The sequence below is a fragment of the Dicentrarchus labrax genome, unplaced genomic scaffold (assembly GCF_905237075.1).
Source record: "Dicentrarchus labrax unplaced genomic scaffold, dlabrax2021, whole genome shotgun sequence".
NCBI lineage: Eukaryota > Metazoa > Chordata > Actinopteri > Moronidae > Dicentrarchus > Dicentrarchus labrax.
The window spans coordinates 2,621,576-2,693,664 of NW_026136719.1; the positions used below are offsets into that span (position 1 = coordinate 2,621,576).

A 72,089-nucleotide genomic window follows, 5' to 3' on the forward strand; every position below is an offset into this window, starting at 1 on the left:
TTTAGTAATTAGTGACTTAACACAATTTTTCATACCCACCTTTCCAGGGAAAACCACGTATCTCTGAATGTGGGCTTGATTTTAATGTTTCTGTTAAGCCAAAGAATGAGATGTTCCTTCATGGATTGAGAAAATTAGAAGCTAAATAAATGTTTTATAGATAATAGATGATGGCCGTAGTCTTTTTGGGGCAAAAAGTCAAAAGAGGACATTTTAAAGGAAAGGAGAAATTGATTTTACCAGATGGTAACAACCTCTGTGGCCGTAAAATTAAGCTAACACAAACGCTGCAGTTCCTCTAACGTCCATTAGAGATTGGCTCCAGCAGTGAGTGAGTCTCCATAAGGCCCCAAACTGTCTAACTTTACAGCCTTTTGTTCTCTGTATCAAATTTCCTTGTTCATGACAACTGTACAACTCACCCCTTTAAATTATATTAAGGCTTAAAGTTATACATAATTAACAACGTGGCCACTGTCATCTTCTACATTCGGAGCCACAGTCTGCGCAGTATCAGGGTCGGTACCAACAATTCTCCTGGCCGACCGAATAGGCTCAGCTGTCAATCATAACATGAAACCCACTTTTTATATCTTCAAGAAACCATCTTTGGGGGAAATTTTGATACTTTGATTTTTGTTTGTCCCAACTGCTAAAATGGCAGCAGTGGGCTTTATGACCTATACTGCAGTCAGCCACCAGGGGGAGACAGAGAGGTTCAGGATTCACTTTTGGAAAGCTGTCATGTCGTCTGTCTTCGTATATGTCGATGTTGCAGTCGCAGGCGTCTGTTTTCAGTAACCAGGCTTCATTCAGCCCGCCTTAGCTCCACCCACGCTCCACCTCTTTGTCTCATTTTTGGATAAGCTGGTGGAGTCAGGAATGCCAAGATGGTGACGGCGAGAGCCGACCACACTGAGCTTCACAACGGCTTTTCAGAAACCTATTAGGGACGTCAACAAGACTACGACCATCTTTATTTACACAGTCTATGGAAGGTGCTGAGTATTATTTCCGTAAAAGCTCAATTACAACCACTGTGTAGCTCTATATCCGTTTATTGTCAGATGGACAGAGCAACTTTACCTAATAGCTAAATTCCCAACTGTAAGTCTCTTGAACCACTAAGTATTTTATTTGTAGCTGATACATACAACAATATTAAACTGTAAATTACAGGCTGTATTATAAAGTTCTACCAGAAACACACACACAGACCTGGGTGGGAGAGGTTTGTTGTCATTTTTGTTCTCTCTGTCTGATTCCACCTCCACCACCTGAGGCTCTGCAGCAGAAAGAAACCAACCATTTATTTAACATCCAGTCTCTGAATGTTTGTCTGCAGGAATATTCAGATCAGATTCTCACCTGGTGCAGCTGGTGTCGAACACACCTAGATAGATAGATAGATAGATAGATAGATAGATAGATAGATAGATAGATAGATAGATAGATAGATAGATAGATAGATAGATAGATAGATAGATAGATAGATAGATAGATAGATAGATAGATAGATAGATAGATAGACTTTATTAACCCCTTTAATTAAGGGAAATTGGGTCGTCATAGCAGCCAGGTACATTAAAATACAATAAGATACAATAGAATAAAATACAACAATAGAATAAAATACTTAGATAGAAAAGATTTAAAAAAAAACACCTGAGGATAAACAAACACATGAAGTCACACAGCAGAGGGCATTGTGGGAGATTTACCTTTCATATTTAGTTCTACTTGAGTTAATAATGTCTTCTGTTTCTCTGGAGGATAAAGTGATTAGTTACAGTACATTTGGTTGTAGGGTTATTTAAATAATTTCGGTTAACCCTAAAAACTGAAAATGAGTAAAATATCCCAGACCAGAACTCTTTAGGTAATTCCTAAATGGCTCCGTTTTTCATGGTTATTCTGGAGTTTTCTGGTTTAAAGTTTAAAAGCTAAGCTAACTGGCTGCTGGCTGTGGCTTCATGAGAGTGATATTAATCTGATAATCTCAGCAAGAAACCAAATAAGCATATTTTCCTAAAATGTGAAACATTTCCCGCTGGCATAATATAACAATAAAAAGTGTGTTTAAGTCAATATGAATTTGAGCTAATTGAATATTCCCAAATAATCCCAGAATCATGTTTGATCTTTTTTAGGATGTTAAATAACAGAAATTCTTTACAGAGAAGTGACAGTGGAACAGAAGCAGGAGTGTAATTATCTACTTTATCTACTGCTGATGTACCTCAGCGGGTTGCTCAGCTGGTGGTGAGTCTTTGCTCTTCAGATCAGGCTGAGGAACAACTTTCTCCAAACCCTGAGCGATCCAAGCTATCATCCCTTTTCTGTGTTAAAAAAAACAGAAAGACAGAATTGACTGATGTCTTTGTCAGGCGGCTGCTGGACACCAGAGGACACTGCAGATCAGCTGCTACAGTCTCAGTTATGGGCCGCTCTGCTCAGGACTCGGGACTCGAGACTCGAGACTAACACTTCAAGTTTCTGTCTGCAGAAGGTGGTTTTTCTGTTGTGAGGGAAAGTTACAGACTTTCTGTTTCTTCGTCTGATGTCGTGTGATTTCTCTGCCTCAACTCTCAGGGAGTTTAATGATGGACACTGGAGGCACTGGCGCTCCTGGGGCTCCTGTACTAGAGAGGTAACATTAAACCCTGACACTCCCCCGATGCCCTGAGCGCTCAGTCCGGGAGAGTTACTCAATAGGACGGCTAAGTTGGCTGCACTGCTAACCAGCTAACAGCAGCCACTAGTTAGTGGCTCCTTCAGGGAAACTCCATAAATCACAGAGAGTTGAGGAAGAGCAGCCGGAGGACATCACAGTGAAAACCAGAAAGTATTTAAGCTACTGTAGTGGTTTTATAAAGCAGCTCACTATCTGGCATTGTGCCTCTGGATGGCTTTACAAAGCAGCTCACTATCTGGCAATCTTTATGCTGATGGTTTTATAAAGCAGCTCACTATCTGGCAATATTTATGCTGATGGTTTTATAAAGCAGCTCACTATTTGGCAATATGTCTGTTAATTGGTTTATAAAGCAGCTCAGTATTTGGCATTAAGTTGTTTCCTGCTGAGATTACTCACTCGTCTTCGGGTTTACTGTCGTCCACGGGGAAGAAAGAACACAGGGGGAACATCAGTAAACTATTTTCACTCTAACACATCTAGTTAATGGAAAATGTTCAACCAGGAACATATTGTCATCCAATATTCTCATTATGTTGTTGAAACATACAAGGGATGTGCCTCCATTTTGATCTGGTCTCTTACTCAAAGACTTGAGATGGGACTTGGACTTGTTGTCTTGTTGTTAAGACGCCCTCGACTCCCCCAAGTCAAGTCTCGAGTTACTGAGGGTAAGATCGAATCAACTTCAAATATAATCAAAACCTGTATAAAACAATTATAATCCATCACTCAGGTATTAAATGAAATGTATGGAGCCAGTGTTCCTGTATCATCAATACATTATCAATACATAATTAAATAATTATTCTGTAGTATTCTCTTGGTCTCCTGGTTGAACTGTTTCACTCTCTCTCTCACACACACACACACACACACACACACACACTGTACATACCTGGTTGTTGCAGTTTCCTCCTGTGAACAGAGGTGATGAAGGAGGGGAAAGACATGGAAAATGTTATCAGGGAATACAGGTATGTGTATGTATAACGTGTCTTGTAGAATCTGATCCCGGGTCAGTATCTGATCCTCACCTTGGTGGTGGAGTTGGCTCGGCTCAGCTTTGGTGAGACTGCGGGTTGAGGCAGAGCGCCGCTGATCCACAGCAGCACACCGGGCTGAGAGCCAGGCACTGGGCTGAAAACAGTTTGAAAAAAGTGCCTTGTTTTAAAATCAAAACTCAAATTAAGCTGGAATCCAGATTAGAGCATGCAAATCAAAATGAAATGTTTTTCAGATGAACTAAATCAGGTTGCAGGACAGTTAAAGGAGACTCATGAAGCAGAGTCACAAAGCTCGTCTAAAGCCTGATATTGCCACTATTAGTTTCCCAAAAACACTACTAACTTTTAGTAGTCAACAAGTTAAGATATTTAATTTCATTTAGCTAATGTGACAAAGCAGAGAGAAACATTCACGTTGACATATATTAATGTATAGATTAAGAATCTTATAGGGTCTAACCAGCAATTTCTCTTACTGCAATGGATGAACTTAAGGATCAAGGTTACTTTATTTGTACTCATAGGTAGATTTGGTTTGCAGTAAAAGACAAGGCAAATAACCAACAACTCAATACAACAGACAAACATTATAAAGGATAAAGATAAAGAGTTTCAGCCTCTAAAAATCAAGTCTTACAAAGAGATCAATAAAAATACACTAAAATAAACTAGAACAGGTAAGAAAAGTAAAAACTGTTGTTGTTACTACTATGCAACTTTTTATACTGCTTTGTTCAACATATTGGGACTATAAACCTCCAACCAGAAGGAAGAAGCAGAACTTCTGGGCACACATGAACAACCAGTAAAATGACCATAAAAGCCAATGACAAGCATCCTCTTCCTCTTTAAGTTTGACATGAGCAGAAAAAGCCATCAGTCCAGAAGAGGATTCACTAAAGGACAGCGTACAGTTCCCCCTAGAAACACCACAATGTAACCTCTGTGTTCATCCACTTTTATTTAACCCTGTCCTGCACGAGTATAAACTGTCCCTCGATCGAGATAGTCAGCTTCCTAACTGGCACTTAGAGCGGCAGCTAGTTTGGCAGGTTAGCCCTACAGTAGCATGTTCCCAGCTAACTAGCACGTTACCAGTGAACGGGAAACTGCCCATTTTTACGATGGCACATTATTCTGAAATCCCAATATATCAAAAATGTTCCATCAGCCTGAAAGTCATTTGTCCAACTTATTTAGTAATTTAACTAACTTATTCTGAAACAAATGAAGATCACTCTGAAGGCCTCGCACCAAACAACATTTACAATTATTTTACTATCACAGACAAATTTCCAACGTTGCAATAAAATTGAGATTTACCTTAGCTGGTGCTGAGAGGACTTTGCAAGTGTGCAGCACATTCATACATAACATATTATTCACACTGCAACATAACATTTAAGCCTTCTATAATATCCTGTTTGATGAACGTGTTTTTTATCTTTTTCTCTTCGTTGACTGTGATGACTTTGGTTCTCGTCATATCTAATATTGTTGTATATTACTCACCCGTTCCCCTCTGCTGCCTGTGCTTCCTGCTTGGGTTTGTCAGCTGTCAATAAAATAGTAATGTATGTTGAGTGTGAAGAACAGGACCAATATAAACCATATAATGTTCACCGTGAGCGATCTTACCTTCATTTTTGCTGTCATCTTGAAATGTCACTTTCTTCTCCTGTTGAAAAGACTAATTAATGGAATCTTACATATATACAACATTTATTATTCATTTAAGTAAAACATATATACATATCAAAACCCTCTTTTACAAAGTCATTTAAATCATGATGCTGTATGTGTAGGAGATAAAATATCAAAATATCAAAATCCAGAAATGTGTTTAATGTTAAAAGAGCTGTCAATCAAAACATACACATTTCGTCTTTCCCCCAGTGGAAGTAAGTAAATAAATACTACGTTAGTTTGTATAAACTTAACATAGGCTGTACTATCAAATATAACAAAACATCCAGATCCAGATATGAAATGTGTTCAATGTATAAAAGTGTTCGGAAATCAAGAGACGTAAACTTACAGGGGGCGGGGGCGGGGGCGGGGGAGCGACAGGAGGAGGGGCAGCAACAGGGGGCGGGGCATCGGCTGGTTTCTCCTCCTTCTGCTCATCGACTTTTTTGGACGGGGGCTCAGGCGGCTGGGGAACGACTTTGACCACCCAGCTCAACATCCTTGATGAACAAACAACCAGAGAACATTACTGTAGTCTCACACAACATGGACAAATTATTTTGTATTCAAACTTTTAGTTTTTGTGTTTTCTTTGTCTTTTTCAAAAACCTACAAAATTTCCTGTAATGTATCTGCTGTGAAGACCTTGTAAAAAGATTTAAAGCACCAGTACTACTAATGGATCTTGTGATGAGATGGTTTTGCTTATATGGAATTTGTTTGAACATTGCTGGGAATGAAAGAGCATGAGCTTGTAAAAAGGCTCCTCTTTTACAAATTTAATATTCATGGTAAAAAGTTCTTGGACAAACAAATAGAAAGCAAAAATAATCAGCTCTATTTCTGTTGCGTTTGCTGACCCGCTTCTCTCTGTACTGTACTTAATGGAGTTAAGATCATGTCTGGCTGAGTGTCAGCCTCGATTAGACCTGACTGATCATGACCCTAATCCGCCACAGGAGGTCTGGCAGCAGAAAACAGCTGTGTCACTGTACAACCGGACATCAGTGCATCCAGTAAAACTGGTGTCGTTTGCCACTTGCACTTTCTAGTTATCTTTTTAAGCATTTAGCCAGTTTCAAAGTCGACTGCTTAGTCAGTTAGCAAGTTGGCCACTCACATAATCTGCCAGTTTACTAGTCAGCCTGCTAAACACTCAGACAGTCAGACATTTAGCCTGTTAACCCAACATTTAGATAACCATTAGTTAATGATAGCTCAGTTAATCAGGTAATTAGCGAATGAGCCTGTCCCCGACAATGCACCAAACAGGTAAACAGTCATCCAGCTTGGTATTTAATAATCAGCTAGTCAGTCAAATGAGCTAGCTAAAAAGTTCTCTAGTCATAAAATATTCCAACCAGCTAATCAGTCAACAAGCAGTCAGACAGTTAACTAGTTTGCAGATTTGCCAAAGTGTGGCTGATTGGCTGACCAATAAGTTAGCCTTTTAGCTAGTTAGCTGGTTAGGGAATTAGCCAGCAGGCCATCATCCAGGCAACCCTTTAGCCTGCAGCCTCCACCCCGGAGACAGGACTTTCAGTACATCAACAGTGAGTGTCGGCACACTTGACTGTGTTCCAGTGCCGGAGGACCAAATGTGAGCTGGCACTGGCCCATATATGGCTGCCAGATTCTGGGTATTTGGGCTCAGAATGGACTCTAGTTTGCAGCACTTTGGTTGCCTCTGGGCCAACATCAACACCTTGGACTGGGCAGATTGTGGCTAAAGAAGTGGCTAAAGAAGTCAAGTCAATTTATAGAGCCATCAATCATAAAATCAACTTTAGAGGCTTTGGATATGGAAAACCTTGTCTTTAACATGAAGAAAAAAAGCACACCACATTTCTGGTTTGAGTGATCGAGGTTGTTGTTGGTCCAAACCGTTTGGCTCAAAGATAAATTAACACTTTTATTAAGCGAACAAACACTTTGGTGGATTTTTAATGCAAGTAAAACATTTAGATTATTCAGTATCTTATTGACACCATGGCTGTGAAAGACCAATATGAGATCCCAAACTCTGCTCTGATACCAGACTGTTGAGACTGGGTTAACGGTTCTTAAAGGCACCAACTGCAGCCATCCTGTTTTCCTCAACTTAATGGGACCCCTCAGTAAGAACTCTGGGTCACAAGTTCATTTTTAAGACTGAAATATTGTCTGAACCTCTCCAACCCTGCTGCACCCTCTGGTTGGTCTGTCTTTTCAAACCCCAATTCAACAAAAAAACATGACAAATCACATCATAAATCAAACAAAATGAAGTGAACCAACCAAAACACAGCAACTTATCCACTCTACTCTGCAGCATTTCCACAGCTACACCGTGTCTATGAAGGTGTGGTGTACAGGTGTAAGTGGGTGTGGTCTATGTGTTGGTGGTCTTTTGTCCTACCTGAGTTGTTCAGTCAGGGTCCAGCAACATCCCACAGAGCTGCGGTGAAGAAGCTGTGAAGACCTGCAGGGATCTGAACACTGTGGGAGGATTACGGAAGAACTCTGCTAACAGGATTATTGTGGAAGCGAAGGGCAGAGCGAGACAGAACGGGGTGGGACGGGGCTCAGATTAGACTCCCAAAAGCTGAAACATGAAGGGAACCTGAGAAAAACCGAACCACAAGTCCTCAAGCTGAACAAGTTGAGGAATAAAACCCCTGACGGGTTATCTTAGACGAGAGAGGATTTACAGAAACACTGTGATGTTCAGAGAAATCCTGTGATTTGTCGTCTTCTCCAGAATTAGACGAGACGATGAACATCAGTTTCATTACTCTGTTTAGTCAGAGGAAGGTCCATGAAAATGTTTAGCCTAGCTTAGCACAAATCAGTAAGATGTTTTATTTGCAGTTAGGGCAATTAATTAACACAATAGACAACAAATAGAACAAAGACGTGACAGTATACCAACACACACACACACACACACTACAGTATGCATTCTGTATATGAAATTACATAAATAAAACAGATTGAAATAGACAATAATAAAAAAATATTTAAGTATGGGTAAGGGTGATGATATATTCACTACCACAAAATTTCTAAACTGGATTAATCAATGTATTCCATGTTGGAAAGAAACGCCGCAGAAGTAACTCCTTGAACATCCTTACGGTGGTTCGTAGGTTCTGAGATGGTCTGGAAATAAAAAGTAGAAATTGCAAGTTAATTTGTTAACTAAATTAACGGATGTATATTTAAATAAAAACACTGGTTCCCTCATCAGCCACTGTCGATCCTGTGAGCTTTGTTTTAAAAAACTAAATCAATTCAATCTCTAACCTCCCTGCATGTGTTCTCGCAGAGGATCAGCAGTTGGACTGAGCAGCAGTTGTTTGGGTTTGGAGGATTGGAGAGCTCAGTGCTGTTTTAACAGTGTTGTGTTGAAATTGGATTGAAGCTTCAGTCCTGATGGTGTGACTGATAACGGAAGGAGCTCAACAGCTGCAAATCTATTTGTTTTGTCCAAAGTAATTTGAAGACAGAAGACAGCAGTAAGCACTACATTTCTCTTGAATCATCACCTCCAGTGAAGATTAATTACGTGGCTTTTTTTCAGCATTTGATAACAATATGTAAAAATATCCATCCTGACTTGAACTGGGAATGTTTTGGCTCATGGTCAGCACCTTAAAACAGTTCCTCCACCAGTTTATCAGTTCACTCCTAAAACCAGTTGTTATTTATTATTCAGATCCTTAAAGATCCAATGAGTAGGAGTTAGTGGCGGCATAGTTGCTAATCGCAACTCTCTCATTTTACCCTCCATTTCCAAGCGCAAAGGAGGAACTACAGTGGCCGCAAAACGCACTAAAAATGTGTTAAAGTCTACAATCAGTGTTTGGTTTGTCCGTTCTGAGTCACTGTAGAAACATGGCGGCTCAACATTGCGGCCTTCATATAAATGTCTCATTCTAAAGTAACAAAACCTGTAAATATTATATGACATTTCTGCCAGTGTTACAAAAGTAAAAGCACTAATATCGCACTGTAAAAACACAAGTAAAAGTCCTGAATCTAAACAAAAAAATCAGTGTTGAGTAACCAAGTAGGTTTTGTTGTCTAAACCAAAATACAACCTCAGTAAGCTTTATTTTGAAAGTATAACCGGACGTTGCATATTTATTATTTCTAACTTTACCAGAGAATGAGCATGTTGACAGTAAAAGGAAGTTTTTCCTTGCTGCTGTCTCCAAGGTCTTGCTCATGGTGGTACTGTTGGGTCTCTGTAAATAATGCTATAAGGAGTTCGGTCTAGACCTGCTCTATTTGAAAAGTGTCCTGAGATTACTTGTGTTATGAATTGGCGTTACACAAATAAAACTGAATTTAATAGAAAATGTGACACTGCCACGGTGGACCGTCGTGTGTTTGCACACTTTGGCGTGATACCGGTTGCTCGGCCATTTATCTGTTTCTGCTCTGTTACAGCTGATCCTCTATTGTATTCATTTGCTTCTGATATTACAGTATATTTCTCTGATGTATTGTTTCACTGTCTGCAGTAGTTTTGAATCTTTTTTCTATATAAACCAGGTTCTGATACACATACAGAGCCGTGGTGTCTTGTCTGCTGTGTTTGTGCCAGCCGCTCAGCTGGGAGCATATTGCAGCAGCTCCAGGTTAAAGCTGTTAATGTGGCCCTGAGGAGGATTAGCTGCTAACAAGGTTAAGTCCAGCGTCAGCAAAACAGAGGATTGGTGCTCAGGTGCTTCAGCTACCTGAACCAGATCACAGACCTTAGGAGACTTTAGACCAGGTTTGTTTCCGTCAGGTGAGACCAAACTTTTCATATCCAAAACCTCTCAAGACCCCTGATATCACCGAAGGCTGTTGCGTTTTAATTTGAGTTCTCCATATTTTTGTTTTCTGTTCAGATAAATATGGAGGGAGACGATACATTCAACTATATTCTCACATATTTCCTGATATTAAAAGATGGAAATCAAATCAAATGACAAAAGTTAGATAATGTTTTGTCTTTTAAGTTCATCAGAAAACAGGAGAAAAACCCTCCTCTCTTCCCTTCCTACATCCTTACAGTGGAGGAAGTATTCAGATCCTTTACTTAACTAATAGTAATAATATCCCTGTGAAAATACTCGTAAAAGTCCTCAATGCATGATTATTATTATATTATTATTATATTACAAATGATACTTAGGTATAAGTATGTACAGTAAGAATAATCAGGAAAATTTACTTAAATATTAAAAGTAAAAGTACTCAATGCACAGAAATGTCCCCTGTTTTTTGTTATACTATAATATATATAGCATTAGATCATTATTATTTAATTAATTAATATTACTCATGCAGTGATGTAAAAGCAGGATGTTACTGTTGTAGTAGTTACTGTGAAACTAAAGAAGCTGTAACTAAAATATTTTTGCAGAAAAATAGGGATTAAACAATGATCAAATTATAAGTTTTCTGTCACTCAACTTATTGATTAATTGACTAGTTACTAGTTGATGGTTTCAGCTGTACTTACTATAAACTGTAGTTTAATTGATAATGAAACATCATATTTAATAAACTCTTTATATGTTTTGTGTGTAAAATAACTAAAGCTATCAGACAAATGTAATAAAGTAAAAAGAACAATACTTCCCTCTGAGAGGCAGTGGAGTAGAAGTATAAAGTTGGGAATACTCGAGTAAAACCTTGAATAACTCTGTAAAATTAAGATCTGACAGCCATTTGTTTCCCTGCAAAGATTCAAGACCAGATTTAAATTCTGCTTTGACCTGATAAAATGTATAATTCTGGTTTGGTTTAGTCGGGTTTATAATAATGGAGGTCAGACAACTCACATCATGGACACTCAAATGAGCCCACACTGCCCTCCTGTGGAGAATCTGTTAACTGCAACATCAGTGTGTGTGTCTGTGTGTCTGTGTGTGTCTGTGTGTCTGTGTGTGTCTGTGTGTGTCTGTGTGTCTGTGTGTGTCTGTGTGTGCAGTGGAAGTCATGTGGTTCAAATCAGTCCTCTAATGGTTCTTTGGCAGTTTGTTGTCTTTGGTAGAAGAAATACGTCCGTTCTGTAGTTCAGTGTAAGCAGTAATACAGTCCTGTATCTACAGTTTAAATGCTCATAAAGAAGAGAGTAGTGTAATTTAACTGGAGGGTTAAAAAACTACAAACAACTCAAATGTACAGTTTTGGTAACTTTTTTGCTTTTGTGAAGTGAAAATAAAGGAAAGGAAGAAGGGAACGACAAGAAAATGAAAGAATAAAGAAAAGAAAGAAAAAGCCAACAACAGAAAGAGAGAAAATCCAAAAGGAGGAAACACGAATGAAGGGATTAAAAAGTCTAAGAAAGAAAGAAAAAGAAAGACAGGAGGGGACAAAAGAAGAATGATGTGTTTCAGTGATTCAAAGATTAAACTCACATCAGCAGCAGCTGGTGTCATTTTACCTCCTCATCTGTTTCCAAATAAAGTCTTTCTGATAAAAACGCTACAGAGACTGAGCAGTTTATACTCACTGAGGACACACACACGCACACACGCACACACACACACACACACACACACACACACACACACACACACACTCTCACACACACACACACACACACACACACACACACACACACACACACACACACACACACACACACACACACACACACACACACACACACACACACTCACACAGATATGACTCACAGATTATGACTTTGACTGTGTTTCCATGGTAACCATGGCAACAGTAATTCACATCAGACCTGAACACAACCTTTAATACTGAACGATAGCTCCGCTCTGTTTGGAGCCTCGGAAACACAAGGATCAGTTATTATTGATGGAGGAGTGAAGACGAAAAGTTTTCTTCCAAATGAAACCATTTCCATCCACTCCTGTTGAATATGAGTTGAGTGATTGATGGAGTGACTGATGGAGATAAACAGCTGGTGGAGCTAATTCTCCAGTCTGTGCCATTAAACAGTTGCAGAAGAAGAGGAAAAGGTCATAAAAGAGCTCCAGACAAAGGTCAGACGACGGAAGACAAGAAGGAAATCAGACATTTCATAGTTTTATGTGTTAGTGTGAGGAAGATCACAGTCTCCTCACAGAGTTTTCAGGTCTTCACTGGAAGTGTGGAGGGTTTAGTGGCATCTATCAGTGTAACTTCTCACTTCTAGTTAGAAACAGTAAAGGTCCTATCTAGACCCAGTGTTTGGTTTGTTCCTTCTATATGAAAACATACCTATATTCCATTTCTGCCAGTAGATCCTCCTTAACGTCACAAACTGGACCTTCAACTCACAGAAACTGATTTATTCACAAAGTCTGTTTATTGGTCTTATCCACACAACAACTTACACACCTCACACAACTGGAAACCTTTGTGATATTGTGAATTAAAGAAAAAAGTTTCCAGCAAACTGAAGATGCACATAGCTTGCAAAGGTGCTCATTACTCACAGCTGAACAGTGCATTTGGACAGTGTGTGCGTTTCTACCCTGAAGCTGATTCCCTGCACAGATGAAGTGGCCCCACTCAGCTGGATACCCAGGATGACCACAATCCACAGGTTTCCTCCTGATTGTCCCTTTTTCTCCTTCACCCATCGCCCATCCAATCCCAACTGCTTCCCTGTGTTACATCCCGCCTCCACTTCCTGTTTCAAAAGGAACTACATCAAACCAAAACTCTTCCAAAAGCCTTTTTATTTATATTTTTTTATTATTTATATATACACTTGCAGATGCTTACCTCGTCTCTAAAGTCTTTCATGGGCTTGTCCCTCCCCCACTGAGCCAGTTCATAAAGCAGAAGGACGGCAGCGGTAGAGCAACAAGGGCAGCTACCACAGGGGACTGTGCTGAACAATACAGATGTAGCAAGATCAGGCAGTGTTCTCAGTTAGAGTCACCCACTGCAGGGACTATGGATGAAAGTTAGCTTATTAGCTAGCTCCTGCACATTTACATTGAAGTGTAAACCACAATGTTGATTAATGTATATTGTCCCTGGTACATAAATAAATCAATAATAATAATAATATATATTTAATCAGGGCTTAGTTCACATATCTCTGATGATATACAGCTTTTGATTGTGTTACCATGGCAACAGAGCCTGAGTGTATGTTGTACTCAAACACAGCCAGAGTTCAGTTCCTCCCTGTGAGTTCAGCTCACATTCCTCTGGATTACACAACCTCTCAGCAGGAACGCTTTATCAGAGAGAAACGAATCAATATCTGCGATACAGAACACCTGCTGAGTGTGTGAAGGATCTGGAGAAATAGAAACATGCTCAGAGAAATCAAACAAGAACTATTTAATGATGACAAAAACAATCTTAAACAGTTTCCTCTCAATAATTACCTGGAGACTTCATGTATCAGGCAGTTTGTGTATGTATACTTTATTTGTATAAACGCTGGTTTCACACACTGTTATTGGCCGAATACCAAAGATTATCTCTGAAATCCTTTTAGCAGCAGAAGAAATAAAGTTCAAGGAATTCTTGAAAGGTGCTGAGCTGGCATAACATAGGAATCTGTCTTTGAGGACGATGAATATCCATCAGGTTTTCAAGATATCATCCACAAAAGTGAGGAGAGCCCATTGTCAGGTCTTGCTGCTGGTGAAAACAATAGAGCTTTCCGCTTACACTGGTTCTGTCCTCAGGAGTTTCCTCTTTAAGTGGAAGAGTTTTGTGTTACATAACAGAGGAAAGAATGCAGAGTCCAGTTGATCAGAGCCAAACAGTCAGAGGTTCATATTGAACACTGAGTAACTGCATGTTTCTGCATTCACCTCATATTCACCTATATTTATATTTTTAAAAACTGCTCAAACCTCCACAACTATGGTCCTCACACAGAATAATGTTGCTGTAGTGGATCTAGTACTAGAGGGGGTCAGAGGAGTTTGCCAATACAGTCTACATGTGCTGTGTAGTCTTGGATACGGCTCACGGCTGTGACTCCTGGGATATTCTGTGGTACTGTGGGAGTGTGGGGTACTGGGGTTCAGGGTTGTCTCCAGTGGACTGGCCATCGGGAGCACCGGGACATTTCCCGGTGGCCTGGCCGCCGAACTGGCCCGCTCTGTGATTGCTGACGGTTGGGACCAAAGGTTCGGTTTGGGTCACGCTGGATTTTGAAATAAACAATCCGCCGTGCGGCTCATTAGGGTATCTGCCTCACTGAAGCTCACACAGACTGAGCAGCAACGTTGGGCACAAACACACCCTCCTCTCTTTTTCTGAGGCTCTCTGTCACAGCACTGCAGGCACACACACACACACACACACACACACACACACACACACACACACACACACACACACACACACACACACACCAAGTTGCGCCCCCCCCCTCTCTCACCTGTAGTTCTACATGCTTGAAAAATGGAGCGAGATCGACAGCCCAAAAGGAAAGGTGGAGCAGAGAGGGAGAGGCTTAAAAAGCTAAAAGCACTGGCCACAGATCAGCGAAGTGCTGTAAAATAACTGACATGTTTGTCAGTAAGGGAGCAGGTCAGATATTAAACACTAGTGGTGACAACAGACGCACAACCAGAGCCTATCCAGCACAACCAGCTTAATGAGGAGGTTAGTTCCATTTTGTGGAAGCTGATGGGACTAAAACTGACTTAATAAAAGAAATGTTTTAAGTTGTAACAAAGGATATTGCAAATTTCTTTCTGTGTGTGTTTGAAGTTTCCTTGTTTAATGTAACAGAGAATAAACCTACACATCTGCAGTGCGCCACCTGTGTACCTCTCACTGTTGGTATGATACTATGGTTGACACAGTGGTCAAATGTATAACTAGTCTGGTACCTGTTACATTAAAAATAGGATTGGTTTCAAGTTTAGGTGGATGATGGTGTAACATATTTTATTTAATCCACTACTACACTGTTAAATGTGCAGCCTGCACATTAAAAGTGTAGTAGTAAATAAAATAGAATAAAAATGATGTGATTTGAGTACAGGTTATTGCAGCACAACAGAAACATTTATTTTGTATGTGAAAGAAACAGAAAAAGCTGTGTTCAGTTGGTTGCAATCTGAAACATCACCACTACATTCCACTAAATCCTACACACTGGACCTTATGAAATGATTATGGAGAATTCCTCCTGTCCTTCCACATACAATTGAACGTAAGTACAAACTTGGCATTTACAACATACGTCTTTGTGATTCTCCACAGGTAGCTCTAACACTCCCCAGTCCCCTGTGTGTCTCTGAAACTCTGCCAAAGCTGTATTAAAGACTTTCCAACAGTTGGATGTTATTGTCACAGCCCTGACTTCCTGTTTTGATCCAAAGATTTACACTGAAATCCATCAACAGTTTCCATATATACAGTCATTACTCTGTCTTTAAAGCTACTTGAAGGTTTTTAAAGTTAAAATCCGATGTTAAAGTGGTTTACAAACAATACAGTGGGATCACTGGGAGGACTGGAGGAGGTGTAATTTAATTACTGGTCAACCATTTCTGCTAATATTTACCTACACAGTGAGTGATTAAGTGGGTGTGGTTGGGTGGAGGGGGGCAGAGGAGGGGTTTTATGGATCTGATCAAGGTCATTAAGTCACAGTTTTGAGTGAACAACACCGACCCACCCTTACAACCACAGCCTCAGGTGAGTGTGCAGGTGAATCACTGCAGGAAGTGACCTCACTGAAGGGGTGGCAGTAGCTTGGATGTCGGGGTCACCAACATCACAGGAAAGCTGCCTGTTTAAATTCCAAAATGAGTAAACATAACTTAGCTTAGCATAATCAGATATTTCCCTCTTTAAACTGTGTGAATATAACCAACTATGAAACACAGAATTCTCTGTGTAAGCAGACAGATATAAAACTATTTATACATTTATCTTTGAGCCTCTATAAATTATAATTATTGGAAATGATGCTAACTTGGGATGCTTCAGTGACATCCTGTTTACAGTATATAGTTAATTAATCTTACGGATGTTTCCTAGCAACCGATTTAACATTACTAAAGTCTTTACTGAGACCTTAATCAAGTTTTAATCATGCAACTGATTTATTAATTCACTTTGGAACTAAGTAGCAGTTAATGAGAACTTGAGACTGTATGTTTTAACTTTGTTATGAATTTAAGAAAAACAGTCAACAGCTCAACCATCTAAATATAAATCAGAGCTCAAGGTGCATTAAACTTCAGGTAACCATAGCAACAATACTGGCGGTTCAGTATTTGCTTAACTGGACTGGTGAAAATAACATTGATAAACTGAGGAGCGAAGTGTCGTCAGATGATTGCTGATGGGTTTTGAGGTTCCTATGGGTCTTTTGCTCTCCACACAAACTGTTTACCCACATGTTTTCTCCTTGTGTGAAGGAGCTACGTAACATCTGGTTTTAAATTTACTTTGGACAGCAGTGCCGTCTACCGTTACCGGTATTCACTGCCGGCTGTGGCGCTCTCATCCACTAACCAACCTAACCACCTAACTAATCATTTCAATGTAGTTGCTATGGATATTGGATACCTACAGTTCTGACTTAGCAAAGTGCTTAAACTGTTTCAGACATCCCCATTTACTACTCTAATGGACAGCTGCCAACCAATCAGAAACAAGTATCCTCCCTGAATAAGACAGAAAGCAGGCGAGGCAATCTGAGCCTCAGTGAGGAATTTATGTCCATGTGTTCGGTCTGATGTGTAAAAGTCCAGTCCACTGAGTCATCCAGGCACTCCGAGAGGGAAGTGTGTGTGTGTGTGTGTCAGCTGGTATTTAAACACCACACCCTGTCCCATCGTGGATCATAACGGAGCTGCTGCTGCTCGCTGCCTCACTGCTGCTGCTTCTCTGAAGGTAAGAAAATTACACATCTGCAAGTGTCTGTTTGATCAGTTCTCTGCTAAAAGAACACAGGAGTGAATAATCAGCCTGTAAACATCATAAGTATTAAGGTGTTTTTTGCTACTTTAACTGCAAGAAACATCTGGAAAACAAGTCTTTCAGAATAAGAATAAAAGCTAAAATCTCACTCAGGAGACTTTAGATGTGATAACAGTCAGTTGGTAGATGGGTGTGACCCACTCTGTTCTTTGCCCGCCTGTAATTACCAGAGTATCATGTTCATGTCATTTACTGAGGATCACAGAGAGGTGATGGAACGCTGCACTTGTTATTTGGAAGCATAAACAGAGTTTATGAAACTCTGCAGAGGAACATTTTCTTTATTTCTTCATCTGGATTCCTGTCAGCTGCTGGTGGTTGCTAGAAAAGACATTCACAATAACATGGTGTTAAGTCGACAAATCAAATCCATTCATAGACATGCAGGACTCAGAAAAAAAGACTGACTCACCACTGACAGAAGGCTTTTATTTTGAAACCTGCTGGATGGAGCTGCAGGGAGAGGATCCATTGACAAGTATTCTGTTAGTTGCTATTAAACAAACACTAACTTGCACAATTGTTATTCAAAGCATGCATTTTTGGAAACAGAACTCAGAAATGAGGATTGGAGGAAACCTTAAGATGAGTGGACATTTATCACAGCAGACATTTTGATCTATAACATATTTATTGCTACTGTACTTTGTATTGCGATAAATGTTGGACCAGAGCCATCACTGATATAACTGGTTCCATGTGTGGTTCTCCAGCAATGACAAGGCAAACATTCCCGAGTAAACACCAACAAGCACAAGAATAAGTCTGCCTGTTGGTCTGAAACTCTTCAGGAGTGTTTGTATGAGTTTGCTAGGTTGCTAGGTGATGAAATGCTGACTCTAACACGCTTCCTGTTAATGTTTTGTAAGAGGGTCCAAGGTCGAGAATGCTTTCCAGTTCTTCTCAAATGTATTAAATTAAACTTGGTTGGGTTTTGTTGAGTAATTTCTTTGAAGTTCAATGATTCTGTGTGTCTTACATAACAGGCTCCATACCTCAGATCTGTTTGCTTTGTGATCCATTTTCCTTATCAGAAGCCCTGCCCTCTCCTGCAGACACACCTCTCCTGCTGGCACGTCCCAGGCAATAAATCAAACACCCCTATCTGAAACGTTTACAGCCTGCTGGATTCTGTAGCTCTTAATGTTAAACTCTTGTATCCTCACTAATACGAGGAGGTGGAAGTCACTGAGATTGATTTTATTGATGTGACTCAGTAACTCTGTCTCCATCCTATAATTGAAGTACATTTTACAAGAGGGAACTCAAAGTTATGAAAAGAAGTCTGTCTGTCATACTGTAAATAATGTTATAAGGAGTTCAGTCTAGACCTGCTCTATTTGAAAAGTGTCCTGAGATAACTTCTGTTATGAATTGGGGCTATACAAATAAAATTGAATTGAATTGAAGTCGCAAAAAAATCCCTGAAGTTTCTTGATCCTCTGTATGGAATTAGAGATGCAACGGCAACTATTTTAATAAAGGATGAATCTCCTGACAACAAAAATACCAAACACTTGCTGGTTTTTCAAATGAGAAAATATTCTGCTCTTCCTCATCTTAGATTACAGTAAATTCAATATATTTATTTGGGTATGAGTAGAGTTGTGGACGGTGGGGCAGGGAAAGATGAGAACACCTTGCTCTTGGAAATTTTGTCTGACCCGCTTTCTTTGTTGTATTGTCATTGTTGCCATTAATTCATCTTTAATGCAACAGAAAGGTATAGAATATGCTAGAGGGAAAAAGGTCAGTAATCAAATATATCACAAGTCCATCTTGACTCCCTTTAGGTCGACTCAACATGGCGCTGGTGTCTGAGTTTCTTGGTCAACTGACGCTGTCATACGGAGGGGTGAGTCACCTGCTGACATTACACTGTTAACAAGACAATACTCAAAGACAATATTTATCAGGATAATGTCCATCCCACCCACCTCTAACATCCGGATTCCAATGTCTAACATATGTGGACACTGCACTCATTTTAATCTTTTTACCATTATATAACTGTACGTATGTACAGATTCTCGTATCTTTACTGCCTAAAGCTCTGAGAGGATCCACAGCGTCAAGGCTCTACAATGTTTTACTGCTGTCATAAAGCAGAAATAAGGTGTGGTTTGTTCCCTCCACCCAGTTCATCTGATAAAGCGAGGAATCTTATAGATAACTCCTCATTTCAACATAATGAACGTCCATGATGAAACACAAACAGGGTGTCCCACAAAAAATCTGCTCAAAACGCTGCATCGCTGTTCCAGTTCAGCCAATCACACAATCCGCAGTAAATTCTGACACTGATGTATCTTTGTATCGACGCAATGACAGCACAATTCGTATAAAAGGGATTTGATAGATCCTACAAAAGCAGCATCAACAAATAATAACAAGTACCAGTAGGCCTGCGTACTTACTTTTGGTACTTAAATATAGGAGTTGTAATGGAATATTTTACTTACTGTAAGACAATTATCTTAATACTTCCTGAGGATAATAAATGAAGGAAAATCCAAAAACACAGCAAATAACACTGCAGGAAATCACACCTTTGGATTTTGATATTTGCAGGTTTCTTCATCTTGGTGCTTTAGGAACATGTTTCTTTCCCCCACAGGCACCACTGTACTGTCTCCTCATGTTATTTCTGATTAACAGCAAACAGGAAGGTAACATGTCTCACTCTGTCCTCTGCAGGAAGTAGAGCCCACATTCCCCACTGTGGTGGCAGCCCGAGACTTCGACCCGGCCAAAGACGCTGCCAGGATCGAGACAGCCATCAAAACTAAAGGTGAGAGAGTCCAACATCAACAACCATGCTGTCTGGAAGCTTCTGCATATTCTGCATAGAGTTATGTAACTGCGATCTTACCATTTCATCACAAATAATTTAGTGGACACTATGACACTGACCGCATTACCTTTCCTCTAGGGCCACCATCAGGACAAACCTTTATTTACAGGATGCTTGCCAACCCTTTAGATTTTTATTTCCTTTATTCTATTTTTATGTGGTGGTTCGAGCATTTCTCTCATTTCAGTTTTCTTTGAAGATGATGTGCCAGACATCTGATTACATCCAGTCATAGTCAGATATCAGATTACTGACTGGCTTCTGTCCATTTATGAGCTGTTAAAGCTATAACAGCATGTTCTGCTCAGGTTGGAAACAGACTAAAGTTGGGGGAACACAGCTTCAGATGCCACTAAAACTACTGCAGTTGTCAGTGTACAGCAATTGGGGAATTGAACTGGTGAGACATAGTGTACAGGTCTGACTCCTCTGTATTTGTGTGGAGAGCTTCCCAACTGCTTCAACTCAGTTTCCTGTGTGTGAGCTGCAGTAAGAGCAGGACATCCCTCAGCAGACGCTAGATTTTCCATTGTTTAAAAAAAAAACTGAAACAAAGAAACAGAGTGCTGCTGACAGTATGAACATAGATCCAAAATAAATAATAAAGTTTAGTTTTTTGTGTTTCTATTTGCTACATAAATAGATGACAGTATATTATGTAAGTAATAAGGGCTTTGGTTTGATTATAAATGCTACCAAAAATCCACACACCAGATATCACATGTTTGGAACGGTGTTCAGATTGGTCAATCGATGAGTCAGCAGTGATATAAATGTCTTGCTGTAATTAGTACTGTCTGCACAATATTTTCTATTTCGCCAAATGTTTCATCAGACATCACCAAAACATTTCACAATACACCAAACACCACCAGAATCATGAAGAATAATAGTGCCACCATGTGGTCAGTTATGAAGTATTTTATGTTTTTGCCAATAACTGATACAGACTTTTTTGCTTCTTTTGGCACAAATTTAATCAAATCTTCACACTTTAGTGCAAACCCTATTTAGATGCAGACTTATAGGTTCATGTTTGATGCCTTGATTCTTCAATGCTGAATTGGATGGCAACTATATTTGGGAATGTTGTGTCAGTGCTGTAGATACAAGGCATAGATCAGTGCTGTAGCAGGGCATATACCACTTAATTTATATAATTGTAACAATAATGATATTATTAATAAGAACTAAATTTCTTATAATTTATTTTGAATCTATAGTTTATCCAATAAGTCCTCAAAATAAAACATATGTAGTTTGTAACTGCTCATCAGAACAACACAGAAATTAGTCAAGTAATTACATGTCTTTCAAAGACAGTTAAGAAAGATTTAAGTCCATTTGACAGTAATACTGAATTACAGGACAGGACAAATACAGGAAAGAGGTCAGTGCGGACCACTGGTTGCCAAAGGTCTGTATGGTTATTTTATTCAAACAATGGTATTAATGATATTATTAAAAACAAACAAAAAAAGTTTTAGTGAAGGCCAATGATTTGATACAGATTTTCTTGCAGAGACAGTCAAGATTTGAATCATACTAAATTATACTAAGTTACAGAAGTCAGTGCTGTAGATACAGGGCAGGGAGTCAGTGCTGTAATCAGAATCAGAATCAGAATGAGATTTATTGCCAGGTAGGGTTTTACACATACGAGGAATTTGTCTTGGTGCAATGGTGCTTAAAATATACAATCACACAAAAAAAATAAAAAGATAAATATATAAATCACACAAAAATATACAAGTCACACAAAAATCACACAAGAATAAAGTACTTTTAAAAAAATATAGATAAATAAAGATAAGAAAGACAAGAAAAGATAGGACAACTGTACAGAAGACGGGAGTGCATTAATGTTATGCATATATACAGGGTGGGTATGAGAGTCAGTGACAGTGGGGGGTCTGGGCCTTGTTAATGAGGCCAGCTGTAGACGGGAAGAAACTGTTTTTGAAGTAAGTTTTGTAAGTGCTGTAGATACAGGGCAGGGAGTCAGTGCTGTAGATACAGGTTATAGGCTGTGCTGTAGACACAGGGCATGGGTCTGTGAAGTCTATTTGAATTATATAATACTAACAATAATTATGCACTCCTTACAATACAATTCAGCTCTTGACCACACCTCAGTGATGCCTCAGTGTTCTATAGTGCAATGTCTTATTAGTGATCAGATCAATGTACAAATGGTCTAGCAGAGTTAAAGAGGTTAATCACAATACTTATCTTAAAATCAACTGGACTGGCATCTTTAAAGTTGAACTCAAAAACAACTAATTCATTCTTCATTAAATCCTGCAGGTGTAGACGAACAGACCATCACCGACATCCTGACCAGACGCAGCTATGAGCAGCGGAGAGAGATTGCCTTCGAATATGAACGACTCGCCAAGAAGGTTCAAAATGTTTCCCTTTTAATTAACATGATAATGGTAGAAGATGTGACATTTCACATGTAGACCAGAATCAGTAGGTGACATAACTACCCTGCTAGTACATTCTGCTTCAGTTTGTTTAGAAACAATATTTTTTCAAGACATTTTGTACCCCTGTACCTTTTCCAGGATCTGATTACAGCCCTGAAGGGGGCGCTGTCTGGCTCTCTGGAGGCTCTGATGTTGGGTCTGATGAAGAGTACCGCTCAGTACGACGCCTCCGAGCTTAAAGCCTCCATGAAGGTCAGAGTCAACAGTGGTGGACTGTAACTACGACAAACTATGACAGGGTTCCCAAAATGTTTTAGCTTACAAATGGAATGTAAACTGACACACATATTCACTTAACTAATATTAAAACAACGCCAAGAATAACAATAAAAACCACTATAATGATAACAATGTGAGGATTCACACTGATGGATGATCATTTTTTGTAAACAGTAGCCCCAAGTATGTGCTGGGCACTCCTGTTGTGCTAGTTGTAGATAAAGTTTCAAAAGTAGCTAACTGTAAATAAAGCAAGTTAGTCAACTAGCTAAAATAGTTCAAACTAGCAATCTAAAGTAGTCAAAACCAGCTAACGGCATACAGAGTGGTTAAAACCACTGTATATCAAGCAGTTGAAACTAGTTAAGCCTATCTAAAGTAGTTAAATGTAGCTACCTGTATATAAAATAGTTTAAACTCATTAACTTCGGATAAAGTAGTTAAAATTTGCAAACTGTTGTCGTAGAAACTATAGCTAACTCCATAGTAGTTAACCTGTGGCCCTTTACTGCATATTGTCCCATCTCTCTCTTCCCTTTTTCTTGTCTCACTTGAGCTGTCCTGTCCAATAAAAGCGTAAAAAAAATAAAAATAGCTCCACCTTGAGCAGCCATGACAGTAAAATGCTGCTGCATCATATTAACAACCTAATAATGCCACATAGAACCATATTGGAGACTTACTCCCACTTTATGAGAGGTGGTTGGTACTATCTTTGACCAATCAGATGGATCTGTAAGAATTACATTTCATATAATATTAGTGTGAATGTGTAAAATATAGAGTCTTACCTGCTGGTATTTGTGTTTCCAGGGACTGGGAACAGACGAGGAGACCCTCATCGAGATTGTCTGCTCTAGAAACAATGAAGAATTAGCGGAGATCAAAAAGGTTTACAAAGAGAGTAAGTTTGGATCTATAACATTTTAAACTGAAGCTGCTGTTTGCAAAAAAAAAACATTTTTAAGCTTACCATTGGTTCGCTGGTGCTGTCCATGCAGATCATAACAGCATTTATTCTTCTCCAGCATCACTGAATTTGACACTGCAGTGAGTAGGTTCTAGCAATATGATGATATGTAAAGTGATTTGTCTCTTAAGAGATTTCAGAGCTGAACTGTAATATTGAATATTGTACAGGCCATAAATCAATGAGCAGGACTTATGTTTGGCAATATTAAATTTAAAACATTTTAATAAATCATTACCAAAAAAGCACATGTTAAATAACATATTTCACAACTGAAATCACATGTGCAAATGTGAATTCATTAAATGTAAATAGCTGATATGTGAAGTATTTCAGATGTAATGTCTCTTTTAACCCGTGTCAAATGTCCAAAAACCACGTGTTTATATTTGAATTCATCATTTCATAGAATATGTAGCCTATATTTGTACCTCGATTTGTCAAGTGTTTATTTAGCTTGATTAACAAAAAACATTAAGTTAGGCCTATAGGCTATTATTAAATGATTCTGGTATCAAAATCAATACTGCAATATAAACTCACATTTATCATTATAGAAAATGTTGTCGTCCACGTCTACTGACAAAGTGACTCAGCTAGTATGGCTAAAAGCTAAAGTTAGCATGCTAACATGTACAGTATAACACTGGCACTATTTAAGAACTATTTGTAGCATGTTAGCGAGCTGACTTTTGTGATTTAGCATTCTCTACAAACAGTTAGTTTACGTTGCTAACATAACCTTCATCATGGCTTTATTTAAATCTTTCATTTCTCTCTGCAGTGTTTAAGAAGGAGTTGGAGAAAGATGTAGCAGGAGACACGTCAGGAGACTTCGCCAAACTGCTGCTGGCTCTGGTTCAGGTAGCTTAGATGCTAACTGTTGCTAACTGCTGCTAACTGCACAATACATTTTACAGTACTAAGATGTTTTGGTTGAACCCAGTGGTCAAAACAGACTGCACATGTATTTCACGAGGCAGGTGAGTTGGAATGGTGCGAGTATCAAAAAGTAGCAAAGATGAATGATGTGTAACATTACATTTATTTGCTATGTTTCAAAACTTTGTAAATAAATGTAGTATTGGAGGTTTTGGTACAGAATATTGTAGGCTATGTTTCTGTACCAAAACGTTGCAGGTATTCTACTTTGCTACTATTTGATCCCAGTGGTGGAATTTAACTACATTTACTCAAGTACTGTTCAGATTTGAGGTACTATATTGGACTTTTCACTTCACTACATTTATCTGGCGGCTTTAGTTACTAGTTCGGTTACATCACAAATAAATAAAATTAAATAACCTAACATTTAATACAAGTTGAGCTAAAACAATTAGTCGATTAAGCAATTAGTCGATTTCCATAAAATTAAGCAACTATTTTGATAAACGTTATTCATTCTTCATGTAAAAACATTTAATGGTTCCAGCTTCTCAAATGTGAGGATTTGCTGCTTTTCTTCAAGCTTCATTTTAACTCTTTAAATGTGTAAAACTGACTGAAACTGAAAACTGTATTTTCTTGATCTACAGACAAAGAGAGATGAACCCTCTAATGTGGTTGACTATGAGAAGATTGATGAAGATGCCAGAGTGAGTCAAAACATCCAAAGATTAGTGATTTCTAAAAAGCCAGAAATTGTATGGTATTCTCTTCAGTATGAATTTGTTTCATGGTATAATATTTAGTAATTCATCAACTGTATTGAGCAATCCATCAATAAATTTTAAAAATCTATATTATTTTGTTGTGTGTGAACCTCAGTGTCTGTATGAAGCCGGGGTGAAGAGGAAGGGAACCGATGTGGCGACCTGGATCTCCATCATGGCCCAGAGGAGCGTCCCCCACCTGCAGAAAGGTGAACTGCACCTACAACACTGCACAAGCATGAGCTAAAGTCTGCGCATACAGATGACCCCAATCACCACAACAATTCTGCAAAGTCCCGGATTAAAAAAATCTCACATGTTAGAATACGTAGAAGAGAGACATACAGACTATCGCAGCAATATCCATAAAACGGCAACGTGGTTCCTTCAGGGCAGTTTGTAAAAGACCTTTAAAGTGATTCAGAGAAGTTTTTAAGGTAATTCCATTTTGAAGCTCATTGTTTAACTCGTACATTCAATGTTCCAATGTTTAATTTATATTTAGTACCAACTTCTATTTCTTACATTATGCCAGTGGTTTTTATGTTAAATGCCAAAGTGGTTTCAGATCCAATGCCAGCATTTGTTTGATCAATTATCAATGTTTCTTTAATGTTCAACTCCAGTGTTTTCTACTGTCAGTGGGAACATTTATTGTATTGCCAATGCCTTTATATGTCCAAAGCTGTTGTTTAAGTCCAACATTGTTTCTTTTTACATTTAATGTCAGTGTTTTTGTTTTACATCCAGTGACTATGTTAAAATTCTGCATTATCTGTGCATCAATTACAGTATTGTTTCAAGTTAGGGAGATTGTGTAACTGGTAATAAAAAGACAACTTTACTCTGCCATATAGTACTGCCTGTGCTTTAAGTTTCACACATGATGTGTGTTTTGTGCTGTCAGTGTTTCAGAGGTATAAGAGCTACAGTCCGTACGACATGAAGGAGAGCATCAGGAAGGAGGTGAAGGGAGATCTGGAGAAGTCCTTCCTCACTCTGGGTAACAGACACCACCATCAGATCATAGACACCATTATTTCAGGGACTGTTCCACCGTATTTTTAATTCTTGATAAACAGTGGATTTTAAGATTACGGGATGGGTGGTAAAAACATCAGGAAGTTGTTCAGGTTCGTTAAATGTTTTGTCTTCTCTTCACAGTGGAGTGCTTTGAAAACAGGCAGCTGTACTTCGCCAACAGACTCAGTGACGCCATGAAGGTACGTTTGAATAGATTTGTCCATTGATAGAAAATAACTAAGTACATTTACTTTTGAGCTACTTATATTGTACTTGAGTATTTTTATTTTACTTTATACTTTAGCTCCACTACATTTCAAAATGTAAATATTCTCCATTATACTGTATATAATCATTTTAGTTACTAGTTACTTTGAAGTTTTAGATAGAGTTTGAGTTGAATTGTTTTTGTATAGTTTCTATTTTTATTTCTATTTTTTATTTTTATTTTATGTACTTCTAATTACTTAGTTTTTTTTAGATCCATAAAATCTAAAAATAATTAACAAATAAATTGTGTTATCATTATTGAAACTTCCAGCAGTATAAAGTCATTAAAATGAGCTCCATCTTTATCAGCTGCAACATTAAAGTAATGAGCACATCTGTAATAATAATAATAATAATAATAATCTACACATTGCCCTCCGTCTGCTCTGACGTCTGTATGACGCCCTCCATCTGGTTTTTTCTGTCTCTCTGCAGAGTAAAGGAGCGAAGGAGAAGGTATTGACCAGGATTATAGTTTCCCGCTGTGAAGTCGACCTGATGAAGATCAGAACAGAGTTCAAGAAGCAGCACAAGAGATCACTGTACCAGACCATCGCTGTGAGTACCAGTCTGTGTGTGCGGTAGACCAACTCACTGTAACGTCCCACACAGGTGAAGGCTGGTGAACATACCAGAGAGGACAGAAAGAGGAGAAATTTATTAATAATGAATTAAATGTTGCGGACACTCAAACTACTACTACAGGTACTTTAACTGAGGCCAAGTTGAAGTGAAAAATAAAAATAATAATACATATCATACTATTTATAATCAGCTGTTTCAGGGAGTCAGACCAAAGTAAATATCACTTTACTATTTAATCAGGCTGTTTATCTGAGACCAGCCAGAATTCAAATGAAGTAATAAATAATACATTTATTTGAAAGTAAAAATATGTTTAAAAAAAGAAAGAAACCACAGTAATATTAGATTCAGTTCAGTTTTATTTGTATCGCACCAATTCATAACAGAAGTTATCTCAGGACACTTTTTCAAATAGAGCAGATCTAGACCGAACTCTTTAAAACATTATTTACAGAGACCCAACAGTACCACCATGAGCAAGACCTTGGAGACAAGGGCAAGGAAACACTGCCTGTTAAAAGGCAGAAACCTAGGACAGATCCTTCAGCTCTAGGTGGGTGGTCGTCTGTCTCGACCAGTTGGGGTGAGAGACAGAGAAAGAGAGAGACACAGACAGACAGACAGACAGGTGCACAGCATCAACAGACATTCTGCTGGTAATACTGGAACTGTACCTTTACTGAAGTAAAGTTTAAATACTGTAACTGATGTGAATACTTGTTCCACCACTGCTGACTCACAACTTAAAGATCAGGAGTGTTTATTATTATTATGAATATTATTATTATCATTATTATTATTATAGTAATCATGTGTTTGTGTGATTCAGGAGCACACTAAAGGAGACTACCAGAAGGCTCTGCTCAGTCTGTGTGGAGGAGACGACTGAGACCTCAACTCTGTCTGGACTCAGTTTCCCAGGATGCCCCTGGGTTTGAAATGTCAGACTGCAGATCTTCTTACAGTATTAGAGTCTTTTTCTATTTACTTCCATATGAAACAGATCCTGTCACCCCCATCTCTCTGAGCAGCTTCAGTTTGTGAAATAAAAACCTTTCAGCTGTTTGTGTGTTTGTTTGCTGTTTGATCAAACGACCACCAGAGGGAGGCAGAGACACACTGAGGCTTTTACTGATTTTATTAAAAGCATTTACAAATATTAGAAAATATGTTTAATGCTTCAGGATTGTTTCAACAAACCGTTAGTCTCCACATTTTTATAATGTGGCAAAATATAAAGAAAGAAGATATACTAGTTCCCAAAAAGAGTTCATTCTTTTTAGACATATATCATTAAGCGTTTCTAGATAAAGTGTTAAAATGTTGAGAATCAAAGTGAAATCTGACAATTGAATGTTTTGTGTGTGAGTCTGAGACAGATCTGCTTCACAGTGCAGAGTGTGTGTGATGGTGAACAGAGTGAACTTTGATTTCAGCAGCTGATCTTCAGTCAGCAGAGTTTCTGTTCACAGGAGAGACTCTCAAACCTCCAGAGAACACACAGACACTGAGGAACTATCTGACCAGAATGTAAACCCAGGATAAACAGGTTCGGTGAATGTGGTGTTGAAGGTGTGGAGGTGGATCAGTGTGTCAGAATAGACGCTGTAGAAGGACAGAGTGCCAGCAGGACAGTCCACATACACAGCTACTCTACCATACGAGGAGGAGGAGGAGGAGGAGGAGATGGATATCTTTCTCTTATTGTGCCAGAGAGAGTAACCATAATCAGAGCACTCCAGACTCCAGGACTGATCATTTCTTCCAAACACACAGTCATCACTGTATCCTCTCCTGCTGATTCCTGTGTAACTCACTGATATAGAAACTCTTCCTCTCCACCCGACCTCCCAGTAACAGCGACCAGTCAGACAATTTCTACAAAGCAGCTGAGGCCAGTAGTCAAATCTGTCTGGATGATCAGGATATGACTGATAGTCCTCCACCAGTGTCACCTTCCTGTTGTTGTCAGACAGTTTGAGCTCTCTGTTTACTGTGTTTGTGTCCAGTTCCACTTCACAGACATCTGATGGAGAGAACAAGACACAATACAGCTGCAGGTTATCATCTGTTGATTTATGAACTACTTTACTGACAACTACTGAAAGAAAATCATTCAAACTTATATTTCAAACTGTGAATAATGTTTGACTAAGTTGAACTTCAACAATCCATTTATAATAGCATCAACCAGAGGGCAAACTATACCAGGGCTTTCAATGGAGCTACCTTTCTCCACTCACAGTGTGTGCGTTCATTCTGCCTCAAGGAGAGGACTGACTCTTGTTGCAAGAAATGTGTACGCTTGTTTGAAGTCAGTGAGACGTGCACACATTCTGATCATATAAATACCAGTTTATGTGTGAAAAATGGAGTATGCATAGTATTTGTGTGTATGTATCGTACATTTGGTCCCAGGTCTCCCATTCAGGGAGGAACTGGAAGGTAAATCCTCATCAACTCACTTTATTCAACTTCTCAACATCTTTGTGACATTAATTATGACGTGTTGTGTTTATGACTTAATAAAACAACAACTTATATCTGTCAAGATGTGAAGTACGAGTCCACGAGCAGCACCTAAAGGCAACAAAACTCTTCTACAATATCAGTGACAGTCAAAAGACCCAGATGAAACAAAGTTAGCTTTCTGCTGGCTGCACTCTTTATAAAATATTAGTTTTGTAGGATCAATGTGTTCAGTTTGTCATTTTTAAACTGACTGACTGAATTTCTAACATTTTTCCAGCCACACTGACAAAAACAGAAGCTAAATCCTGATTGACTGACTCAGTAGAAATTCACTGTTTTTTCAAAAAAATTAAAAAATCTAGTGTAACGTGTCAAGCTCAGTTCTCATGAATCCAACTTAAAACACACTCACATTTCCTGACACCAGGTTTCAGTCTCTGCGGTCCACCATGGTCCACCCTGGAGGAAGAAACAAAGTCAGAAAGTATTCATAAACCTTCACTCATATTCACCATTAAACGTGTGGTAGATACATGGTTAAGGAGGGGTAGTAAATGTATATAGTCCTGGTCAGGGGGTTGTGTTTTATGGTATGGAAAGACCGCTCAGCAGTTGGTTACAGACATAGGGTCAGCAGTGGGTCACAGTTATAGAGTCAGCTCACAAGACCATTTGTGGAAGAGACCTGGACTTTACATTAGTAATATTAATAGGACGAACAGGGGTGATCACTGTTTTACAATGTACTGAGATGTACATAAGGAAGAGGATTCTGGAAGTCAGGAGAGAATGCTCATGATGTGGTCTTCTCTCCATGCTGCATGTAATAAAGTGTCTTAATTATCACACCGGCTTGACAGTTCTTCAGAGAATTAGCAACTCTCAATTTTGGGAAGAATTTCCATGACACATGAACCAGAGTTCCTCTGTTAGTCAGAGTGACAGAGAAACAGTGTGAGAGCAGCTGTTTCTATGAGGGGCCGTCAGGGACATTATTCAGAATTACCTCTCACAAACACATGTGAAATGCTCTTACATACACTACTGAAACCCTCTCACATAAACAACTGGAAGATTATTTGCTCGCACACACTACTGAAACGCTGTCACACATACAAGTGAAACGCTCTTATATACACTACTGAAATGCTGTCACACATACAACTGAAACGCTCTTATATACACTACTGAAACGCTCTCACACATATAACTGAAACGCTCTTATATACACTACTGAAACGCTCTCACACATACAACTTAAACGCTCTTATATACACTACTGAAACGCTCTCACACATACAACTTAAACGCTCTTATATACACTACTGAAACGCTCTCACACATACAACTGAAACGCTCTTATATACACTACTGAAACGCTCTCACACATACAACTTAAATGCTTTTATATACACTACTGAAACACTCTCACACATACAACTGAAACGCTCTTATATACACTACTGAAACGCTCTCACACACACAAGTGAAACGCTCTCATACATACAAGTGAAATGCTTTCACACATACAAGTGAAACGCTGTTATATAGATATACATTAAGATGATCAGTCGTGCATGAAAGCTGCATGCTGCCTGTTACGTTCTCCAGCCTTTGAGATTGCTTTTTTAACGTCTTAACTTGTATTCTCTTTTTGTTCGTTCTTATTTTTTCACTGTAACTCTCTGAAGTCCTGCCCTCTCTAACGATGTTGTTTGAGAGAGTTTTTGTGTTTTATTTTGTGTTTTAATGCCGCTTCCACCAGGACACTAGGACGGCCATTTCCTTCACATCAAAAAGGAGGACACTTTGCATACACAGGGACACGCAAGCAGATATTTGTTTGGTATGATCCCGTTTTAAATTTTGATATGTTAAAATTCTCGGCATCAATAATAATAATTACTGAATATATATAATATTTATATACAATAACAATGTGCAATAATTACTGTGCAATAGCATTCCATAGTTACTGTGCACTCTATTGCCCATGTGCAAGTGCTGCTGCTGCTACTATTTGTGTTATCTGTTGTTTGTGGATTCTTACTGTTTTTTCTCTTGTACATAGTGTTTTTAGTTTTTATTTATTATTTTTCCTACTCTTACTGTTTTTTATATGAGTTTTTTCTCTATCCACTTTGCTGCTGTAACATTGGAATTTTCCCATTGTGGGACAAATAAAGGAATATCTTATCTTTTCCACCAGATTGCATAAAGGTGCATACACATACCACATAGCTAATAATAAATATACAAGATACAGCTGATGACAACCTGCCCTTCCAATTCAGATTACATAGGTCTAATAAACATCATACAGACACTGTTCTTAATGTTTTTATCTGGATAGATAAAGGGTAAAAAAGGTATAAAAATATAGCACCTTCTGTTTCAGATGTATAGGCTTGGCCAAGGCTTTGCCTATACATATAAGTATGAGCATTTTCAGAATTTCAGTCGAACAACCGAAGTTAAGTTCTCTGTCACTGAGAGCTTGATTGACAACCAGACTTAGTGAGCAGCTGTTGTTGCGATCAACACATGGCTAATTTGAATATTCAAATTAGCCATGTGTTTATAGGTCACTATGTGAAAATGTAACCAATGAAATTACTTATTTTGCTTTTTTGACACACATTTTTAGCCAATAAGTATTAAACTAACAAGGTAATGTGTCAAGTTGTCATTTTTTGAGGACAAATGAGTGTCAGGCATGCTGAGTTTGTTTACTCCGGAGAACAGCTGATTGTACTAATGCCCCTAGGCATAGTGGACAGAACAGCTGATTTACCAGCTGAACTCTGGAGAAAACACACCAGGGATGCCGAGGAGGGAAGCAACATCGGGGGAAGAGAGGAAGGTGGAGACTGAACGGCTTTATGGAGAAGATTTAAGCAGAGTCTCCCCTCTCTTGTTATGGTGAATCTACGGACTCCTAGCAACAAGATAAACTACTAATGGTATTAACACGGAGTGTATATAAAAGCGTTTCAGTTGTATGTTTGAGAGCGTTTCAGTAGTGTATATAAAAGCGTTTCAGTTGTATGTGTGAGAGTGTTTCAGTAGTGTATATAAGAGCGTTTCAGTTGTGTATATAAGAGCGTTTCAGTTGTATGTGTGCGAGCATTTCACTTGTATGTATGAGAGCGTTTCAGTAGTGTATATAAGAGCATTTCAGATGTATGTGTGAGAGCGTTTCAGTAGTGCATATAAGAGCGTTTCAGTTGTATGTGTGAGAGTGTTTCAGTAATGTATATAAGAGCATTTCAGTTGTATGTGTGAGAGCATTTCACTTGTATGTGTGAGAGCGTTTCAGTAGTGTATATAAAAGTGTTTCAGTTGTATGTGTGAGAGTGTTTCAGTAGTGTATATAAGAGCGTTTCAGTTGTATGTGTGAGAGCATTTCAGTAGTGTGTGTGAGAGACTAATCTTCCAGTTGTTTATGTGAGAGTGTTTCACATGTGTTTGTGAGAGGTAATTCTGAATAATGTCCCTGACGGCCCCTCATACTTTGTCCATATGTCCATACCGCAGAGTGTCCAGTCTCCAGTGTGGATCGTTCAGTCCAGCAGACAGCAGCTTCACTCCTGAGTCTCCTGGATGGTTGTAGCTCAGGTCCAGCTCTCTCAGATGGGAGGGGTTAGAGCTCAGAGCTGAGGCCAGAAAAGTACAGCCTTCCTCTGAGATCATACAGCCTGACAGACTAAACACACACGATGATGATGGTTTGATATGTGTAACCTCAGCAGTAATGCAGCCCCTCTTCTTGACTGTTGTGTTGAGCCTGAAGAAAATTATCTAAGGATGGAGTTCTGATCCAGTGCTTATAACACAATATTACAGTGCACACTTAAAGTACATTAAAGTTGTTAAAACCAATCCAATGTGCTTTTTATTTATTGGTTGATATGTGTTCAGCCCTAAACTATTGCTATTATCTGTTATATTAGTGTTGGGGATTATTCTCTTAAGAACACACAGATGTTTGAGTACAGAGGAATATAATTGAATTACTGTGAAAATGTTTGATTCAGATTTCAGTGTCAAGAACCAACACACTGTACTGTGATAAACTCCTGAGTCAGCTACCCCTTTCAGTATGACATTGCTGCATCACTTAATAAAAGGATCGTAAAAATGAGTAAAAAGACTTTTACAAACAGCTGAATCTTTACCAGAGAGTTTCCAGTGTGCAGTGTGGACTCTTCAATCCATTAGACAGCAGCTTCACTCCTGAATCCTGCAGGTTGTTGTTACTCAGATCCAGCTCTCTCAGACGAGAGGACTGGGAGCTGAGAACTGAAGACAGAGCTTCACAGTTTCTCTCTGAGAGGTTACAGCTATTCAGCCTGAAGAGGAATCAGAAATATAAAATAAAACAATTGCCAACGTTAGTTTTCTCTTAAATATGAGAGATGTAGAAATACTGATGTACAGTTGAGTTATTCGGCTTATGTGAGGTTTTTAGCTTATCTTTTTTTTCTGGGTGAGACCAAAGACACAGTTGGCTGTGAAACGTTAATATATCTGGTGACCTGCCAAAGTAATGTTGATCAGCTCTTATGATCGCCGATCAAACTAATTAGAGAGAATATCGGCTGATTACAATCAATCAGAGCACCCTTAAGAATAAACTAATCAGGATAGTGATGTGTGCACATTAGGGCTCGGTGATATAGCTGACCATTTTTAATGACCTATTTTTGATAAAGACCAGGTGAAAGAAGGTTGAATTTACCACTTTATTTATCAAGGCACACAGGTAATAATTGTAATGTTTATGTTTTAGCATCCGGTATTGTTGCTGGGTACCTCTCCATTGTGGACTGCCTGTGGTTTGTGATGGAAGCGGCTATGGTGATTCACTCATAGCTCGCTTCATTATCGAGGGATATGATAAGTTGTTTACGTTATGAACCTGAACGTAGTCAGTGCTTTCATGGCGGTGTGCAATTAATGTATTTCAGCAAAACTATCGATATCTTATTGAATTTTCTTATTGCCTCGTGCACGTACACAGCTTTGTTGGAGGCTTTGACCACTGGCAGCAGCCTCAGAAGAGCCTCCTCTGAAGCAGAGTATTTCTTCAGGTCAAACACGTCCAGATCTTCTTCTGATGACAGTAAGATGAAGACCAGAGCTGACCACTGAGCAGGAGACAGTTTATCTGAGGAGAGACTTCCCGAACTAAGGAACTGTTGGATCTGATCCACTAGAGAATGATCATTCAGTTCATTCAGACAGTGGAACAGACTGATGCTTTTCTCTGCAGACAGATCCTCACTGATCTTCTTCTTGATGTACTCGACTATTTTCTTGGTGGTCTGTGAGCTACTTCCTGTCTCTGTCAGCAGACCCTGTAGGTGTTTCTGATTGGTTTGCAGTGAAATACCCAGGAGGAAGCGGAGGAACAAGTCCAGGTGTCCATTTGGACTCTCTAAAGCCTTGTCCACAGCACTCTGGTAGAAACGTGTTGATTTACCTCCGAACACTACAGACCACCGGGATGTTGTTTGTTGTTCTGCCAGCAGATTGACTCCAGAGTTGATGAATGTCAGATGTACATGAAGAGCAGCCAGAAACTCCTGAATACTCAGATGGACGAAGCAGAAGACCTTGTCCTGGTACAGTCCTCTCTCCTCTTTAAAGATCTGAGTGAACACTCCTGAGTACACTGAGGCTGCTCTGATATCGATGCCACACTCTGTCAGGTCTGATTCATAGAAGATCAGGTTGCCTTTCTGAAGCTGCTCAAAAGCCAGTTTTCCCAGAGACTCAATCATCTTCCTGCTTTCTGGACTCCAGTGTGGATCTGTCTCAGCTCCTCCATCATACTTGATCTTCTTCAGTTTGGATTGAACCACCAGGAAGTGGATGTACATCTCAGTCAAAGTCTTGGGCAGCTGTCCTCTGTTTCTGGTCTTCAACCCATCCTCCAGAACTGTAGCAGTGATCCAGCAGAAGACTGGGATGTGGCACATGATGTGGAGGCTTTGGGATGTCTTGATGTGGGAGATAATTCTGCTGGTCTGGTCCTGATCTCTGAACCTCTTCCTGAGGTACTCCTCCTTCTGTGGGTCAGTGAACCCTCTGACCTCTGTCATCATGTCAACACACCCAGGAGGGATCTGATTGGCTGCTGCAGGTCGTGTGGTTATCCAGAGGCGAGCAGAGGGAAACAGTTTCCCCCTGATGAGGTTTGTCAGCAGCACATCCACTGAGGTGGACTCTCTAACATCCGTCAGGATCTCAGTGTTGTGGAAGTCCAGAGGAAGTCGACACTCATCCAGACCATCAAAGATGAACACAACCTGGAATTCTTCAAACCTGCAGATTCCTGCTTCTTTGGTTTCAGTAAAGAAGTGATGAACAAGTTCCACCAAGCTGAACTTTTTCTCTTTCAGCACATTCAGCTGTCTGAAAGTGAATGGAAATGTGAACTGTATGTCCTGGTTGGCTTTGCCTTCAGCCCAGTCCAGAGTGAACTTCTGTGTTAAGACTGTTTTCCCAATGCCAGCCACTCCCTTTGTCATCACTGTTCTGATTGGTTCATCTCTTCCAGGTGAGGGTTTAAAGAGGTCTTCTTGTCTGATTGTTGTTTCTGGTCTGTGTGGTTTCCTGGATGCTGTTTCAATGTGTCTGACCTCATGTTCATCATTGACCTCTGCAGTCCCTCCCTCTGTGATGTAGAGCTCTGTGTAGATCTGGTTCAGAAGGGTTGGGTTTCCTGCTTTAGCAATCCCCTCAAACACACACTGGAACTTCTCCTTCAGGTTAGACCTGAGTTTATGTCGGCACACTGCAGCTTGAGTTCCTGAATAAAGAAACAACAAATGGAATCAGTGAGTGGATCCTACAGAAAATCAGAGAATCTGAACATTAAGTCTGGCTTTATAGATTTTCCTCCTCCGTCAGTTTTATTCAGCTCATCAGTGGAGGACAAACAGCCTCTGTTGTGAAACATATTTACAGCGGAGTTTAGAAATGTTAATCTCTCCTGTGTTGCCTCCATTTCCTCTTTCCATCATGTTCAATCTGTTAAAATCCTCTTACTGCTCTGCAGACAGTCAGCCAGCTGCTCCTGCTTCATTCTCCTCAGGAAGTGCACTGTGATCTTCAGAAATGCCTCTCTGCTGCTCCGCTCTTCATCGTCACCGTCCAGTACTTCCTCATCCTCATCCTGACTGTCTAAGCCTTGTGGGTAATCTGTAGTCAGAACCCTCTGGACTCTCTTCAGCTTGTTCTTCACAAAAGTGACGATGTTCTCCTCCAGCAGCTGGAAGAGAAAGATAAAGGGAACATTTGATTTAAAGTGGAAGAATACAACATGTGATTCATCTGTCAGCCTGAAGGCCTGCTGGTCTGAACACAACAGTATGCAGATTGTTTGCACCTAAATGATAGTCTCGCATTTTATCCGTAGTTCCGTATCCAGTATCCGTAGAACATAGCAGAATCTACAGTTTGTAAAACAAGTTACAGAGGATGCTCCCACACTGTGACACACACACACACACACACACACACACACACACACACACACAAACTTCTTGTTTGTCATAATGGTGAGGTTTGGTTGCAGGTTGCCCCTTTTTAAACTGCAGCTTCACGCTCCTTCTTTGTCACAAACTTTGACTGTAATCTTGATTACAGTTTGTTGATTCATATTTAAACTATTTTGCTGGACACTGAGACTCTCACAGTTTTGGGGTATTTTGTTATGTTAATAAATGTATAAATTGGTGTTAATCTAACATCGGTTTGTGTGAAAGTTAAAGTTGAATATGTGCACGCTAACCCCCTAACCCATGATGTGATTCATTTACTTTGGATCTCATGAATGGCCTTTGTAGAATCCAACTGGTCGAAATGTGTCGTAGTGAGAGAGATTTTTAATCTCTGAGTTCATCATTTAAACTTCACTAGTATTTAAGGTGTGTTTGTACATGTACTCACCATAAATATGGAGTCCAGGTCTGTTTGATGCTGCTGGGCAGACTGGTCACTGGGAACCTCTGAGCTCTCCTGCTGAACTCTGTGGAGAAAACATCTAGTTTTTATTTTTTACATTTATTGATTCATATCTGTATATATATATTTAAAAATCTGTATTAAAGTTGTTTTGTCTCAATGTCAACTCTAAACTAAATTCAGCTCTGATTACTGGACCTCAAATGATTACCTTTGAGAAGCAGATTGTCCATCTTTAAAGTTAATAGGGCGATCCATAGACCAGTCACCGTTCATGGACACACAACTGTGTTCAGGACAGTCTGGTCTCTGCTGCTGCATCCTGATACAAACAAACAATGAAGTATTTACATTTTTTAAAACAGAAAAATATTTTGATCAGATTTTCACTAAAATGTAATTATTAAATTTTTTTATTCATACATATCTCAGTACAACAATAATAAGTCTTATTGTAATAGTGTCAGAAGTACAAAGTTTGATTCAATTCAATTCAATTTCATTTGTATAGCACCAATTCATAACAAAAGTTATCTCAGGACACTTTTCAAATAGAGCAGGTCTAGACCGAACTCCTTATAACATTATTTACAGAGACCCAACAGTACCACCATAAGCAAGACCTTGGAGACAAGGGCAAGGAAAAACTGCCTGTTAAAAGGCCGAAACCTAGGACAGATCCTCCGGCTCTAGGTGGGTGGTTGTCTGCCTCGATCAGTTGGGGTGAGAGAGAGAGAGAGAGAGAGAGAGAGAGAGAGAGAGAGAGAGAGAGAGAGAGAGACAGACAGACAGACAGACAGACAGTTGCACAGCAACAACAGTATTGGCAATGGCAGTAAAGCAGGACCATGGCAGGAGGCTCCACCAGGATCGATAAGAACCTGCGAGACGAGAAAGCACAAGAACTCCGGGGAAGAAGTGAAGTTAGTAACATGCATTAATGGAACATGAATGAGTGCAGAAAGAGAGAGAGGAAGAGAGGAGCTCAGTGCACCATGGGAAATCCCCCGATAGTCTAGGCCTATAGCAGCATAATTAAGGGATGGTTCAGGACTCACCTGAGCCAGCCCTAACTATAAGCTTTATCAAAGAGGAATGTCTTAAGCCTACTCTTGAATGTGGAGATGGTGTCTGCCTCCCGAACCACAACTGGAAGCTGGTTCCACAGGAGAGGAGCTTGGTAACTGAAGGCTCTGGCTCCTGTTCTACTTTTAGAGACTATAGGAACCACAAGTAGCCCAGCATTCAGAGAACGTAGTGTTCTAGTGGGGTAATAGGGTACTATGAGCTCTTTAAGATATGAAGGGGCCTGACCATGAAGAGCTTTGTAGGTGAGGAGGAGGATTTTAAATTCTATTCTAAATTTTACAGGGAGCCAATGCAGAGAAGCTAGTACAGGAGAGATGTGATCTCTTTTTCTAGTTCCTGTCAGTACTCGTGCTGCAGCGTTCTGAATTAATTGGAGCGTTTTAATGGACTTATTGGGGCAACCTGATAATAAAGAGTTGCAGTAATCCAGCCTTGAAGTAACAAATGCATGGATTAGTTTTTCTGCATCAGTCTACGATAGGATGTGTCTAATTTTTGTAATATTACGTAAATGAAAGAAGGCAGTCCTGGACGTTTGCTTTATGTGGGAATTAAATGACAAATCCTGATCAAAGATAACTCCAAGATTCCTGACAGTGGTGCTAGAAGCCAAAGTAATGCCATCCAGAGTAACTATATCTTTAGACATTGAGTCTCTAAGATTTTTGAGGCCAAGTACAAGAATTTCGGTTTTTTTTTGCAAATTGCAGCTCATCCAGGATTTTATGTCCTTAAGACATGTTTGTATATTAGATAATTGATTAATTTCATCAGGCTTGATCAATAGATATAACGGCGTATCATTTGCGTAACAGTAAAAGTTAATGGAGTGATTTCTAATAATGTTGCCTAAAGGGAGCATATATAAAGTAAATAGTATTGGTCCAAGTACAGAACCGTGTGGAACTCCATGACTAACTGTAGTATTTATTAAAGTTTCATCGTTAACTTGTACAAACCGCGAACAATCTGATAAATATGACTTAAACCAGCTTAGTGCGGTTCCTTTAATGCCAATTTGATGCTCAAGTCTCTGTAAAAGAATATCATGGTCAATGGTGTCAAATGCAGCACTAAGATCTAATAATACAAGTACAGAGACCAGTCCAAAGTCCATTAGGGATGTACTGATCAAGATTTTCAGGAACAAATGATAGTGTGTGTGTACTGACAGCCGCAGCCGGAATCAGCGAGCTGAATAATGGACAGGATGTAGGAGGATCTCTTCTAGAAAGTATCAGTGAGTTCAGAGGGGCAGTGGAGGGTCTGTGGTGTTCAGAGGATGAGCTACTAAAGGACTACACTCAGATTTCAGGGATATATTTACGAGATAATCAGTTTTTCTTAAGGTCCTAAGGACTTTTTAGTCCCCGATGCAATCTGAGTCATTTACAGTTTTTCTCAATTGTTTACACACAATTACTGGTACTTGAGACACAATGACCACAACATGTAACTAATGCACCAACGCCCTGAACCAATTCTGCTAAACTACAAACACAATTCCTGCTTTACACTCAATTTGCAGTTTTAAAACACACTTTTTTCAAAACACTACACACAATTCTCTGCATTTGACACAATTTTCATGAACAAAATATCTTGTTTTCACAAGGAACACACTGTCATTCAAAATTCTAAAGTTAATTGCCCTACTATGCACACTGACTCATCACATGGGCAAACACCTGTCACACAGTTTAGCAATCAGAGCTTTAGCATAAAAGGGCAACAGGTGAGCTCTTCTGTTTTGGAGCAATGGATGCCAACATTGGAAACAGAGCCAGAGCCAGAGGAGTACGAGTACGAGTACGAGTACGAGTACGAGTAAGAGTAAGAGTAAGAGTAAGAGTACGAGTACGGCCACGGCCAAGGACCATAATCTCTGATGAGATCCGAGCCACTTTGGTTGACCATGTGGTCAACCATGGTCTAACAATGAGGGAGGCTGGGCAAAGAGTTCAGCCAAATTTGAGCCGGCACACTGTAGCATCCATCTTCTGGACTTTCCGAAATGAGAATAGGTAAGAAATCTACTCTCACTCGAAAATTGCATTACTGCATATCAATACAGTACTCAATGAGTACAGTAGTACAGTATTGACTGTCCTGTAGGACTGTAAAAATAAAGTGTGTTTCAGGTATTTGGGAAATTTATTCCTACTTTGTATTCCTAGACAGTATTTACAGTATATTACTTTTTGTTTGGCAGAATTGAAAGACTACCAACACAAGGTGGTCGGGAACGTCTTCTTTCTCCTGAACAGGAAACTGAAATCATGAACATGGTCCTAGAAAATAACGCCATAACATTACGGCAAATCCAAAGAAAAATAATAGAAAACAGATTTCAAAATATTGATAGGGTAAGCTTATCAACACTGGACCGTGTCTTGCGCAGAAATAATCTGAGGATGAAGCAGGTCTACAGGGTGCCATTTGAACGCAATTCAGAAAGAGTCAAAGAATTGCAATATAACTATGTGCAAGTGAGTCCTATACAATCCCACAATTGATGCATGCTCTCAACACTGTATAAATTATTCATATTTCAGTATTGTAATCATAATGATTGTGCTTCACAATAGTGACCACTCCATGTCTATTTCTGATATTGTCATGTGTGTTTCAGAGAGCTAGAGTGCAGTGGAGCACCAGTTCATCTTCATTGATGAGGTTGGATTCAACCTCACAAAAAGACGAAGGAGGGGAAGGAATATCATCGGCCAGCGTGCCATTGTTTAAGTCCCTGGCCAGCGTGGAGGGAACATCACAATGTGTGCAGTGATTACCCACCACGCCGTCATCCATCACCATGCTACCCTTGGCCCCTACAACACTGCTCATCTGATCACATTCCTGGACACCCTACACAACACACTCATTCCACCAGATCAGATTGACGGCCCAGAGCAGGTCAGGTACATTGTCATTTGGGACAACGTAAGTTTCCACCGGGCTGCTCTGGTTTGTAACTGGTTCACTGCCCACCCACGCTTTTTAGTTGTGTATCTCCCTCCATATTCTCCATTCCTCAATCCTATTGAGGAATTTTTTTCTGCCTGGAGATGGAAAGTGTATGACCAAAATCCACAAACGCATATACCCCTTCTCCAACCTACGGAAGACGCATGTGGAGATATAGCAGTTGATGCTTTTCATGGCTGGATTCGCCATGCTAGGCAATATTTCCCCCGCTGCTTGGCCAGGGAAAACATTGCTTGCGATGTGGATGAGGTGCTGTGGCCAGACTGAAATAGAGTGGATGCAGCATAGTTTTTTTAATAGTACAATAGATAGTTGTAATTTTTTAGAAATGACAGTGCACACTTCAAGTACATTAAAGTCACTAACAATCCCTAGCCAGAGCCTACAGGTGGATGCTGGGGTGGTGGTGGGGCTTACAGAGCAGTAGGCAGCAATACGGATGCAGGGCATCAGCGGGATTGACAGAGCAGAGGGAGAGCTGGGAAACTGTGCAGTTTAAATAGACCGCCAGATTGAAAGGGTGCGCTTGGTTAGTGATAGTCAAGTTGACTGCCTGAATTTCTGTTGCTCTAATGTCTGCATTACTGAATGAGTTTGGTTAAGGGGGAAATTATGAGTTTTAATGTTATCGACATATTATGTTTGGTTTATTCTTGTATTTGTTTATCTGGTAATTCAGCATTGAAAACACTACTACAGACACTGTTACTGGTTAGATATGTTAGGTTTATGGTTGATGTACTTTTACTATGGTAATATTTCAGTAGCCTAAAGTTTGTTATATTTCAGACAGTTGAATACATTGTGACACATACTCCCTTTTTCAGGGCTTTTACACATTCACCTCAGAAATAACATATGGCTGTGCCCTATATGTCAGTATTATTATTAGTTATTAATAGTAAAAATAATTGAAAATTAGACTGTTGATCTGATCCTGGTGTCAATTGACATCGGATCAAAACCAAATGTTGTGATATTGCTGAAATCTACTTCAGTTTTAATTCCTACCTTCCATCAGTTTGTCTGACTTTAAACTCATCAAAGCGATCCACAGACTGGTCACTCTTCATGGACACACAGCTTGGTTCAGGAGCATCTGGTCTCCGCTGCTGCATCCTGATACAAACAAACAACTGACTAATGAAAGAGTTTAAACTTAGATAGAAAATCAGTAAGAAGACAGTGGATGAGTAACGTAAAGTAATGTAATCTGATTAAAGATGCTGTCTCATATTAGTTGATGAATCAGTGGTTGGGCCATTGTTAACTAATAAAGTTATCAGTTAATGATTAGTTATTGTAAGCTGTTATTCAGTAGCTCAGTGGCAGATGTGACGGTGATCTGAGTGCTGAGCTCTGACATGGAGAAGAGTCTTAGACAGTAAGTGCCCTGCTGGAAAAGCTGCACTCCGTCACTACAACAAGGTTTCCATCACAGGCCTCATTAGTTCATTGTTTTTAATAAAATACACCACAGCTATGTTGATCCAGTCCGACCAGTTCTGACACTTCCTGCATTTTTTACTGATGTGAGCTCAGATTAAAGTCTGACTGCTGTTGGTTTTACCTGAGAACTACTAACAGTAATAAATGCAGATTATTCTCAAACCACTCTTCTTTAACTCAAAAACACTCAACAATAACTATCATCTATACTAATCTAAAGAGATATTGTGAAACAACCCAGAAACATATATGCTGTACAGTCAAACAGTGATACAACACAATGTGATCAAAGTGATCCTGTTCAAACATTTACAGATTCCTCTGGTAGGATTCTCACCTGCTGAACTCACTTCAGGTCAACTTACAGTCACTTTCTACCTTTATGTGTGGAGGAAACAGTGGGAGAGAAGAAGCTGCTCATTTCTCCCTCGTCAGTCCTGGTGTCTGTGTGAATCTTATCTGATCTTAGTCACACCCTCAATACTTCAGAGTCCAAGTCTAAAAACATCAGAGTGACATCAAAACCAGTTTAACCTGTGGCAGAAAGCCAGTCAGTGTCAGAGACACCGTACATCAGATGGTGCAGTTACATTGACTGTCCACTAGATGGTGGTAACTGACCACGTAATGAGCTGTCAGTTTCTGAACAACAGAACAGTTTGTGCTGTAAGATAATTTACTCAGTTCTAGTAGTCACCAAGGCGTCATCAATTCATAGGCAAAAGCTGATATTAATGTTTTGCAGATCAATAAATATCAGTGTAAATATCAGCTAATGAGTAACAACACTTTGCAGTCTAGAAACAAACTAGTTTTGAGATTGTAGCATGAAGACCAGTGTTCCACCTGGGAGGGGAGGGTTAACCCTTCAGATACTTCATCTCACCTGAAGCTTTGTTCCCAAACCTCAAATCCAACTGGTCGAGACAGACGACCACCCACCTAGAGCCGAAGGATCTGTCCTAGGTTTCTGCCTTTTAACAGGCAGTTTTTCCTTGCCCTTGTCTCCAAGGTCTTGCTCATGGTGGTACTGTTGGGTCGCTGTAAATAATGTTTTAAAGAGTTCGGTCTAGACCTGCTCTATTTGAAAAGTGTCCTGAGATAACTTCTGTTATGAATTGGCGCTATACAAATAAAATTGAATTGAATTGAATTGAAACCTATCATTGGTTTCTTGAGTTATCTTTTAAAGATCAGTCAATGTTCCAGAGGTTTGGGGATTGTTTTAGTCCTTAAAGTATCCAGCTAACGCAGTCAACTTATAAATAAATGAATACATTTCCTGAAGCTCAAGGTGACGTCTTCAGTCTTGATGCTGTTATAATAACAGGTATTATTCTGGAACTGAATGAAGTTGGTCAAATATTTAAAAGTATCTATAACTGTGCTGAATGCAGGACAAAGATACTTTTTAAATAAAGTCAGTTGATTTTCTAAATGTTTCATCAAACCAACAATGTTCCCCTATCAAGTATTGTATGTGTCACAGCCTAATATATCAGCTCGTAGAGCTCTACTGTTGTCCATTACTACTGAAAACACAGACTATAAACACACTGTAGTTTATTCTGACTCAAATCTGTTTCACATTCATAGACCCTATTTGGAACATGTATCTGACTCAAAACTGCTTTAGGTACTTTCACTGGGACTGACCTGAAAAACAATAAGTCAGTACATGAAAACTAAAATGTGTTTATAATCAGACTCACCAAAACTAAAATTAAAGTTAGAAATACTACTTTTATTTGCATTTAAGTGAAGTCAGTTGTCTATATAGCTAGTGATTAAAGTTTTCATCTGTTTGTTTGCTGTTTGATCACATGACCACCAGAGGGCAGCAGAGACTCACTGAGCATTCACTGCAGGAATACAGACAGGATTTATAACAAGTGCTCATTGTTCACTCAAATCAAAGTTATAATCAAAGACTGATTTTAAAGCTAAATATGAACTGGCTGGTTTATTATGTAAAGATCAACGTGATGTCAGCACGTGAGTTTAAAGCCAAATCAGTGGAAACATCAAAAATAAATCTACCCCGTCAATAATGTAGTTTTATAAAAAACATCTCTCATCAAGAATTTGATTTGACGTCACTTGTAGATCAAATTTTCCTCACATAAAAAAAATAAAAATCCAATCAAATCAATCAGTAAGTGCAGAGTCCAGGTCGTAAACACAGAGGCTGAAACAGGCTCAAATGATTTATTATGAAAAGACATTGGTGGACGCAAGCATCACCTGTACAAACACAACTTTATTATCACTGTACAGACACACAATTTAAACTGTGATTTTGGTGAAACTATATCATATTTAACTGAGGAAATATTGTCTATTTCTGTACTGCAAATTAAAAAAGTAAATGAGTGATGATGAAATAAAATCATAAAGTTTGGTTCTATTGTTTCCTCCTGAGGACAGATCAGCGTTGGTTGGATCAAAGTCAGTATTTGATGTGAAAATATTGGTTATTAATTACGCCCCAGCAGACTCACATAGACACATATTTGTGATGTGTGTTTGTGTTTGTGTAATCTCACATTAATTCATGTTTGATAATTAAATCCAGTGGAAGTCAGATAAAAAGATTCCTCGGCTGTTCCTTCAGGTTGTTTTTCCTTTAATCGTTCGTATGTTTTGTATTGTTTGTTTGCTGCTAATTTTTTAATTAAAGATGCTAATTTTACCTCCAGCAACAGTCGCTAATTTACATTTCAGCTGCAGAAAAAAACACTGCTTTCATAGATCCTGCTGTTAGAGAGAGAGAAGAGGAGGGAAGTCAAACTGTAATCAGATTGAAAAACAGAAAACAAGCAGAGAAAATAAGATACTATCAGCAACTCTGCAGCACTACACCCGTTATTAGCTTCACATTAAAAACAGAATGTTCGTGTAACTGCCCCCGTTATGTGACGTGACAACACTGGTTACCTCATTAAGGTTTATAGACTTTGTTGTCATGGTTACAATAATAACAGTGTTTTACTTATGTTTTACTGATCCCTCCGTCAGTGATGATTCTGTGTGTGTGGATGAACAACAGTTTGTCTGTCAGTCCGTGCACATCCAAACAGCTGTACAGATGTTACAACGGCCTTTTTCACATGAACTGATCTGAACACATGAACAGATATCGGAGGTACAACATTTTCACTTGAGGGTGACAATGTGCAACTGGAAAATAAAAGCCTGTGCTCGAAGCTGGATGCAGCATTCAATGTGGCGCGCAGAATGCAAACAGAAGCAAAATCTCCAGAGTGCATTGGACCAGACCACCTCGCCCACAACCGGACAGGCCAACAACAATCACTGCATTCACTTCTGAGAATGTTTGAGGCCAGAAATAACTGCGTCCATTTCAAATATTGTTAGTTTTAAAAAAACTGATGGCCGTTAGAGGCCACGTTCAGAACTGGAATCAGTGCGGCACCAACTGGTCTAGAACCAAGAACCGCTTACAACAGCGTAACATTAAGCTAGCTGGCTAGCTGTTGGTGAGCTAGCATTAGCCAAGCAAGTATAGCTACTAATTTTCAGTGTTTGTTTATAAGTTAAGTGTAACGTTTGAGGTTAGTAACACTGATATGAGATATTAGACACAGTTGGCACACTCCATTAGCTGAACTATAGTTAGGTAGTTTCATTCTGCAGATACGATAGAAGGCAGTATGAACCACATACTGGCTTCGTCTGTGGGTTCTGAATACAGTTAAAGTTGTGGGAGTGTTTGGTTTAGTGATTAGCAGAGTTTCACAGATCCAGAGTCAGTATTTTCTAAATGAAGCGTGAGGCCACCAAACCCACAGCAGCTGTACACAATCCTTTATTCCAGACCTCCTCTGAGTGTACCACCCCTCTTCAGATTTATTATCATTCAGTAATAATATTGATAAGAACATTAGCCTATTGTACAGCTTTTATGTCCCATAAAACATTAAATACGGTGCAAAGAGAGAAAAGACTGTTCGGTAAAAGAGGGAAGAGATTTATGACTTAGGATTCATCTGATGATCATAAAGAGGAGAGAGGCTGCAGTATTTCTCTCGGTCCTCCCTGAAGGTGCAAAGCATGCTGGGATTGTGCTAGTGAGCCTATAATGATTTGTTAAACAGTTGGGAGGAAGGAGGTATTGACAACTGACCAATCAGATCTCCAGCTGCAGAACTGTTACTGACAGCCGATCATACAGGCGACAACTATGAACCATCTCTCCAAAAGATATTTTAAAATTTGGGATTTCTCTAAGGACCCTCTCTGGCATTCTAAATGGATGCAGGTTGTTTTCAGATTCAGCAGATCAGGACCTGAAGGGTCTGATCCTGAAGGCGTCCCGTCCTGTCAGCTGAGGGCAGAGCAGCGTTTCTCCATCCAAAGTCAGTGCTGGAGCGTCTGTCTGTTCGACCTCCGCAGAGCGACGCTGGAGGATAACTGTCAGTCCGTCCATCAGTCTGTCTACCTGTCCATCCGTCCAGCAGCCTGAGGACAACGAGCAGCTCTGTGAGGAGGTCCAGCTGTGACTCACCTCAGCACAGACCAGCCTGTTCTCTGTGAGTGTGAGCACAGCTGCTAATAACTGATTCATTTCTTCAGTCATTTTCAATCTCTCAGAGGATTTGCTGATTTCCTTTCTGAGAGTAAACTGAAGTATCTGAATTTATTTGAAAGGAAATGATGAAAACAACTTAAACCTGCTTGTTTCCTCCAGAGACTGCAGGGTTCATTACAGCCATGATATGAACAAACAACCAGAGAGGTGGACTCACATGACTCGAACTGGAGTCAGACTCGAGGCACAAATTTGATGACTTTAGACCCGAGTTTACAAAATCAGGAAAGACTTGTAACTGAACTCTTACACCAATCACTTAAAGGGACACTTCACCCATTTGCATTAAGCTTTGTATCATTAGTCATATTTTTGAATGGTCATGCATCATTCCCTCACTTTCCCTGAGAGGGAGAAATAAGGATGTTAGTGTGTCACTTCCTGCTTCCAATGATGTAAAAATCGTTATTTTGCGTCATTGGAAGCAGGAAGTCTGATATCTCTGTAGAGGGGGTGAGACTACAAACACTACTTCCTCATTTTTGTTTCACAGAATCAGATGTTCGTGGCTACCTTTATGAGCCGCTATATAGCGAGCAGCGTCTGAGGCTGCTGCAGCCGAGGCAGAGGACCTGCCTGTCGCGGACGAGGAGCCCGGACTGGCTCGAGCTGGGGCGGACTGCTGGTGCCTGTGCTCTCGCTGTGCGCCTACGGACACACGGACGTCTGACTGTAAAGTGCTTCTGTCTTATAACAATGTGGCATGTATGTACACAGTTTGTTCAAGTATTATCACAAAGTTATTCCCAGTTAATACGTAACGTCAGCCAACTGAACTAACATTAGCTTCTTTACTGCACAAACAGCTTGCAGTTGCATTGCTAACTACTGTGGCACGCTAAACACAAAGACCATGTATCTCTAACTGTGTGCTCAATGTCTTGTAGACAATATCGCCTAACAGCCTTTCTGCAATGGGTCCTGCAAGGCGAGAGATTGGGTCGAGGCGTTGTTTTACCCGCTGATGTGGTGCAGGCTCTCCGACAGTATCCAGCTCCAGATGGCCAGTACTGCGGCACCGAGACGTTGAGGACGCTCAGGAGGAACTACAACTGTCATTGTTAACATATTTATTGTTGTTGTTGTTGATATATTTCTGTAAATAAATGGTTTACATTCACGTTGTTGTAGTCCTTGATAGTGTTACTGGGAGCGGCTTGCGGAGCTGTGCATTGTGGGAGTTGTTGTCTTTGATACAAATGCGCCCTAAAGTCACTTTCTGTCTTTTCTCGGTCAAATAGGCACCAAACTCAAAATGTATGTTACATTTCGACTACATATATAACCCACTTTCAATAAATATTAATGTTTCCACGGGTGAAATGCTCCTTTAAGACTTCACTTGGATTTTGAAAATACCTTCCCCCGAGCCCAAAGATTAAAATGTATGTTACTCAGTCAGTGTGCCACAAATCAATTCATGTTGTGTAGCTTAATAAAATATGATCCAGGAAGTCTAGTCCAGAAGAAGCGTTATAATGTCAAGAGTTCCTCCTCTGGGGAGCAGGAATGGTTGCACAGACGAATGGACCGTTCTTGGTGAGAGAGTCTTTTCCTTTTGACATCACGTGATCTGTTTTTATATAATCTCCAGTTAGACTGACAGACAGACAGACACATCAGCTGTCTCCCTGCACAGTCCCATAGCATTGTGCGGCGGCTCATAGAGAGTCAGTCAGATCGACAGTGAAGGAGCTTTGAAGACGATCTGACGAGATGTCTCACTCTGTCTCGTTTCTTTAAAACACAGCGAGCAGCAGCTGAAGGCTGGACGAGCTGAACGCTGGTGAGAGCATTCAGACTGAACCTGATCGAATATGAAGTCTGAAATTTCACTGGCTACATTTGTTCTTGAAGTGAAGGTTTTCATTGTTTCAAGCAGATTTGATGGTGTTTGAACTGTAACTTATTATGACATTACAGCAACGTAGGCCACTGGTTCCCAACCTTTCTCCTTAAGGGAGACCTTATCTGTCATTGAGTAAACTTACTATGTGACATATTTTATGAATATTTTATATTATATTATTATATATTATAATATGTATAACAATAAACTGTACAATGGGCCCAAACAGTGAACACAATAACTGCAGGAAGTTTGTATAAAACCAGAGATCTGGATGAATTTTGATCAGAGATGAGTTTTCCTTATATTTTAGGAACTTATACAGTCAGTTCTCTGTCTGTATACAGAATGTATTTTATATTTAACAATCCACGATTGCAGTGCTTTTTAACCATTCATCTGACCTCCGCTCACTATCTTATCACCACATTTTAGATCTATAAATGAGATAACTCATGAATTCATAAAGAAACTAAAATATTTCAGGAAGTGTAAAATGTATTATCATAATTTCAGTATTTTCATTCAAAATGTTGTTGTTTGGGGACGAGAATGTCATTTCAGGTGACGCTTGTTTGTTAGCCGCCATTCAAACAAATACTTTGCATTTAAAAATCCTCAGACGATGGTTTGGCACTGAGATATTGGATTGTCTGGCAGCTGATGGAGACTAGTTCTCTGCGCTCCTCAATTTATATTTTAATGTCCTTTTTATAAAGGAACCTGTTTTACGAGGTGATAATATGTCAGTGTTGTGTTACAGCTTGTTGTGCTGCCCCCAAGTGGACAAAAATGCTGTTTTAAAGGTTGTAAAGGTTAAAAATTCCATTTGTAAGCCATGAGATACAGGACTTCAGATACAGTTACATTTGATCAGCACATGAAATTACACAGGTCACAAAATGCTGATTTTCATAAATTTGGTTTTGATGTCAGAATTAACAGCAGAAGTGATGTGTTTCATTTTACAGCATCTTTCCAGCTCAAAAATACACACATAAACTGTAAGAAACAAGAATGACTGTTGGCAGCTCCCATGTGTGGCAACTAAAAACAAATCAGGAAATCAATAAAGGACCTTACATTGGTGAGATACACAGCTTCACAGTAAGTCATTAATGTGAGTTTTTTATTGAAAAAAGCAATAGATAGATAGATAGATAGATAGATAGATAGATAGATAGATAGATTGATAAATAGATAGATGTCTTAATGAAGTCAGCAGCAGCTCTTCTCTCAGCTCTCCACACTGAGTGTTGATCTGCTGACCTGCACGAGTGTTATTTGTTTAAAGCAGAGCTAATCCTCAATTGTCACGCTCCCATAATCCCATCGCCGGCCTTCCTTTTCAATCCCATCATCGCCCTCTCTCTCTCTCTCTCTCTCTCTCTCACACACACACACACACACACACACTCCCCGAACCTTCAGACGGCGAGCAGAAATCACCACGACGGCCACTCCAACATGAACCAAATGTCAGCCCCTCCTCGGAGCCGCAGACCGGAGAGTTAATTACAGCCGCCGCTCGTTTGCCGATCGGCACTCGTCAGCCGCCATCTTCCTCCTCCCACCGCCGGTGCTGGGACGGCAAAAAACAACAACTGAAGGACTGTGAAGGTGAATCCAGCAGCGGAGGATCTACTAAATACAATCACAGAGACATTTCAGAAAGATTTCTTTACAGAAAGAATATTTCTGGTCAATTGCTGTACTGTGATCCTGTAGCTGGTTAATTAACCCCAGACTGCAGAAACAAGAAGTTTCTATCAGACAAAATGTTAGTGTAATATCTGTAAACTCCACAAAGCAGAAGGTTGGTGGTTCAAACCCTGGCTCCTCCCAATGGGCCGGTGGCACCTTGCATGGCAGCTTGTACCGTCAGTGTGAGAGGGTGAATGTATGTAGTGTAAAGCACTTTGAGTGGTCAGAGGACAGGAAATGTTCTGTGTACGTACAGTTCATTTAACCTTCACCTCAGGATGCACGCATGAGGGTTTCACTTTTTAAATATGTGCCACTAACAGTGGATTAACCAATTTAAAGGCCCAGTGTAGGATAGAGTGGCATCTAGCAGCGTAGTTGCAGATTACAACCTACTCGCTTTACCCTCTTTTTCCAATCACAAGGCAGAAATTAAAGTGGCTCTTTTTAAAGATCCACATTGTTTGGCTCAGCTCAGCAGTAAGAGTGGGGGCTTCACTTTGTGGCTTTTACAATTCAGCTAAATTGAGCAATATTTTTTTATTTGTTTGTCTAACTGTGCTGGGTTTTAATGATATTACTTAAGTGAAATGTTGGATTGTATTTAACAAAATACTGTACATCATAGGATTGTCCTATTATTCTGTATTGTATTCATTTATTAAAAAAACAAAAACAAAAACAAAGAAATGTACTACTCATAGAACCGGAAAACATACCTTATATTGTAATATCATATCACTTTACTGACAATAGATCCTCCCCAGTGTTACACATTGTATCTCCTGATTAAGACGGTCAAGTCCTCCTCACATGTTGCTCAGAGCTGCTCCATGGGGCCGTAGACCAGACACAATGTCTAAAGAGATGTTATCTTTTGAAGATACATTTTATTCATACCTTGGCAAAAAGAGGACATCATTAAGGACTTCAGAAACCGTTTAATTGTAAAAGTCGCCGCTATTGTTGGAACAATTGTTAAAGAGATGTATTGATAGTTATTAAAATAGCAATATATATATAACAATATTCTCCAATATATTTATTGTTGTTCTAATAAATCATCATAAAAACCCCAGAACATAATCTGCCCGCCCCCTCTGCAGAACCCCTAGAGCTGATGGGGGCTGATGGGTGTCCCCCTCCTCACCCTCACCCCGGGTTACCCTCCCGTCCCACCCGCTGCATCCTGCCTCAGGTTTTGTTTTAATGGTGATGAGCAGAAACAGCAGATCAGGTCGGTCGCTTGGTTTTCTCTCAGGGAGCGAAAGGTTGGATCTTTTGTCGAGCACACAGAGACATTCTTCTGTCTTTATCTCTCTTTTTGGACTCATCTGGACGCCGCCGAACCCTGATGTCACCATCGCCTGCAACCAACCCACACAGAGCAGTTACCCTGTTCAACACTTACTCATGAGCAGCCATTTCCTCAAACAACTGGACAGAAAACTCAACATAGATCACCTGACACGCCCGTTTCTTTTCCAGGAAGCAGCAATTAATCTGAAAATCCGAAAGATAAAAAGACTACAACAGATCATCCATAAATAATGCAAACCAACAGATTTCACGAGGCTCTCAGTGAAACCATTTAGCGGCTTTTCAGCTCAAATCAAGGCTTCAAGTCATGAATTATGATCAGCGCACCAGGCTGCCACATGCACGCTCCCCCCGTTCTCTTAAAATGAACAATTAAGAAGCGGGGCCGCTAATTAAGCGCAGAGATCAAGCGTCTTTCTCTCTCCGCCCTCGAGGAGGTTTTTTCCACCGGGCCTTTGATCAAAGCGACGCCCAAGGAACGAGCCCCGCGACGGCACGTTTCCTCTGGCTAAAACGCAGATTAATGCTCCGCTCGCAGGATCCCCCCATTACAAAAGAGAAAGCCGTGTTTCGCTGAAAACTAAAAACTGACACCAGCAGATAACACAACAAATATTTCCCGCTGAACAAGATCCATGAAAGTCGCAGCTTGTTGAATCATCATTACACACATGAAGAAAAGACAGCAACCAAAAACACTTGTTTGTGAGTCAAAACAAAGACAAGAATTTCACACAGGGTGCTTGTTCTCTGTGACTCTGCTCTCCAAAGCCAAATGCAAATGAAGCCAGGCGCTGGAACTTTAAAATTTTTATTTATGCCCGCCTACTGAGTTGCACATGTTTAATCTTGCCATTTCTTTTTCTCCTGCTCTTGTACTTGGGGAATATGCAAAGTTTATCAGGCCTGCATCCTGACTTTCATGTCAGGCCTTGGCTTCTTGACTGAGACGCAGACAGACGCTGAGAGAGATTGAAGAGTCAGGTAGAGGCAGAGTTAGCCTGCAGGGTTGAATCAGCGCGCTGACGCCCGTGTCTGCTAATTCGCCCTGACATGCTCCTGATGCCAGCCCTTCATTATAAATATTTTTAAAGGGGCTCCGACCTTCTGCGCGCCCCGTCCGGGACCCGGGCCCTGCGTGCACGAGCCTTTGATTTCTGCTCCTCCGTGGGTTTCAGGCTCGTCATTATGACAGCGCCGCTTGACAGCTCCTCATCACATGCCTCTTGTCGTCTTTTGTGGGAAGTTTTGCAACAATTAGCATAAATATTTCATCTCTTTCTGCCCCGTGTCGTCCCTGCTGCTGCCGCTGAAACAGGATCCGGCTGAAAGGCTGACGCGTTCCAGAGATGTCACAGAGCGCTGCCGGAAAACGACAAACCTTTGTAAAGTGTACTTTTCTCCCCATTAACATACAAAGATGAAGCAACAGAGGCAAACAGCCAAACATATGTTCCCTTTGTGGAATCTTTTATTGAACATATTTGGGAGCAAAGGCAGCAGAGTTTGATTACGAGGTGAAAAAGCCTCCGTGAATTGCGGCCTGCGAGTATGCAAATCTCCCCGCTGCATTTAGGAGGTAAACTTGTACACATTATTTATTTCACACCAACTTATTTACATTCTAGATGGAAAGCCATCCGCTGGAAGTTTACTGAGGGGACCGCCGCTCCCCGCCGCGCTGTGTGCACCGCTGCTGACACTCTGAATTCTGACAAGTGAGAGAAAGTCAAGAAACTTTCAGGTAAGTAGTGCAGAAAACTCACAGAGGAGCTCAGTCTTTTAAACTAAGTTTTATTTCAGTCAAATGTTTCAGTGTGCAGATAATGAAGGTGCACTAACATTATAAGGGCACATAATGCAGTGCCAATTAATCTCAGTGTCTGCGTGCGCCTGCAGCCATCCAGCAGCTAAATTAAATATATACTTACATCTGATTTCAAAGGAGCTGTAAACCCTCTCTGGCTCCAGCGCCCACTGTGGAAGACTTTACTTAAGCTTGAGGAAGAGCATCATTAAAATTAAAGTGAGCGAAGGGAAGCGAGAGAAATCTCACCACTCGTGCCGTTGGCTACTGTTCAGCACTTCAAAACAAACTGCAGGGGCAGACCGAATCCAGCGCCGCAGTCAAACGCTTGTCTTTCACTATTTGATGTTGTTTGTAGGCGCTGAGTTGATTAGTTCCCCCAATGAAAGATTCAGAGTACAGACAGAAAATACAACCAAAAACACATAAGAACAAGCTCACCAAGTACACCATCGAACTTGTAGCTCCAAATATGGTCACTTCTGGCTCCACATAGCCACGACGGCAGCGGCCGTAACGCCAAACAGTTGTCCACAAAGCCATGAGTGACGCCTCAGTGGGTTTACACTAACACTAACACGATGCTAATGTTCAGGTAAGTATAGTCACACATTCACACGGACTGAGGCTGATGGACAACCTCCTCATAAAGGTTCAGTGTGTCACATTTAAGAGGCTCTATTGCCAGATAAGAATAGAATCTTGAAAATAAGAGTCGTGTTTTTTGACAGTGAAAGGAGAAATGCTCTTATTAGTTTCTCGTTGTCCATATGTTTTCTGCTCGTTGGGAACTACATAACATCACGAACGATGGAAAAAAGTTCAAATATTTGGATGGAGGTGCTGTCTACCATTTTCAGCTATCTGTACTTTCTACATTTTAAAATCAGTCTTGTTACTTTAGTTATTTTTTGCATCTGAGGGGAATTATTAACAGTTTTTACTCTTATTTGCATTACTGCACACTGAAGAGGAAGACCGGACCCCGTTTGAAGTTTCAGCAGCTTTGCCGGTACTTTATACTTTTATACTGTGAGTACATTTCAGAGCCTGGACATTTTCACTTTATTCTGAGCAGATTAATTTAATCGATTGGACACATGGAAAATGAGGTTCCTCTGGCCTGTCCTCATGCTCCTGATGACATTTACAAGAATCCACCAGGCCTGAATGAAAACAACCAATCAGAGCCGAGAATGATAGAAAACAGACATGAACTCTAACGGTAAAGATTAGACCACCTCAACTTAACCATTTGGCACCGCTTTAAGGGTGTGGTTTGCTTTTTCTCACACGTGGCGAGATGTTTGAGCTGATTGCAGACCTCTGAACGGAGGAAACAAGCACTTTCAAACAAGTCTTATAACAGGGACGTAGGACCAAAAAGCCGAGAAAGACTCCTCACTGAGCAGTTATAAAAACAGCCTCGGTGGTAACGCACAGCCCTGCTTGCGTCTCTGAAGGCTCTGCACCATTACAGCAGCCATCTTGTCTTCCCACTGGCCTTCTTCATGGATTATGGAACAAGGCGCTCCCATTAGTGGCAAGCTGCGTCTCCAGCCTCTCTCGTCTTCACACAAAGAGGAAGAAAAATATGCAGAATATAAAGTTAAACAAAGGGACGGAGGAGTGCTGCCACTTCAAAAACCAAATTATAATAACTTTTCTTTCTCTGTTAGCATTTTTCACCTTCCACCCAGTACAGAAATATCACTGCATGTCCAACGCTTCATCAGGGATAGAGTATTTTGATTTCCTAACCTTAACCCTTTTATATCTTCATTTCATATCTATTTAAAACACAGATTTCCTCTCAATGTAGATCAGAATCTCAGCAGTGTCGTCTGTTGTCAGGCAGATCCGTCACTGAACTTCCAAACAAAGCCGTCATGTGAATGGACTCAGTCAGCTGTGTCCTCCATCTCCGATCCTCCTCTCTCATACATATATCATCCACATAATAACCCTCATCTATGCCACCCCGCCCCTGGGTGACCACAAGACCCCCACCAACCTTCAGGCACCTACAGCACCAGTGGGATTTATTATCACAGACTTACGTCCCAGTGGGCGGGGTGCAACATACGGTCCAGAGTTCCTGCAGGGACAGTCTTATTCATGTTTCCTATAGACAGCTGACTGCAAGTCGATGCTTTGTGATCAAACTATCGAAAATACGAAACAACAGGAATCAGAATAATCCATTAGTATTCACAGCTCTGGCTGGAGCTGCTGAGGCTCATGGGTACTGTAGTATTTTAATTAATAATTAGCTCATGGGGCTGAGAAGTGAAGCCAACACAGAAGTAACTTAAACCTGCCTTCTTTCTAATAGCCAGCAGGGGGGGATCAAACTCGAGTTTTCTAAATAATCCTCCACAAACCAACGGGTAACGTCACGATAGGTTCAGGCTTTGTTCAAACTGATGGAAAATGAGTTTACAGCCATGCTAGCTAGGTTCTACTTAGCATTAGCATTGAGGTAAATACTAACATGAATATGAAAACATGTGCACAATTGTGTGCTAACAGGCTTACGTTCAGATGTCCAGGAGACGTATTAATATTTCATTACCCATTACCTTAAAGTGTATTTTGAAGAGGCAAGTTAGCAGGTAAATTCCCACTATTGTAGTATTGTAATTAATGCTGAAATCATGTCTACTGTCACACTGTCCTGAGTTTGATCTCTCAAACCTCTTTGTCTAGCGATTGCCCAGTTATTTGGTCAAAGTTTGACATCTTTCACAGAGCCTGGATGAAACAAATTAGTCATAAGCACCAGTTTGTTTGAACCAAACCAAACAGATCAGGAATGACAGCACTAAATATGAGCCGTTATCCACCGTTAGAAAGAAAGAGCATATACAGGATTATACAAAACAACTAGTCACAGTTTTTAATGTAGTTTGTGTGGATTTTTTCCTCTTAGACTCCTCTATGAGTGGATGGTTTAATCAGTCTTCCCTGGTCTGTCTCCTCATCTGTTCCAGCCGGTCCTGCTAAGAGACTCCATCTCCTCCCAGGCTCTGTACAGCCTGAGCCAGGCCCCAATGAGTTATTATTACATCCTGAGAATATGCAAATTGAAGCAGCTCGACGGTGTGTGTTTTTGATGGAAGAATACAAATCACCGCAGACATGACACTTTTTTAATTTTCCTGATGAATGTAATGCTTCAGAAAGAGGAAGGATTGATGACGGGGCGTAATGAACTCTTTAGCACAGAGACTTGGAGGTTTTTCATTACACTGTCCTGTGTGAAGACGCTCGTCCACAAATCTGTCCCGGCCAGCTCATCGCTGAACCTCGGAGCGGTGCAGTGCTGGTCCAGGTCCGTCAGTTGGGCTTCAGTAATCTGATCAGAGGAGGAAGAAATACTCAGATGATTACTTATACGTACAGTCTGTAATTCCTGCCACTAGGGGGTCTCTCACATCTCAACAATAACAAAAGATGTTGGTCACGTTGTGAAACAGTGGGGGATCATGGGAGTTGTTGTCTTCACCACCATTGGCGTCATTGCAGTCAGCTTCTCCCGGTTAGGATTCCTTCAGTGTTCATGGTTCAGGAGGTTTCTACCGGGAGCCCAATGATCCACAGAGGTCTCCTCCTCTCCAACACAAACAGACCCGCTGATTAAAACCACTAAACACACTGAATAAAGCAGTTCCACCTTAAACACACTGAATAAAGCAGTTCCACCTTAACAATCACTGCTTCTCCCACGCTGTTGGACAGACAAAGGACATCCCGGAGGGGCTGCGAGCCGAGCTAATGCTATTGTTAGCTCAGCTTGTTTCTCTGATAACTTAAGATCCAGACGTCTGATGACTAAAATCCTTCATCCAGTTCAGGTAGTAATAAAGGTTAAAGGTAGTAATACCAGAGTGTATAAATATTCAAAAGTAAACATCCTGCATTTAAAAATTAATTCAAGTATCATTCTTTGAGCCACCAGCAGATTTCATGATAGTAGCTTCTGGCACCGCCTGTTTAAAGTCTTTAATGGAAAAACCAAACATGAAGCTGACATGAATTTTTGTTATTAACAACTGTTTACTACTATATTAAACCCTCTGACAACTCTCCAAGGTAACACTTTATAATGAGTACACACTATTAAGCATTAGTTAAGCATGCATAAATAATGAATTCATCATTTATAACGCATTAATACACATTAGTATGTAGTTTATAAACACAGTTATAAATGTTTTATTCATCATTGATAAGCACATTAGTTATGGATTAGTGAATACTGAATCCATCATTTATAAAGCATGTTTCTGCTGTAAATAGTCATTACTATGTGGTTTATAATCACAGTTATAAATGTTTTACTCTTCATTGTACTGTACATTTCTGCATGCACTTGCACATCCACTATTCAGACATGTATTAATGATTAGTGACTGTGTTAGCAGATGTTCTATAAAATTTTTTTTCATTTTCTACTGATGGCCTATAAACAGTTATTAATGCAGGAATTCACAGCCGACCTAGTCTAGTCTCGTCTAGCCGGGCGAGGTGAGTGACTAGCAGCGGCAGGTTGGCTTAGCCACCGCGGGCGGGTCGGTAACGTTAGTAACGTTAGTAACGTTAGTCGGGGAGCGAGGGCAAATACCTGCAGCTGCTGACAAGCTAACGTTAGCTTTCAACCATAATGTGTGCTACCAACAAAGACACATACTCACCACTAGTGCCGCTGACGGCCGCCGACTCCAATGTGCTTCTCCATGCTCCCCTTGGCTGCACTGTCAGAAACTTCTGAGAGTTAACGTAAATATGACGTAACATCCCGCCTCCCACCGTCATCACGTTGATGACGTGCTGAGAGCGGGAGCTCAACGTACACGTCCCAAACAGAGAAGATCACAACAATAGCATGTCTTCATAAACCACCCTTGTTCGTCTTCATACAATATGTTGGGAAGTTGCAGTAAATATCAATACAATATGTTCTATATTCCTTTGTGTTGTGTCTCTCCTTCGTCTGTTAAGATAACTGAACATTTTGTGAGTCTCAAGGCATTGTCAGCCTTTATATCTCATTTGTAAATGCTTAATAAGCCATAGATAGTGCTCACTTTAGATAAGCTCGTGCAAAATACTTAATTAATGAGTAGTAAGTGCTTTGTAACTGTGAATTCCTGCATTAATCACTGTTTATAGGCCATCAGTAGAAAATGAATTTGTTGTGGGTTTTATAGAACATCTGCTAACACAGTCACTAATCATTAATACATGTCTGAATAGTGGATGTGCAAGTGCATGCAGAAATGTACAGTACAATGAAGAGTAAAACATTTAGAACTGTGATTATAAACCACATAGTAATGACTATTTACAGCAGAATCATGCTTTATAAATGATGAATTCAGTATTTACTAATCCATAACTAATGTGCTTATCAATGACGAATAATATTATCAATATTTTTATTATTCAATTCAATTTCATTTTATTTGTCTCAGGACACTTTTCAAAAAGGGGGTTTCACGTCATGATTGACAGCTGAGTCCTGCTCACTATTGAGTCAGCTTATTGAGTCAGCTGACCCCGATCAACCCCCGATCACTACAGCATAGACTCCGAGTGGCAAAAGAAGGCATATGTTTTGGCTTCCTTGTTGTACAGTGGGAGGAAGCGGAGCCATCCATCTTTGTCAGATGTGTCAGAGTAGGTCATGACTTCGTCATCATACCCGACCCCAACAGAATTGGCAATACTGGTATCAGAACAACTCTTCTTATGTCATTTTTTGCTGATTTGATCTGAATGTTTGTGTTTATTGGCACTGATACAGCTAATGGAGCAGATGCTAACAGACACGCTTGACTGTGTGGTTGTGTTTTCTCAGCAGAAACTTTTTTTCTCCTCTCTTCTTATGAATCTGCTTCTTAAATCAACACATTTTTTGCTCAAGTTCTATAGTTATAGTACAGTTCTATTCTGAATAGACCCAAACACACATGAAGCAGCGAGGTGGATTACATATAATTTCTCTCCTGATGATGCAGTAATACAACAGGATCCCTCAGATCCTGATTACACTGGAGACAATGTGGACTCGACCTCACTTGGGTTCTGGGTCAGGTCCCTGAACTGAACCTTAATTAAATCGTGAAGTCTCAACATGCAAGAGAGACCTGATGGACCGTCTCACTGTTTCACTCGTACGTTTTCTGACTGTTTTCTTGGACCTTCGATGGGAAACCTTCAGTCGGCCTTTGTGCTGCTGTGAGTGTGTGTGTGTGTGTGTGTGTGTGGTTTAAACAGAGTAATGGCTTCCATTCATTATGAGGCCAGTTGATTTTCATTTACTCTCTCGGCTCCGACAATTAAAGGGAGCAGCTGAGGAGGTGATGGAGGGACCGGGACGCCCAGAGGTCGCCCACCACTTTAAGTGATAAATTAAATACTATTATCAAGACTCCTCCCCCCCACCTCCTCAACACACACACACTGTCTCTCTCTCTCTCTCTCACACACACACACACACACACACTCACCACTGTAGCCAAAAGACATGAAGGACCAGTCCCACCAACATGACCAAGGAACAGTCTTATCAACCCAACATCCAAATGTTAATGATTAATTAATTCTTTAATTCAGTCTTCAGATAAGCTCTGTCTATTATATATATTGTCATATTATCTTGTTCGTTCGTCCTCTTGTGTCGTTGTCCCTGTTGTCTCCCTGCGGTCTTCTCTTCCTGCTGTCTTCTGTCGTCCACTCTGTAATGTTGCCTCATTGTGTCGCTGCTTCCTGTCTTCTCAATCTCATCTTTTCTATGTTGTCTTTGTGTCTATCAACCTCTGTCTCCCTGTGTGGTTTCTGTTTCTTACGCTGTCCTCTCGTGGTCTGGTCCTGCTGTGACTTTCCTCTTGATGTCCTCTTGTTGTCCTTATCATGTCTTGTTGTCCTCTCTGTCATCTTCTGTTGTTCAGCTTCCTGTGCCCTAGTTTTGTCGTTCTCTTTCATTTCGTCTTCTTGTCCTTTTTCTCTATTGTCTTTCTAGTGTCTTTCCTGGTGTCCTCCGTTGTCCCAACGCTATCAGTTTATTTGTAAAGCACCAATTCATAACAGAAGTTATCTCAGGTCTCCTTATAACATTATTATGTCGTCTTGTTGTCCAGTTGTTACCCATCTTGCATCATGCTTCCTGTCCCCTTGTTTCGTCGTCCTCCTTTCTCTCCCTTGTGTTGTGCCTTTCCTCTTGTTGTCCTCTGTTGTCCCTTTTACCATTATTGGCTCATCATGTCGTCTTATTTGCTCTCATGTTGTCCTCTGTCCTCTGTCCCTGTCCTCTTGCTTTGAAGTCTCACTGTCATCTCTTCCATGTCATCTTGCGTCTTTCCTCCTGTTATCTTTTGTCGTCGTCCCCATTGTCTCGTCCTCACTGTCGTCTCTTTCTCTCTCTTCTGGATTGTGGTCCTAGTCCAGCGGAGCCTCGTCCGCAACAAAACACATATTAGCATTAGAGAGCAAACTAACATATTAGTGTGCAGTTGGTCTGATGGGACAGGCAGCTCGGCACAATTAGTCATCCGGCGGGGGGACAAACACAATTACAGCGAAGCAATAACAGAGTGCAGAGGCAAGAAGGGAAAAAAAACTCCTGACCTCTGCATCTCAGCTCCATTTAAATGTTTGATGTCTCATTGAATTAGTATCACAGTGTGAAAGACAAAGCTAATGGAAATGAGCCAGAGACAGGCAATACTGCTGATTGGGCCTGATATAATTAGAATAATATCACGTCCGGCGTTAATAACAAGGAAAGGAAATAAATAACGGGGAGATCAGTTAATAGCCGCCGTGCTAAAATGGCTGCGTTTTAAATATGCCGAGGCCAGCGCTTCTTTCTGTTTACTCATGGGCCGCTGATCGCCTGAATATTGATGTGGCGGTGCGATCGGCGGTGAAGGATCCTCCACTCTCAGCTCCAGGGTGGGGGGGCTTTTTCATCTTGATTATTCATCTTGATAAATACATAAGGACGGACAAAATTATGGCTGTTTTTCAGGCGGCACTGGTTTCTACTGGGTGTGAATTAGCTCCGCTGATAGATGGGAGAGCCGAGCGCGAGAGGCAGAGCCGCCGCCCGCTCACACTTTACTGGGACTCTTCGCTCGGTTTTCTGGGTCCACAAATATTAATTACCTCCTGACAGGAATGAAGATGTTGTTTTTTAATTGTTTTCCTCCCAAGGAGAATATTATTTGTCATTTTTAGGAAATGATCAGGAAATTGCAGCGGCTGAAAATGAACAGTGACTAATTTTCATTCCAGGATGGTTTAATTAGCTGAAGTTATTGACAATGTACACTCTATTATCCAGCTTCTGATTGTGTTAGTCTGTTTCCTTTTTCCTCTCCATTCTTGCTGTTGTTGTTTAGGCCGCACTGGTCTCTATATCCCTTTTTACATCTGTTTTATATATAAATTGATTTTTGTCACCTTTAAATACAATCATGTTTTTTACACTGTAGGAAGAGATGTGAGGTTTATAATGTGATTTGTTTTAAATTTACAATGATATGACAAGTAAATGTTGTCTTTTCTCGATAAATCTACATTTCCTGTTTCTCTATGAGCCAAAACCATTAATGATGATTGATTAAATGGCCGCTAACTGATTACACTGAATAACAGAGTTATGATACATTTTCCATTTGAAATTCAAACTTTCAGACTTTTCCAGACTCGAATTTACAGACTTCTTGGTAGATTTTTCCGACCATATTTGATATCTGATCTGAGCACAAATAGCTGGATGTTTATTATGTCAGAGGATTGTTTTAAACTAATCAACTGTTAACCTCTTCAGAGCAGCGTTGGGCTCATTATCGAGGAATGTATTCAAAGTTATAAAACGAAAGTTTGTAGTTCCTTCAGGCTACACACACAGACAACAAGATAATCAAACTCACAGAATAATATAAAAGCAAAAGAAAATAAAACAATATATACAGTTATTTATATCCATATATACAGGTATTAATTCTGCAGGCCATCTTGTGAATTGTAGATAGTGATCATAATAAGGTTTCATCTTCACATAAGAACAGTGTCCATTCACTCTGACTGAATTTGAGCACCAAGCATCATCGATGAAAACTCAGATGACGACTTCACCGGGACAGAACACGGTCTGTCCGCCTAGTCTTCGATCCAGGATTCTGATAGAGGCCCCTGCAAAGACGTACCCACAACATTCCCCCGATTCCCCACCGCTCAGCCAGTCCCACCCTCAATTTATTACTCTTCAAAGGTAATGTTATTACTTTACTTATTACTCCCTGCCATCAGTAATTAGTTACACTAATAGTTACATTACTTTAATGCTATTCCACACAACATTGGTAATCCTCCCCAGAAATCAGACTCTGGATGTGCCTCTGCAGCCTCTGAATCCATAAACGCTGCAGGTTGGATAAGAAGCGTGACTCAAACAGATGAACTTCTGTACAACATACAGGAGTTTACCAGACAAATCATGTTTTCTGTCTGAAAGACGAAGAGTCAAACATTCCTTTATTAGTTCTTTATCTGCTGTCAACGATTAAGATCCAGTTGTGTTTGTTAAAATCAAAGTAATGTGAATATTTCCAGCTGCTGAATGTAAATGGTTCTTCCAAGCTAGTTTCCTGCTCAATCACGTACACCAGTGTTTCCCAACCTGAGTGGCAGGACCCCCACTAGGGGTCACTAAAGCCTCATGAGGGGTTGTGAGGTCTTTTTAAACTTAAGAAATACACAGTCGGCCTAAATGTCAGCATCTGGTTCAAGAAAAGTAAATCAGTAGTTGTCTAATAGAACAATGTCCAAGCATCAGGGAGAAGAAAAACTGAACACTGAAACTGTTAAAAGAGAAGAATATTAAGTCTGTATGATTGAAACATCCATAAAACAGACAGAGAATTATATAAAAAGTTCAATAAAAGATGATTATTTCAGCAAAATGAAATGTAAAATCTGATCTAAAAGTTGAGGAAATATCGTCCTCAACTTTTGCCCTACGAGGCGATGCCTTTATTTTCTAGGTGTCATCCTAAAACCCTTCCTCTGCAGCGCTCTCAGGTACGACGAGGCGTGTTTGAGTGTGTGTTGATACGAGAAGCAGCGAGCGTATAAAACCAGCGAGAGGAACCTCATTAATGTCACATCCTGCAGCGATTCAACGCGACCTGCTGACTTCACCTGAAGAAGGAAAAAAAACAACAGGCAGCTGTTTGGCACGCAGAGGCACTCTGGGTAAAAAAAGAAAAAGAGGAAACACAGAGAGAGGACGTGAACATCCATCGCACTTCAAATATTATCTCACGGCATCAGGACTGATGGAGCGCCGGGCCACGATGTACGGCCCGCTGACGCTCCCATCATCCATCTGCTCAGTGAACGAGGTCTGAGACTCCATTACTCTAAATCTACCTCCTGCTTCCCTGATCTAATACACATTTGAATCAATCAACATGTGCATTCTGATCACAGCATAATGGATTACGAGGAGCAGGAACTGAGTGGAGTGCGTCCAGAGCGACTGCGGTCTGTGGCGAGATAATAACTTCTCTGTGGGATTAATCCAGACCACAGAAGAAGACGCCGCCCGGTCGATGACTTCCTGTTAATAATATTCCTGTACGCCGCGAAGGCAGCGATCTTGAATTGTTCCGCTCGGCGTCGGCGTCGCCTGAATTAACCCTTCCCTCCTCGGAGCGCCGTTAGAGGCGACCCGACGGGATTAAAGAAACGCTCATTACAGGAAACACACACTCAGCCTGTGTGTGTGTGTGTGTGTGTGGGAACAGCTGCCATGTTTTAGCTGTAAACTGTGTGTGAGCTCTTTGGAAGTTGAGTGTTATTATATAACAGAGGGGTGTGTCCAGGCGGAGGGGCACTGACTGATCAGCTTTCCATTCATTCCCAACTTATACTGTTATTATACTACTATTATTCCAACACTGTTTATGGACCACAGTATGCAGAAATATTCAAATACACCAGGAGAAAATAACACTTTTATACCACATGCCATGATTAACATAAAGTGTCTGTAAAGAGGAGACTCGCGGGCTCCCGTAGAACCCATGGGAGGTCAAGGGATCCTCTTTTAAAATGCCAACTACAAGTGATGTTATTCTCACTGGAACAACTTGTTTTCCATTTTTAATGATTTCACTTTCTCCTTCAATTTCATTACAATAAAATGTCTAAAAACATCGTAACGTGCATCACATTTTTTTTTAAAGTTGCATTTTAGGGTGCAATAATCCTGAAAGGACTGACTCTTCTAATTAAATCAACACTTTGTAACATTTGGTATTGGGCGCCCCCTGTAGCAATCCCTCTGTGGTTAATATGGACATTTGTTTTGATTATATTACCAATGATCAAAAATTTGCGAGTCAACAACTTCACTAACACAGTCAAACATCAAGTAAGTGCAACCAAAGGCGAGCTCGCCGTCTCTCAGACTTTGATTTCACCAAGCTCTCTTCATACGACCCCTCAAAGCCAGTCCTACATTTAGGCTCACATCCAACTGACAGTGTTTCATTAGCAGAGGTTTTCCCTCCTTTTTTTTGTTTTTTTTTTTTTAAAAAAAAAAAAAAATTGGGTGTTTTTTTTTTTCCAAAAGGGGGGGGGGGGGGCTTCCCCCAAAAAGAGAGGAGTTACAAAAAAAAACAGATAATATTTTCTCCATAAAATCTGATCCAGTTATTAGTTGGTGGTGTGTGACTTGTTGGAAAGACGTGGACAGACGGCCCAAAGATGCATGAAGTAACTTTGTTTGAATGAGCTCTAAAAACTCCCAAATTCCCCCCAAAAAATCTGTGTTTGAAGATAATTTTGGCAAAATTAAGTTTTAACATGTAAATAAAATCCTGAGTGACACTGTTATACTTCCTCCTTCAGAAATCCATAAAACCCCATAAACTCTGCAAAATTACAATTTATCTCCATGCTGCTCAAATAAAAGTAATAAAATAAAGAAATCAGCAGATCTTCTTGAATATTTCCAGCTGACATTTACACACGTTGAAGAAAGAACAGGCGGCGTTTTCACTTCCAAGAACTACAGGCGAATTAGAGATTAAAGAGATAAAACTTTGCTCTTTTATGTCTTAAGCACTTTGCTAATTAGCAGCGCGGAGAGAGAGGATGAATACATTTCGGTAAATGGAGTCGGAATAAAAAACAGGACAGAAAACAACAGAGTGAATGAACGACCCCCCCGGGGAGCCGAGGGTCGCTTCATTACATGTCGATGGAAATGATGCAAGCGGCTGCACATTATACTGCTCTGCACTGTAGAAAATACCAGTTACTCTTTAAAATCATTAGGCTGCCTCAACTTTTATAGCAAGTTACCCAAAACTGTTCAATGTAAAACATCATGAAACCATAAGTTCAACATGTTTACAGTCTCTGGTTCAGAAAACCTCCTGTATACTGAATATACTGAATATATTGTTTGTACTTCTGTCTTTGTAACTTTAAGAGGAGTTCTTTTGTTTAAGATATGATTACAGTGTGTGAGATCAATTATCCAACAGATCTGTTCTGGGTTGATTATGTGTTTCCTGTATGTTGTTGTCCATGTTAACACAGCCTAACCCGGTCTCACTCCAAAGTCGTCAAATCCAGCAGCTTGGTCAGTTCCCTCTTCTTCAAAATGTGGCGCTGTAGTTCTGACCTCTAGAGTCACTCCTGGAAGCGCCCGCTGTCGAGGTTTGTGATGTACTAATAGCCAGGAGGTCTGCATATGAAGGAGGTGGATGGATGGCTCACACAGACACAACTTTTGAGATGCTGGTGCTCTAGTGTGACATCTACTGGCAGTGAATTTATATACATATATAACTGTAAAGAACTTCTCAACCATGATGGTTTACAACTTGACTTACTTCTTGACTTAAACCCGTTCCTCTTCTAGGGAGCACAGGCCACTGACACCTCTCCTCCAGCGGTTCCTGGGCCGACCGCTCGTCCTTGTGGGTTACATTTAATTCTTAATTAGGATTTAGAGTTCATCACAGCACAGAGACAGCTCTGGTTAAAGTTAATAATGACCTTCTGATTGCTTCTGACAATGGACTTGTCTCTGTACTTGTATTATTAGATCTTAGTGCTGCATTTGACACCATTGACCATAATATTCTTTTACAGAGACTTGAGCATCAAATTGGCATTAAAGGAACCGCACTAAGCTGGTTTAAGTCATATTTATCAGATCGCTCGCAGTTTGTACATGTTAACGATGAATCTTCAATAAATACTACAGTTAGTCATGGAGTTCCACAAGGTTCTGTATTTGGACCAATACTATTTACTTTATATATGCTCCCTTTAGGCAACATTATTAGGAATCACTCCATTAACTTTCACTGTTATGCAGATGATACGCAGTTATATCTATCAATCAAGCCCGATGAAATTAATCAATTATCTAATTTACAAACATGTCTTAAGGACATAAAATCCTGGATGACCTGCAATTTTCTGATGTTAAACTCAGAAAAAAACAAAATTCTTGTTCTTGGCCCCAAAAACCTTAGAGACTCACTGTCTAAAGATATAGTTACTCTAGATGGCATTAACTTGGCCTCTAGCACCACTGTTAGGAATCTTGGAGTTATCTTTGATCAGGATTTGTCATTTAACCCTTTAAGCCAAGTCGAAATTCGACAGGACGCGGTACTGAATCAAACAGCTGTTTCCCTAATAGAGCGTTATATCTCATTCATACTCCCCTCCACTAGTTGGCGACATCCCGTACTTAGACCTTAGCTCAGAAAACGTCATGTTTTCATGCAAAATGTTCGAGGAAGACCCGTCCAAACTGTTGGGCGAGAAACCGAAATAGGCCCACGGCGCTATTTATGCTGAAGCGGTATTGCTGGATTTAGGAGTTATTGAGACGAAATGAACAAAATGGCAAGCAAAAGTTGACAAGGATGGGTCTCCTGTTCGCGACTCTGATTCTGAAGGGAAAATCTACCTTTGGGAGATGACGGCCGGTCGATTAGTGAGCGGATAGTCACGGTGCGCTTTGCACCGGCGCTGCCGGGCAGAGCGGGAAAGCACACAAGCACAAACACACGACCCTTGCCTAACATAGGTGGGGTACTACACAAACTCGTAGTATCAGTAGGGGAGCTAATGGATGTGGTAGAAGTAGCGGGGGTGGTGAGAACAGCGGTGGGACCAGCGTAGCACTCATTCTACCGCGCTGGTCACAGTGCGTCCATGCGCGGCAGTGGCGCAGCCATCCGATGCGGATGTGACCTGTCCATTTGTTAGGCTATGTGGTGGGGTCTCAATATTGTTCATATTGTCTCTGTACTGTGCCTTGCAATGAGAGGTTCCACACTCTACAAATACTACAAACTTTTATCTGATAGATCAGATTAGGCCTCTGCAGCTAAAGACGCCTACTGTTATTATTATCATATTATAATGATAATAATAATAATATTAATAATAATGAAGAAGAGAATAAAAAAAAGAAAAGTGTCCTCAATGGGGGGGTAGTGGGTAAAAAATCATAAAAAATGCCTACTGTTTACATGAGCTTTGTGGTAGTAATAGTTCTAGTTTACGACTGTTGGCTTACAATTTACTTTTACCTGTTCATTTGATATGTGGACAACGTAACAAATAGATGGAGGGTGAATCTGATGAAATAAGTTCAAGTCTCTTTCAAAATATCAGGTATTTCATGGAAATTATATTATCCAATATGGCCGTCACCATATGACGTCATAATATGCAAATTAGATGGGAAAATTGACTACCTAGATAAACTTTAGGTAATTCTCAATATTTGTCTCATTTACACTTTGTCTCTATCTCAAAGCACTTTCAAGCCAGAGCCTCCTGAAATTTAGATGTCAAAATCTAGTATTTTCAAAATAAAACCCGGCGCCTAAAGGGTTAACTCCCACATAAAGCAGACCTCTAGGACTGCCTTCTTTCATTTATGTAATATTACAAAAATTAGACAAATACTATCACAGACAGATGCAGAAAAACTAATCCATGCATTTGTTACTTCAAGGCTGGATTACTGCAACTCTTTATTATCAGGTTGCCCCAATAAGTCCATTAAAACGCTTCCAATTAATTCAGAACGCTGCAGCACGAGTACTGACAGGAACTAGAAAAAGAGATCACATCTCTCCTGTACTAGCTTCTCTGCATTGGCTCCCTATAAAATGTAGAATAGAATTTAAAAGCCTCCTCCTTACCTATAAAGCTCTTCATGGTCAGGCCCCTTCATATCTTAAAGAGCTCATAGTACCCTATTACCCCACTAGAACACTACGTTCTCTGAATGCTGGGCTACTTGTGGTTCCTATAGTCTCTAAAAGTAGAACAGGAGCCAGAGCCTTCAGTTACCAAGCTCCTCTCCTGTGGAACCAGCTTCCAGTTGTGGTTCGGGAGGCAGACACCCTCACCACATTCAAGAGTAGGCTTAAGACATTCCTCTTTGATAAAGCTTATAGTTAGGGCTGGATCAGGTGAGTCCTGAACCATCCCTTAGTTATGCTGCTATAGGCCTAGACTATCGGGGGATTTCCCATGGTGCACTGAGCTCCTCCCTTCCTCTCTCTTTCTGCACTCATTCATGTCCCATTAACGCATGTTACTAACTCCACTTCTTCCCCGGAGTTCTTGTGCTTTCTCGTCCTGCAGGTTCTTGTCGATCCTGGTGGAGCCTCCTGCCATGGTCCTGCTAGATTGCCATTGCCAATACTGTTGTTGCTGTGCACCTGTCTGTCTTTCTGTCTGTCTGTCTCTCTCTCTCTCTCTCTCTCTCTCTCTCTCTCTCACCCCAACTGGACGAGACAGACGACCACCCACCTAGAGCCGGAGGATCTGTCCTAGGTTTCGCCTTTTAACAGGCAGTTTTCCTTGCCCTTGTCGCCAAGTGCTTGCTCATGGTGGTACTGTTGGGTCTCTGTAAATAATGTTTTAAAGAGTTCGGTCTAGACCTGCTCTATTTGAAAAGTGTCGTGAGATAACTTCTGTTATGAATTGGCGCTATACAAATAAAATTGAATTGAATTGAATTGAATTAATTAGAAGGTCATTGATATCCTGGCTTGTTCCTTTCCAGAGGTCCATGCTGCTGATCTTGTCTCTCCTCCAGATGTTTAATATTTTCCTGATGTTAATAAATGTTTGCAGCTGGTTTGTTGTGTGTCTTGTTGTTCTTCATTTGTGTCCGATCCAAACACGACGGACGCTGCTGACATCTCGTGTTAGCGCTCAGTCGGGCGTTCATTCAACTCTCTTCTTCAGTTGTCCATCGAACTTCGATGGCGACATCCACTCCTTTGACAGTGAGGGTGTGTATATGTGCACTCCATCTCCAACCTACAGACTCCATCCCTGCACAGCGGTGTGGTACTGGTGGCAGCAGCCCGCTCCAGGTCATGTGGTGTGATCACGCATTTCCTTAAGGCGTTTTTCATCTGGTCTTTGTAGCACGTCTTCTGCCCTCCAGCAGAGCGTCGACCGTACTGCCCGTACAGGACTCTGAGTGGTAGCCGATACGGGGTTGACTTGGTGTTTCTAATTTAAATATTTTATTTAGTGAGGGGTGCCAGCCAGGTCTGGTATTTAAGATTTTAGTTTATTTGTGGTGTTTTGGGTTTTTGTAAGGTTTTAATCAAACTGCTCTTCAGGATGCACACACACAGCTAAATGTACATTGAATGACATAAATACTGAAATTACAAAGGTAAAGTAAAAATCAAAAATATATTTACAGCAAAATAACCCTGAAAGTTCAACAAAAAACAGAAATAATCTCAGAGTTCCAGTTATGTTCAGTTAAGCTCATAGATCAAAAAGTTCAAACTCATTTCCATAAAAAGAAAAACCGAAAAACCTTATAATAAATAAATTGTTTCGCACTTACAGTCCAGGCTTCTGGATAGTGGATGAACGAGCTTCAGTGAACAGCTGACAGCGTTGTAGTGAGGCAATGTCGGATGGATCGGAGGATTTTTATTCGCGACCACCTGAGCGTGTTGCGGCGAACAGAAACTCTCCTGCACTCTTCAAAACCTGAATTAACGATGGACGGAAGTGAATTGTGGTGCGGACCGGGAACCAATCAGTAAGTGGACAGCTGTGTTCTGGTGATGCTATCCAGGTGATAAAATCCTGGTTGTCACAACGTGAGTGTGAGGTACATGATCACGACAGGTATCTCTCCGAATGCACTGGAGGATGATTCACTGATCATGAGCTGATGGTCTGACACTAACGAGCTAATAATAGAGGAATCAGTTGATTTGACTCATAATATGAGAGAGTTTTACAGTGTTGCTCTGTTTTCCGGGTAGATGCAGTGTGAGCGTCGCTCGGCTGTAACTGCAGAAGAAGGAGAAGCAGCTCATGTTTAATTCATCGACCTCGCACGT

General features: G+C 40.3%; 3 protein-coding genes and 2 long non-coding RNA genes across 10 annotated transcripts in view; 3 read left to right on the top strand and 2 right to left on the bottom strand.

Annotated features, from left to right (window-relative positions):
- Positions 1–8,327, bottom strand: part of cngb1a (cyclic nucleotide gated channel subunit beta 1a) — a 33,959-nt gene extending 25,632 nt beyond the window's left edge. The window contains exons 1-10 of the mRNA XM_051378957.1: positions 7,790–8,327; positions 5,741–5,891; positions 5,341–5,380; positions 5,215–5,257; positions 3,733–3,835; positions 3,594–3,613; positions 3,095–3,109; positions 2,240–2,339; positions 1,369–1,393; positions 1,219–1,285 (exon numbers count right to left, since the gene is read on the bottom strand). Of these exons, the coding sequence (XP_051234917.1) occupies positions 1,219–1,285; positions 1,369–1,393; positions 2,240–2,339; positions 3,095–3,109; positions 3,594–3,613; positions 3,733–3,835; positions 5,215–5,257; positions 5,341–5,380; positions 5,741–5,890 (563 nt within the window). The 5' untranslated portion in view covers position 5,891; positions 7,790–8,327. The remainder of the gene's footprint in view (positions 1–1,218; positions 1,286–1,368; positions 1,394–2,239; positions 2,340–3,094; positions 3,110–3,593; positions 3,614–3,732; positions 3,836–5,214; positions 5,258–5,340; positions 5,381–5,740; positions 5,892–7,789) is intronic.
- Positions 8,328–17,057: 8,730 nt separating this feature from the next.
- Positions 17,058–28,440, top strand: LOC127351342 (annexin A2). Its single transcript, XM_051378812.1, has 13 exons — positions 17,058–17,223; positions 19,104–19,165; positions 20,008–20,101; positions 22,472–22,566; positions 22,735–22,848; positions 23,689–23,779; positions 24,630–24,709; positions 25,381–25,440; positions 25,613–25,706; positions 26,405–26,500; positions 26,662–26,720; positions 27,226–27,348; positions 28,205–28,440. Exons 2-13 carry the CDS (start codon positions 19,115–19,117, stop codon positions 28,262–28,264), a joined length of 1,017 nt encoding a protein of 338 aa, XP_051234772.1. The 5' UTR covers positions 17,058–17,223; positions 19,104–19,114; the 3' UTR covers positions 28,265–28,440.
- A 55-nt stretch (positions 28,441–28,495) lies between these two features.
- LOC127351317 (NLR family CARD domain-containing protein 3-like) lies at positions 28,496–43,830 on the bottom strand. 6 transcript variants are annotated; one of them, XM_051378713.1, is made up of 10 exons: positions 43,726–43,830; positions 42,910–43,017; positions 38,033–38,143; positions 37,807–37,885; positions 36,904–37,126; positions 34,867–36,664; positions 34,026–34,199; positions 33,380–33,634; positions 30,260–30,306; positions 28,496–29,401 (listed from the first exon to the last, which is right to left on the bottom strand). In XM_051378713.1, exons 2-10 carry the CDS (start codon positions 43,014–43,016, stop codon positions 28,857–28,859), a joined length of 3,339 nt encoding a protein of 1,112 aa, XP_051234673.1. In that variant the 5' UTR covers position 43,017; positions 43,726–43,830; the 3' UTR covers positions 28,496–28,856. The 6 variants fall into 6 exon arrangements, with proteins under 6 accessions (XP_051234673.1, XP_051234672.1, XP_051234674.1 ...); XM_051378712.1 differs by having other exon boundaries at positions 43,685–43,819; XM_051378714.1 differs by having other exon boundaries at positions 43,713–43,818.
- A 4,460-nt stretch (positions 43,831–48,290) lies between these two features.
- Positions 48,291–49,079, top strand: LOC127351359 (uncharacterized). The gene is made up of 2 exons (XR_007880874.1): positions 48,291–48,636; positions 48,847–49,079. It is a non-coding gene; the product is annotated as an uncharacterized LOC127351359 (long non-coding RNA).
- A 20,545-nt stretch (positions 49,080–69,624) lies between these two features.
- LOC127351360 (uncharacterized) overlaps positions 69,625–72,089 on the top strand; it is an 11,403-nt gene continuing 8,938 nt past the window's right edge. The window contains exon 1 of the long non-coding RNA XR_007880875.1: positions 69,625–70,542. This is a non-coding gene — a long non-coding RNA (uncharacterized LOC127351360). The remainder of the gene's footprint in view (positions 70,543–72,089) is intronic.

What these genes read in the sequence shown, in the direction of transcription:
- LOC127351342 (XM_051378812.1), top strand. Translation starts at nt 19,115, where the DNA reads ATGGCGCTGGTGTCTGAGTTTCTTGGTCAACTGACGCTGTCATACGGA. An exon ending in TGACGCTGTCATACGGAGGG is followed by an intron (nt 19,166 to 20,007) that starts GTGAGTCACCTG and finishes TGTCCTCTGCAG; the next exon opens with GAAGTAGAGCCCACATTCCC. An exon ending in GAAGTCCTTCCTCACTCTGG is followed by an intron (nt 26,501 to 26,661) that starts GTAACAGACACC and finishes TTCTCTTCACAG; the next exon opens with TGGAGTGCTTTGAAAACAGG.
- LOC127351317 (XM_051378713.1), bottom strand. Translation starts at nt 43,016, where the DNA reads ATGCAGCAGCGGAGACCAGATGCTCCTGAACCAAGCTGTGTGTCCATG. An exon ending in GTCAGACAAACTGATGGAAG is followed by an intron (nt 38,144 to 42,909) that starts GTAGGAATTAAA and finishes TGTTTGTATCAG; the next exon opens with GATGCAGCAGCAGAGACCAG. An exon ending in GGACAATCTGCTTCTCAAAG is followed by an intron (nt 37,886 to 38,032) that starts GTAATCATTTGA and finishes TTTTCTCCACAG; the next exon opens with AGTTCAGCAGGAGAGCTCAG.